The sequence below is a fragment of the Pinus tabuliformis genome, chromosome 6, assembly GCF_031772625.1.
Source record: "Pinus tabuliformis cultivar Carrire ecotype Pingquan chromosome 6, CPIR1, whole genome shotgun sequence".
NCBI classification, from domain to species: domain Eukaryota; kingdom Viridiplantae; phylum Streptophyta; class Pinopsida; order Pinales; family Pinaceae; genus Pinus; species Pinus tabuliformis.
This window is the reverse complement of record NC_142292.1, coordinates 178,709,939-178,782,027: the sequence shown is the minus strand read 5'-3', so window position 1 is coordinate 178,782,027 and position 72,089 is coordinate 178,709,939. Positions and strand designations below refer to the sequence as shown.

General features: G+C 37.9%; 1 protein-coding gene across 1 annotated transcript; it reads right to left on the bottom strand.

The window, feature by feature from the left end:
- Positions 1-22,736: 22,736 nt before the first annotated feature.
- On the bottom strand, positions 22,737-67,311 carry LOC149258071 (V-type proton ATPase subunit c''2-like). Its single transcript, XM_089399349.1, has 4 exons — positions 67,167-67,311; positions 32,324-32,422; positions 29,377-29,412; positions 22,737-23,224 (listed from the first exon to the last, which is right to left on the bottom strand). The coding sequence occupies exons 1-4, from the start codon at positions 67,309-67,311 to the stop codon at positions 22,737-22,739; spliced, it is 768 nt and encodes a 255-aa protein (XP_089255475.1).
- Positions 67,312-72,089: the final 4,778 nt, after the last annotated feature.

Genomic DNA, 72,089 nt, shown 5'->3' with positions numbered 1-72,089 from the left:
CTCATTTACATTTCATAAAGAAGAATACTCAAGTAGTTTTCCTTGTTTGTTGCTAAGGCACTATCACACCTTAGAGTGGGATAGGGGCGTTCTGAATAGATACTTTTCCCAACAACAAATTGGCGACTCCATTGGGGATCGTATCTAGTTAGTTTATTTGTGTTTTTATTGTTGTTCTTCTCATAAACTTAGGAGTGGCGAATCGAACTGCATTTGCCATTTACAAATGCAAAGTAGAGATCTGCCACTCTAGTCCACTCACTGGGCCTGTTTATGATCTGAACAAGCTGATCCAAAAATTCTCTAACTGCCCTTTCTGATAGCTCTTAGTCCTCCTTTAAATCATCCTTCTAATTGTACCTTATTGATAGCTTTTATCCGGCCAAAAACCTCAGATCAAACTGCAAACCGTGACCCAGAACCCAGAGACAATTCTCGTTTCTGCGACAATTCTCATTTCTGCTTCAGCGCAGGCTCTGTTAAGAGATTCTGCATTTCAACGCAGGTCCCGAGAGGGCTACCTGCGCTGAAATTCAGTTTCTCTGTGCAACAGGTGTGCTGATCAGCCTTTGCCCTGTGCAGCTGTGGTTCTTTGCATCCTTGTGTTCAGTTTTATCTCTGTTTTTTGCAGCCTGTTATCAGTGTGTGTACCTATCTGAAAACCCCTTTTCTCTGCCTTAATTCCACCTCAGTTGTATAAAAGAAACTGTATTTGTTTTTTTGTATTTGTTACATCATTTGCAGTTTCCCATTACAAAAGTAAACTAGTCATACTGTCGCCCTTAGATCTAGACCTGTCATAAGTGTCGTTTTGATCTTAGGAGAAAGTTTGTTTGTTGTTGACAATTGATTGCGCTTTTACTTTTGTCTTTTGGTTTGAATTTGTGAATTTCTAGTGTCTAAACAAGTTTTTACTTCAAAATCATAAAGTGTCGTAATCGTCTTTTTAATTTAAAAAAGAAACTTGTTTGTGTTTTCACTTGAAATCGAATTCAAATTTGTACAACAGCTTTCTTTTTAGGCATCAATATTAAGAAAGCGAAAACAAATACATGCATTTGTGCATTTGCATAATGATAGTTTGTATGGTTTGATTTAGGAAAAGTGCATTTACAATGTGCTCTTTGCTCTTTGAGAAAAGTTTGTGTCTTTCTTTTCCCCTTGTAGCTAGGATTTTCATTGTTGAAAAGAGATAAATGCTTGCTTATCATCTTTAGACTGCATTTAGGAATTGTATATACATCTCGTGGTGATCCAAAAAGGCAAACTTCTAAGAAAGATCAACCTAAAATAAATTGAATGAACTTAACAACGCTTTGTAACTTAACACAGAACATAGAGGTCTAGGCTAGAAACGTGTTCCGGCGTCGTAAAACCTTGTGACTGTCGGCCTCACTAATGGTTGGGTGATTCCTCCTGAGAGACGATAAGCGCCAGTACGGATTGTGCTCCCACGTACCGTCGAGTATATATTGGGAGACCCCTATAGGCATAAAACCTCTATCCATAGGAAGCCGTGTCGGCCACCCTACTGATCGCAATGCACTGAACACAGCATTCGGGAAGATTGACCGCCCGTACCTTAAAAAGTATTCTGCAGTTTTGCGATTGGTTTGGCACACCCTCTACCTAGAACTCCCGAGCAGTCCCTTTCGTTCCTTTTCAGACTCCTTAACGGAAAAGGTCCATCTGAGCACTTGTCACTTCAGGCTCATTAAAAATCGAAGGAGACTAGAGTCATCTTTTGCTTTCTCTCGACTCTTTAAAATTGAAAAAGCAAGTTATGTCCAAGCGTCGTTAAAATTTATTTTAAACGGAATATTCATACCCTTTTTCCTGCGTTGATCTTTAGGTTGAGAAAATGGAGCCTACCAACCAAGGAATTCCCCTTGGTGGAAATCCTAGTCCCTTTTCCTCTTGGGGAGATGTTGGTGCGCCCCATATGGCCACATTGTCGCTTCCAGGACTGACAATTGGCTTGCCGGTCTGGCTCTTCTCAACCAATGTCGTTCAGAACACCACTATTCCTAAACAGTCGAATCAGCAGTTAGACCAGTCTAGAGTTACCCACCAGCCTTCTACTTCCTCTAATTCTTCCTCTCCTCCTTCCTCTTCGCTTGATGAGGCTGGCAAAGCCAAAAATCAAGTTCCTAAGGAGAAGAAGGAAAAGAAGAAGAAAGAGAAGAAGAAGAAGGAGCCAAAAGCGACTGGGGGCAAACGAGTGTCGTCTAATGAAAATCCACACACTGCACTGACCAGGCCTAAATCGCCATGTGTCATTTGCAAGGGAGACCACTTTCACAGAGATTGTCCCGGCATCCCTCAGATACTAAGGGACTGGTCTCCCCGTTTGCACAATCCGGTGGCGTCAACCTCTGATAGCCATGTTGAAAGCACACCGTCAACTAGCGAAAGTGAAGTCCTAGGACAAAAAGGGAGAGCTAGATCTCCTTATAAACTGTGCGAAGGCAATCACGCCATCCACCGTTGTCCCTTCTTAGACGAAGCTAAAAGAGTTTTGGATGATCGTCCGGTTTCACCGTTACGACTCCCTCCTGGATATAAAAAACTCTTGCCAAGTCCTTCGTTAGTTGAGAATCCAGCTGGCCCGCTCAAGTGGTCAGCTGAAGCACCAATCATTGAAGATGAACCAGCTGAATTCATACCCGATGAAAGTCAAAAGGTCGAGGCGACAGTTGACCCGGTCTTGCCTTCAGAGGTTTTATCTTCGAATGATACAGTCACTGAAGAGGATAAAGATGACACCATCCAAATTCTCTTCATCAACACAGACTCCGACGAGCACGGGGGCAATCCCCCCATTCCTTTATCGCAGGAAGGAAGTTCGTCAGAGCGATACCCGGCCGTCTACTCGGTCCCACCACCAAGCAACCTAGTTGTCTCTTTCGACTGGAACCAACTAGGCAGACACCGTTTGCCAGCAAGCATACCATTCAGAATTATCGTCCAAATATAGAATGGTCATGGCTGGCACCATCATTGATGAGGGGGCATCTGTGAGTATCCTTTCCTCTATTTCTTGGAAAGCGCTTGGTTCGCCATCGCTTTTGCCTGAAATGAGAAATATGACAGGCTTTGATAAAGGAACCAGTCGACCTTTAGGGATCCTCCCCAATGTACCCATAACATTGAAAGGGAAGACCGTTCAAATGAACGTGATGGTCGTTCAAGGACCCTTGGATCATAACCTACTCCTTGGACGAGACTATATATATTGCATGGGAGCCATCGTCTCCTCACTCTTTAGAGTAATGTGTTTTCCACACGAAGGAAGAGTGGTCAAGCTCGTGGACCAACTTTCATTTCCCAGATCACGCATCGCAAATAGTCACATATCATCCCTAAATGGTCTCTTCACGCAAGAAATGTCTCAACCCACGGTCCGTCCTCCCGATGAGCGCGAGTAATTCGAAGGGATATGACTGGAACCTAGGGGGCATGCGTCCTGGTCTGCTTCGGCAGGAAAACTTTGGGTATAAGGAAAGGTTTCCGCGGGAGAATATGACTAGTCCGTACCCCGTCCGTGATTGGAACAGGGGTTGTTCTAGAATAAGATTCTTTTGTCAAAGTTATGTGTTTGGCACTCATTGTCACTCACCTTTGTCTATCTCGGTAGACATCGCCGAAGAAGTGTTTTGTTTGCTGCGCAAATGAGACAATCTTTGGTAACCTGAAAGAGGTAGGCCTTTCCTGGTAGAACAAATGTTTTATCTGCAAATTGAGGGGTAACCTTGAAATCGTACTTTATACCTGGGGCATGCAAACCTTTTGGAGTGCGAGCAAGGGGCGGCTATTTATTTTTTAAATTTTTAGGTCCTCCCTTTAAACCCGTAGGTCTAACCCTTTAAACTCGTAGGATTAGTCGTTTCCGAACTTGCAAAACGAAAGGATGCGGGGCATAACTTTGTAAGGCGCAAGCTCCATAAAAAATGGCATCTTACATGAGACATTCTTATCATATGACTGGATTATCGAGCAGTTTTAGCACATAGTTCATGCTCGTTAAAAAATAAGCATAAGATCGAGCAAGTGTTTCAACCCGCGTTTAAGCTCGTTAAAAAATGAACTACCCTCTGGTAAATAACCACCGTGAATGAAACATTATCAGCCATTAAAGCCTTGGTCGTGTTTGCACCGTCACCTCCACTTTTCCATTGGCCGATCGTTCACCTCCATTTGATTGTTTACCCATTTTGAGGAACAGCTACGAAGAGTGATTTCACTAGCCATCCTTGTGACACTGCTGTGCTTGGAAAATTCCAACCCTTACCTGGAATCAGCTGCTACCCATTTCATCACTCGTTCCTCAAAAGACGAGTCTTCTTTAAGCTCTTTTCATCTGACTCGTAAAATATGAAAAGATTGCCGAGTTTTGGCCTCCCAGCTCGTTAAAGCGACCGGAAGAGCTATCCCTCCTCTAGATTTTAATCTTTTTGGACCTGAGGGATTATTGCACAAAAAGATCGAGCGCTTGTTTTGTTCGGCTCATTAAAACTATCGAAAATTTATCCCTTCTGTATTGTTTTATACTTTTTCGGACTTAAGGGATTAGGTGACGAAAAAGGAACTCTGGAGTTAACTTTATGTACCTTTTCAGACTCTCTAAAAATGAAAAGGACCGAGTTATCTTTGTCGTTAGACTCGTTAAAAACATTAATAGCGACAAACTTGTCTTTAGACGAGAACGAGTTTCACTATCGCTAGGCTCGTTAAAACATAGCGATGGGTTTGCCCGAAGGGAAAATTATAGAACAAGCATATGTTATCCTCCTCAAGCTTGACAAAAATAAAGAGGTACTGGTCAGCAGTGACTGGGGAAAAATTGGGAAGAAACTCAAAGAACCTTTATTGGTAGCAAGTCGCTCTTGAACATGACACTTCCACTCCGTGCCTGAGTCGGGTTGGGTTGTTTCATTCACCGGTCACATCACCATGGTCTCGCCATACCATCCACCTTTGGGGTAAATTCTACCAATCCATCATATAAGTGTCGCCGATATGTTCAAGAGAAGTCATCCAGAGAAGTCAACCGTGTCCCATCCACTACCATACATTATACTTCATCCTTTCATGACCGCCACCCTGAACCTTATATCATCAGATCGTTTTCACCTCCATCAAAATCATTTGCTCCGTTCCGTGTCATTGATGTGGGATTCATTAAGGCCCTCCTTTGATGGATCACTTCTTGTCGACATCAGCTCATTATCCAAGAAGTTGATCTAGGAACACCCCCCTCAGTACTTTGAAGCTTGCATGCCTCAATGGCAAGTTTCTCACTTCCAGCGACATGTATACATCAATGACCTTCGACCGAAAGATTTTGCGTGGTGTTCGACACCAAGTCCTTTATTCACACCACGTGAATTGTACTGCAGTACCTTGAGGGTCATTATCATTATCGGTGATTCCTCTCGCGCTTGTTAACAGTTTACATCATTGACTGGTAATCAAGCGATGTCTTTCCATGTTCGACTTCAAAACATTTCTCACATGGATCGACTTGTACTTAGAGTGAAGATCGGACGAGATTGAAGACCCCGGATCTAGTTTCATCCCTCCGGGCTGCGATATATATTCAGAAAAAATAAAGACATTGACATGTACAGCATTGCAGAACAGATAATCATCCTACCAAAAGGATGATGATTTCATCCGAATCATCAGTCTACCATCAGACGATTGTCTGTCCTATGTACATAAAAATGAATTTATAAAGCTGAGCATGGGAATGCCCACCTCAGCTAGATCATGAAAACAGTATGAAAAATAATGTATTGTATTGTATCTTATTACAGGTCTCCTCCGAGCATTGAAAGAACTTCGGATCCTCCTAATAAAGCATTTCACCTGATAAACGACCTCATACTTTAGGGGGCAACTGTTATAGACATTTTTGTGCCTTACAGCTATGAGCATGAAATGTCCATAATTCAACGGATCCAAAGTCCCTAAAGATGTTGTTACAACTCCTAAAGGAACAAGGTCAACCAATGACAGCTTCTCCCAGAAGTTCTCCACCAGAAACCACTCAGAACTAGTCAAATCAGGATAAATTCAGAAGCTCCACTAGCTGCCTGCGTTGCAAAGCACCCAAATACACTGGCTAGGTGCATTGCAACGCACTTGAATGCACTACCCAAGTGAGTTGAGTGGGAAATGACAAGTGGCAGAGTCATTCAACGAGGTGGAAAGACCATGGAAGCTTCCAGAATCTTCTCCAATGACACTTGCCTCACTGAATTCGACCAAGTGATGAGTAAGAGGCTCTCAGTCTCCAAGTGGAAGCAAGAACTGACAGAGAGAAGCCACAAGTCAAAACATAAGCTGACTCATCCTCTCTGCTTACATCTATATATGGATCCCTCATCCCAGAGATCCAAAGGTTGGAACTTTGTACTTTGCAGAGAATTGTTGTTGGTTTCAGACTGAGATTAGTACATTGGGTGATTTATTCTTTGTTGGAGGAGAGGAAGGGATTCCTTTGCTGGGAGGTAGATGCTGGATTGGGACTCACTTGGTTGTATCTCCTCTTGGACTTTATTATCATATCAATAAACTATTTGAGTTTCTCCTACATGCTGTGTATCAATGATGTTTTGTTATATTTGCATGTTTAGCTTAATCTGATCCTGAGCTTTTTATGAATGTATATCTATATCTTCGTGTAGTTTCTCTCTCTTGTGATCTTGCAGGAATTCGGTGAAGCTGGGCCGGTAAGGGAGCAGGGAGCTGGGAGCTATTGAAGAGCGGAGCGATTGGATCAACAAACTAGCGGAAGATACAGGTTAGTTACATCCTTTCTCCTCATTTACATTTCGTAAAGAAGAATACTCAAGTAGTTTTCCTTGTTTGTTGCTAAGGTACTATCACACCTTAGAGTGGGATAGGGGCGTTCTGAATAGATACTTTTCCCAACAACACTTATCAACAAAACAATTGTTGAAATCATACTAGAATCAAGTCACCTTAGAAAGTTGATTGTTATATATGCTGGAAGAAAACTAGAGATTTGTCAGGCTTTCGACTAGATATTCAAAGCCCACCCCAATGGAGTGGGCCGAGGTGGGGAGTACACTGTCTTTGTTGGATTCGAAGAGCATATACGTCTCGTTGTAATTTTCAAATTTAAAGAGGAGGAAATTGATCTCCTATGCACATTCTTTCCCACATGTGAGGAAAAGTTCTTTAGTTATCCATGAGAACTTAATTGTTTAGACATTGAGATATATGCAATACTATAGAGTTCCATTGTTTTTCCTAAGATACCCTTTCGGAGAGTCAAGGGCTCAATTACAGTTTTACAATTATTGGAAACACCATTTGTGAATTTGATCAATTATGCATCATTGGTTTCTACATATGCCTTAAGGCATAGGTGTGTTGCTTTGGAATTCTAATCTTTTTTCCTAGACTCCACCATGTTCAAGGCCCTGTTGGAGTGATCAATGCATCAAAATATTGTTACCTAGAAGGATTTGATGCAATCAAAAATGTTGATGTTGGGAAATGATTTGAAATACCTCTTTGAGGGACACACTGTCACGCTTTTGTCAGGTTATTCATTGGACCTGATGAAATAATAGATAGGGCACTTCCTAGATTTGATGGCACGGGTGTTGAAATCTGTATGCTCGCTGAAATCTTGAGGAGGTCTGGGACACTGATTGGCATTGATATTGTTGAGCATCGTCTAGCAGCATGTCACACTATGTTACAAAAGACTGTTGTTGACTTTTTGTCATTAACATGACTTCATTTTTTCTTTTACTTTAAAGAAAACGTACGGGGCTATTAGGCAGTAGTTAACATGAAATTACTAGAAAATAACTTCATTCTACCCAAGAGACAGCAATTAATGGATCAAATGCAACAAATCTTCAGGCTATCTCCTGTGGCAAGTTTGGTTCACCTCAAGATGAGTCAATTGATATTATCGTGAATGGGCATCCAAAAGGACATGGAGAGAGACTCCATGATTCAAGAAAGGAAAAATCCTCAAATAAATTCAAATAAAAGTTTGGAACACAAGGAACCAAAGTTAATATTCTATGGTAAATGCTCTGGAATTTTTGTCCTTGGAATATCAATTGTATTTCAGACTAGAGATGGATCAAGGCTTTAAAGGCATGACATGATAAGGTTCGTGTGGATGCATTCTACAATGCGAATGAGACTACTTTTGAGGGAATTTTCCTTACCATTGAAGACAGAAATACACATGATAGTGATTTTCATATTGTGGCAATTTAATCAAGGGTTCCAAGACATCCTTCCACTAGAAAAATATTGTTTGATATTTCACAACATCCAAGACTAGTCGAGCTTTTTCTAAATCGTCCAAAAATTGCTTCAGATGTGTTACATGAGATATCATGGGAAAAGCTTGGTTGCTACATTTCAGAAACATCAATTGGATCAATGGATCAATTTATCTCTGGAGATATTGACCAAAACAAATTTGTGGATGAGTTCAAGCTAGCTTTTGTGGAGGATTAAGAGAAATGATGAAGTTGCAACCATTCATATTCAAACTTCACCATAAATTGGATGTTTTGATAAATACATTTCTAAGAAAATATCTTCCAGGGGATGACAAGAAAGAAGATTCTAGGGCCACTAAATTAGGTCACATGCACTCATCATTTCAATTTTTTTCTTTCCAGTGATTCTTAATCCTCTTCACTCAATATTACCAGTAGTCTCCACAAGAACACAAGCGAGAGATAAATGTGGCCTATATGACTACTGATAAATCTGTTTTGCTGAAACCACACCTAGAATCCAACACCCCATTAGTGCAATGTGTTGTTTATTGAATTTATAGGGTTGATTTGTGAACTACATTGCTGATTCATAGGTTTTAGAGCTGCTGAGTGCATCTTTTTTTTTTCAATAAGAAAAAACCCACATATTTTCATTATCAAAAATTAGTTACATATTCAATATTTTTTATGTCATCCCCATACATCTTTGATCCCTTTATTATGCCCCTCAAAATTATATCTTATTTCATCATTACATATAAATAATATATAAATTCAAAAGATCTACCTTCCCATCTTTATCGATCTTCCTAATCTATCTTACCTTGGTTGATCCTATTTAAAATATCTAAAAGTTTTCTTCACAAAAAGAGAAAATAATCTTTTTAATTATCAACAATATCAAACAGTAGTTTATAGAAATTGTCTATGAAGATCCTTTACATTTTTATACTTCTGATCTTTGAAATGTTTCATTGTTAAAAGCAGAGTAATTAATCATACCCAATAATCCACAACATCCATCCTTAGATAGGAGATTTTCCACACACATTTTCTCCTTGTAGATGAGTGAGAAGGATAATCTCTAAAAAGACTTGATTAATGTTCTAATCCATTCCATCCAATGAGTAAGTTATGGAAAAAATAAATTAGTCAGCAAAATGAACATGTTAGCATTGCTTTGCAAAACAATCATGCAGGGCTTGTGTCTGATTCTCTACAAAGTGTCTCTACACATGCATGAAAACCATTTCCTACAATCAAGTTGAGTATAAGAAGAAAATATACGAGTGAAAAAAGAATAGACCAAGGTGCAATTCATCTAAAACATGACAAAAGTGTTGGAAATATCTGTGAGATTTTGGAAGAATTATTTGACATAACAAAGATTACCAGTGAAGAGGATGGTGAAGAAGTGGGTAAATGGGTTCTCTTTTCCACCATGAGACATCTTTCCAAAGAGCTTATGGCAGAAGAATAAAAAACACTCTACATCTTGTTCCAGTTGGACATATTGTTGAACTATGGGATATAATCAATTGCAACATATTACACACTATCAACAAGGTTGTTTTTCAAAATGACATGAAATGGAAGCATCTTGAAACTGTAATTAAGTCATTCATCCCATGCCTTCAGTCACTTATCAACAAAACAATTGTTGAAATCATACGAGAATCAAGTCACCTCAGAAAGATGATTGTTATATATGTTGGAAGACAACTAGAGATTTGTCAGGCTTTCGACTAGATATTCAAAGCCCACCCCAATGGAGTCTGCCTAGGTGGGGAGTACACTGTCTTTGTTGGATTAGAAGAGCATATACATCTCGTTGCAATTTTCAAATTTAAAGAGGAGGAACATTGTCTTTGTTGGATTAGAAGAGCATATACGTCGCTTTGCAATTTTCAAATTTAAAGAGGAGGAAATTGATCTCCTACGCACATTCTTTCCCACATGTGAGGAAAATTCTTTAGTTATCCATGAGAACCTAGTTGTTTAGACTTTGAGATATATGCAATACTATAGAGTTCCATTGTTTTTCCTAAGATACCCCTTCGGAGAGTCAATGGCTCAATTGCAATTTTACAATTATTGGAAACACCATTCGTGAATTTGATCAATTATGCATCATTGGTTTCTACATATGCTGTAAGGAATAGGTGTGTTGCTTCGGAATTCTAAGCTTTCTTTCTGGACTCCACCATGTTCAAGGCCCTGTTGGAGTGATCAATGCATCAAAATATTGTTACCTAGAAGGATTTGATGCAATCAAAAATGTTGATGTTGGGAAATGATTTGGAATACCTCTTTGAGGGACACACTGTCACGCTTTTGTCAGGTTATTCATGGGACCTGATGAAATCACAGATAGGGCACTTCCTAGATTTGATGGCAAGGGTGTTGAAATCTGTATTCTTGCTGAAATTTGGAGGAGGTCTAGGACACTGATTGGCATTGATATTATTAAGCATCGTCTAGCAGCATGTCACACTATGTTACAAAAGATAGTTGTCGACTTTTTGTCATTGATGGGACTTCATTTTTTCTTTTACTTTAAAGAAAACATACGGGGCTATTAGGCAGCAGTTAACATGAAATTACTGGAAAATACCTTCATTCTACCCAAGAGATAATAATTAATGGATCAAATGCAAAAAATCTTCAGGCTATCTCCTGTGGCGAGTTTGGTTCACCTCAAGATGAACCAATTGATATTATCGTGAATGGGAATCCAAAAGGACATGGAGAGAGACTCCATGATTCAAGAAAGAAAAAATCCTTAAATAAATTCAAATAAAAGTTTGGAACACAAGGAACCAAAGTTAATATTCTATGGTAAATGCTCTGGAATTTTTGTCCTTGGAATATCAATTGTATTTCATACTGGAGATGGATCAATGCTTTAAAGGCATGATATGATAAGGTTCGTGTGGATGCATTCTACAATGCGACTGAGACTACTTTTGAAGGAATTTTCCTTACCATTGAAGACAAAAATACACATGATAGTGATTTTCATATTGTGGCAATTTAATGAGGGGTTCTAGGACATCTTTCCACTGGAAAAGTATCGTTTGATATTTCACAGCATCCAAGACTAGTCGAGCTTTTTCTAAATAGTCCAGAAATTGCTTCAAATTTGTTACATGAGATATCAGGGGAAAAGCTTGGTTGTTACATTTTAGAAACAACAATTGGATCAATGGATCAATTTATCTATGGAGATATTGACCAAAACAAATTTGTGCATGAGTTCAAGCTAGCTTTCATGGAGGATCAAGAGAAATGATGAAGTTGCAACCATTCATATTCAAACTTCATCATAAATTGGATGTTTTGATAAGTACATTTCTAAGCAAAAATATTCCAGGGGATGACGAGAAAGAAGATTCTAGGGCCACTAAATTAGGTCACTTGCACTCATCATTTCAATTATTTTCTTTCCAGTTAACTGTTGTAGGTAAAAAATGCTTGAAAATGGGGAAAACACAAAACCACAAGATCTTGCATATACTAGTTGTATAGGTTTATAGGACTTTCTCAGTATCCATTCTCAAAATCACCTTATAAGGATAACTTAGAAATGTCACCATTTTTCCAGGACAACTATCATGGAAAATATCCAAAAGGAAATAGTGATTCATGTCATAGTATATCCCTGACAGTTAAATTGAAATATTTGAACAAGATTTCAAAGCTTGATAGTGAACACATTTTGGAAAAGATGGCTTTCCTCTCTTAGGCTGTCACCTCAAAGCGGCCATCACATGTTACAGAATATTTTTTATTGGTGGATCTTTGGCTTCAAGGTCTATAACTACATTACAGTTTCTCGATGTCACTCATGTTCTATGCTTTTGTGCTAATCAATTTAGTCAATCGGAAGCACAATATCGAGACCTTTTTTAGTATAAAAAAATTGGGATGTATAATGTTGATGATGCAAATATTAGCTATATTTTTCAAGATTCATCTAATTTCATAGAAAAGGTTGAAAAAATGGGGGATTTGATTGTTGATTCCATATGGAAGTGGGTGAAAAATATATTGATTTTCCTAGAGTTGATCGACATTTTCCAATTGGGAAATTTATTCCACGAAGAAACAACAATTTTGATATTGCCTTGTTTTTCCTTATCATCCGACATATAGGAAGAGGCCCTTGTACACTGAAGATGGTGAGTGTGCTTGATCATTTGAATTCAAGGAACTATAGATCTCACATGTGTGATAGGTTTTAATATGATAACAAATTCTTAGTTTGTAATTATATCAAGCTTGGATTGTTAGTAAGTGAAATCATATTAGTACTGTAGATGGTTTTTTTGCGGGCCTGCAGCCGTTAATAATGATCTTTAGTGGAAATCTCTATTTCAGGGGATCCGATATTGGGGTCTATAGCTACATTGGTTTTTAATTGGTGAAGACTGCATTCTATTTAGCAAAGCATTTGTGACTGCTTGTGTCAATTTCATAGAGTTTGATCTGTATGGAAATAGACACAAGTTGTATTGTCCAAGCATCTTCATTCTATTGTTTTGAATACACTTCGTCAAACTGCTAACAGTTTTAAGGTGAACAAAAGTCAAAGCACTCGAGGTTGCTTAGTATGCCTGGCATAGTAGTTTTCTTTGTTTACATGTATTTCCATGATTTGGCAGACATTTATGTTGCACTGGTTGTGAGTTGTTAATGGATTCGGATGTGGATTAGGATTAAATAGTTCTTCGAGGAAATGTAATGGTATGCTGGATTGCATTTGAAATATTTGTTTGGTGAGGCTTAGTTTGATGTTGAATTTTTGTATCTTTGGATCTCAAAATCTCGAACTATCTTATGTTAGGTTTGTATTATAAACAATGACTGGAAAACTTCATTCACCTCTTTTTTATGCATGTCATGACATGGGTGTCGTTTGGTATTCTGTTGTGATCCATGACTCATATAATGTGCTAACTAGGGGTTGCTTTAAGATGATAAATGTGTGGCTGACACATACAATGCTTGCTATTTTGTTTTGACTATTTTACTTGTCCTCTGGAAGGAACTTGCAAAAGAAGAAAGGAGATCAAGATGGGAAGATCAGCTCTACAATTTAAAGCAGAGAGCTAATGTTAGAGATGTGGGTCAAGCATCATCTTGGGGTGCTAGGATGTGCGAGTAGAACTATTCAACTTCCAGCTTTTCTAGATGTACTTATCATATAGCGGACAAAGTGAAGAGAGGCTCTGTAACCAGGAGAAGCTGCATCAGCTTCAAACCTTTTCTGCTGTGGCCTGCCCTATTTATACTTACCCTGTTGCACTGTATGCTTGTAGATATGCAAATTAATAACTGAGAATACTTTGAAATTGGTTTCAAAATACGAGTTTAGTGAATGTCATGTTCTAAAGCTTATTGTGTCCATTCTATTTAGAGATATCTGAGGCTAAGGATGTGTTGACACTTTAGCCTTTAGGTGAAGGCTTATCATCCAAAGATCATATTGTATCTACACTTTCTTTGTATCATAAATATGCAGTTTCACTAAGATCAATAATTTTCATAGTGGAGCAATGCCAACGGCTTTGGGACTTTATAACCTGAATTTTAGTAATTACCTTTGCTGAGTTGTTATGTGGGGTCTTAGGCCATCCAAACCAACTTACAATTTTAGTTATAACTTTACAATTTTCCTTGGAATGTAAATGAATGGAATGTCAACTAAAGCAGGAGGCTTACGGGACTGTACTAAACTTTTCTTGGTTGCTTCCTTAAAGACTATATGTTATATAACAATCACAAATTGACAGAATGAGTTCAACGAGACGAGGAGGCTTGCAGTACTACATTGAACTTTTATGCTTGCGTCATTTTAGACAATATATGTCATATAAGCATCACAAATTGATAGAATGAACTACTGGTAATGGAGTTGAATTAGACATGCGGTTACATTTACTCTCATATAATAAACTTCTTGTGTACTAGTGTTTAGATATGATTTGATGTGTTACTAGTGTGAGAGTGGTTATTGTCATTGTAAGTAAGGTGATTATACCAACAAATTTTTTATTAACTCGGCAGCAAGTGTGGCCTCCCCTTGTATGGGAATAATACAATGAAATGTTGCTGACTATCACCATTGAGAACAACGCACGGCCATATCTTCAATTATTCTTAATACATACACATTTTTCTTGTAATTTTGCCTAGCCCACCATAGAATTTATGTGCATGTTGAAGGTGGCTGCTTATTTCAAATTGGGGAACTTGGCTTAAAATTATGAGTTCCAAACTTAAATCCTATTTCAATGAGCTGGCTACACATCTAATTTGTTGAACTTCAACCTTGGGAACTAAGACGGATGCTGACTCTTTTTGCTGTGTCATTTGTTTCTTCTTTCTAAATGATGATGTGCCCAACCACATACTAGCACTTACAGTAATATATTCATCCAAATTTGTCATAAGTTTGCTTAATATTTTTTGCACTTTATGGGCTGCTATAGCTTTGTAATTTTTGTACTCTTTAGACATTCTTGCAAGGGGAATGTGATGGCTTTTTTATTTTTGTACTCTTAGACACTCTTGGTACTGCCAAATGGTACTCTAAAATATTGTTGTTATAAAATAATAGGTACATTGCACAAACATCTAGAATGCCGGAACATTGGGAAGGTGGATCTGATTGTCTATAACATCAAAGTTTCTTCACATTGCACAAGTATGTAGAATGCAGGAACATTGGGAATGTGGATATGAGGATTTAGAACAATAAAGTTCCTTCCAAGTTTACAAGAAAAGTCAGGTTGGGAGTGGCAATACTATGAATTAAATAATTATGAAAAAATATTCTAAATCACAATACATCTTATAGTGAGTGGTGCATTAATATATATCATATTTCAATTTATAAAATGTTTGAAGGTATTACTTACCAATGTTCAGATACATTCATGATAGATGAATATAATCCACTTATATTTGGTTAAATTCAAAACTGACTGAAATATAATGCCAATATTGGAATGTTATGCTTCTTATAAATGAGTATACTCTACTATTTATTTCAATCAAAATGTGGGCTATTTCTAAACTATTTTGTCTCCTAGGAATGCTTTAGATTTTAGTATTTAAATTTTATTTCAATCAAATGCCTCCTATCTATTGGAAATGCAATATGCTATATACTATAGTATATCAGACTTTACTATGTTAGTATACTCAACTATTCAACAAGTTATAAGTAACAAAACTCAGCTACTATTTTCTATAACTAAAGGCTGGAAAGTAAACTTCACATGTTAGTATACCCAACTATTCAATAGTTAACAAGTAACAAAACTCTTCTATATCTAAAGCCTGGAAAGTAAACTTCACACGTCATGTCATAAGCTATAATATTTTGGCTTTAGCAGACCATATAGGCAATTAGTAAAACCACAGCCGAATTTAAGAAAACATGTGGTGTAACTTACAACACTACAGTGAATCACATAACAAACTTTAGTGGACAAGCATACCTAGGAAATGCTAGTTTTCAGAAAGTAACAAATATGTTGAGATGACCAAATGGTGGCAAAATTCCTCACACAGTTTCTCATGATGTACCACCAAAATGCTCCTCAATGCATCTCTCTTACCTATGACTCTAATGTGCCTCATCCCTCAATCAATTGTGACTACTAAATACACCTTGGTCCTCCTCACACTAGATTCACAATGTTGCTTTACTTACACAATGACTCATAATAAAACATGATGTGAAATGCCAAATAATACCTAACAAATGTGTATTCTCCATGATGAAGTAGCTAATTTATAGATAAAAACTAACACTTTAAAACTGTTTTATAGTTTTTTGGAAGCATCACAAAATTAACATTGAAACAGTGAGAAAACATCATCAAGAATGCAAAAATTTAGGGCCCATGAACTTGAAAGCTTGTAGGTGATTCTGTCAAATTGAGAAAGCTTGTATTGGAAACTCGATTTAAAATGTTACCAAATTCCATTCCTCGGTCTCGAAGCTCTCAAGTTCTCTATTATTCATGATGGAGTAGCAATAATCTCTATTCTTCATGATGGAGTAGCTATTTTATATATAGAAATTAAAACTTATAAAATTGTTTTGTAATTTTTTTTGGAAGCATCATGAAATTGGCATTGAAACTGTGAGAAAACATTATCAAGAATGCAAAAATTTAGGGGCCATGAACTTGAAAGCTTGTGGGTGATTCCGGTGAGTTTGTATTGGAAACTCCATTTAAAAATGAAATTCCCTTCGTGGGTCTTGAAGCTCCCAAGTTCTGTGCTGTAGTTTTTAAGGACATTTAATATCCTCATGGCTTATATTACTATTACATGAAGAAGGAATCTTCCATAATAATCCTCTATGCGTGTACTCATTTGTTTGAAACTTTGATGTTCAATCATGTTTCGCTTGTAAAATGTTACCAAATACCAAATTCCATTCTTGGGTCTTGAAGCTCCCAAGTTCTGTGCTTTAGATTTTAAGGACATTTAATATCCTCATGGCTTATATTACGATTACCTGAAGAAGGAATCTTCCATAATAATCCTCTATGCATGTACCCATTCCTTTCAAACTTTGATGTTCAATCATGTTTCCCACACAAAGGTAGACCATTTTTTTCCAGTCTTATCCAAAGGGGTCACAATTTTGTCTGGACTGCAAATCCTAAATTTGACTGTGGGAGTGTTTAAATTGTTTTTGGATGGGGGAAATGGATTTAGCATCCATCATGAATGCCTGGGTACCCAAAATACTGAAGGTTGACACTTTTTCAAAAAATTTAGCTAAATTTTTTCAAAATCATGCTACAATTTTTATTATTATCGTGATGGCTCCAACACTTTTTCATGCATTTTCAAATATGGAACTAAGACCATGATGTTGTTCACAATGTTGTATCATTTCTTTCACCTCTTCCAAGTACAAAAAAAAAAACAAGTACAAAACATGTTCACATAAACAAAAACAACTACATGGATAATGCATAACCTCTACATGACATTACTATTATTTACCAAATAGCCATATTCGAATACACATAACTAATCATTTCAGGTATAACTCATTATCATCCACCCTAGCTTTCAACAATGTCCATTCACATGTTGCTATTTTTCCACATAGTACTATTATTTACAAAATATCCATAGTCAAAATACACATAACTAATACTTTCAACTCTAATTCATTATCATCCACCCTCTCTTTCAACAATGTCCTTTTACATGTCGCTATTCTTTCACAAAAAATTATTATTTACAAAATATCCATTTCCAGAATACACATAACTAACTATTGCAATTGTAATTCATTATCATCCACCGTTGCTTTCAACAATGTCCATTCACATGTCCCTATTATTCCCCACTCTATGCTATTCTTCCCCACTCTATACATGTCCCTATTCTTCTCCACTCTATGCTATTCTTCACCACTCTATGCCTTACTGCATTTCATTTGCAACATAAGGTGCAAATGCTAGTTTATTTAATTTTGAAAGAAAAAATAATTAAAAAGGAAAAAAAAGATAGGAAACCTACCTTTGCTTGAGCCTTTGGGACATTGGCGGGGTTGTTGATGAGATTGGTTAGGATGCTTCATCATGTAATCATTGGATGGAGCTCCAAATATCTTAGTTGAGCTACTATCTCTGGGTGGTCTATGCACAAATGACATGCACAGATAACGAGTGCATGATTTAATAGAAAATAGGAGCTTGATTGAGCTCTAAAAGCTCTAAAGCTCGATCAAGCCCTAAAGATTGATCCAGTGTTAGAGCTTAGTTTTAAACCCTTTATCGAGCAATTGTCTTAACACTCAAGGGGCACAGGCTAGAAAATAGCTTAATCAAGCAATTAATATGCTGGAACAAGCTCTCTTGTTTTCACCTAAGAGCACCCTCCTTGCCAGTAACCCAAATCCATGCTAACACCTTGGTGCCAAACAAGGTTTGCTTTCTGATTTTGGTAGAAGCCTCAAGGGGAACCTAGGGAAGTAACACAATTTATTTACCTTTTCAGGAATGAATTAATAAGGGAAAACAAAGAACTCATTAAGCACTAGAATCTAGCCTTGTCAAGAATGAATTAAGCGCTAGAATGTAGCCTTCCTCAAGTATTTATGCTATTCCAATCTAACTCCATTTTTTTCCCGCATTAAGCACAGACTGTATAATCAGAAAAACCATAAGGCATTTGAACGACTCAACAAATCATTAATTAACCTAGAAATACGAAGGATCAAATTTTCTTTAGCGCAGTTATCTTCTATAGCCTTCAGAGCTCACTTAAAACTAACAATAGCTATGCGAGAGGACCTATGGACATTCATTGATGCCTCTGTAGTGCTCAAAGCTGGCAAAGAGGGACATATAGATCAGATGACAGATAATAAGAAGCTACAAAAGTTAGAAGAAAGACGCAGTGATGGGCGTAAATAAGACCCAGTTGAAACCACCATGAAGCAGCACACACGCGGAATTATAAAACGTGAAAATTATGTTTCCATTGTGAGACAATATGCACGCAGAACATAAACAATGATGCCCAACCCGAAATGATAACAAATGCAGAAGATAGAAGTTTGGACAAACACATGGGAGCTCACAGGTGCAGATCACCAGGAGCTCCCTCCAGCAAATACATTCACTTCACTTATTCATTAATCATCAGGAATTAAATAGATACATAGGGAGAAAACAGATTCCTAATTAATAGGAACTGAATATCAAATAAAGAGGAAATCATAACTAAGTAACCTATTCTCCATTAATTTCTAACATCCCCCCTTAATGGAGAAAGGGATTTTTAAACACACCTAACAAATCAAACTTCAGTCTTCCTACAGGACTTGAGAGCATTGCTACATTTGTAGAGGATTCTTCAATCATTGCTACTGCTTCTTCATCAGGAATTTCATAAGGTGCTGCATCATCAGTGTCTGGATGACCACTGATCATTATGTGCTCCTCACAACCATCCAGAAACCTGACTACTTTCTGAGATATCTTTCTTGTCTCGACCTGTTCTGGAACCCTGTATCTGGCAGCTCTTGATGCATCGAACATGGGAACCTGAAACTCTATTTGAATTGGAGGCCGAGTCCAGGCTTTCTTCTCCACCATCGTAGAAATCAGTTCAACTTCTGCACTCATTGTTGATTTTGTCTGCCCTGGAAATTTTCTTATCTTCCAAACTAAGCAGTCAATAGCTGCATTATACTTGGATCGACCTGTTGTCACCTGGAAATTCGTCTTTGCTGTTTGCTTTGGAACTGGCACCTTCACTACTACCCCCAATGCAAACATCTTTGCACCAAAAATACTCTTCACCTTTACATTTGGTTCTTTCTTGTGAGAAGCCCGATCTGTGGAATCCCGAGTTGGAGAGCTGACTGGCATCTGAACTCTTAAATGTCCAGGACGACATTGTGATTTGATCTCCGGAATATGCCATCTTAATTCTTGACTATGCCGGCTCAAAGTAGCCTTTGGAGAAACTTTCAAAGCAGGATCCTCTGGTAAGAAATAAAAAAATGGATTGGCTATATACTGTATCATTATTGAAAGCAAGGTCCCACTTTGACGCGTGACCAAACGAACCCTCAAAGGCAATGGAGTAAAACGGGGTTGAAGATGATATTTCAAAACTGTAATAGGATTCTCTGGTGCTGGAGTTCGAACATGAAACAAACCCTTTCCTAGAGTACTAACAATTACATCTTTCATGATAGCACTCCTCATGCCAGCTGTACCATCGAGTCTAAATGAAAATTCAGTATCCTTACCACCAGAATCTTTTCGGAAAGTAGTTTTCAAATACAATGTACCCTGAAGTCCAATCTTTTTAAGTACCGACACTCTAAACTTAGCATGGATCTCCTCAGACATGTATAATAAGGGACCCTTGTTTTCAAAAGCGTTCCCTATGGCCAGAGTTACACCGGGTGGAGTTGCCCCTGGCAGTGATGGTTTCAATGTTGACTGTCCACTCTCCAGCTCCTCAAGGCCTCCAAGCCCTTTGGGTTTAGCTTGCTCAATAGTTGCTCCAAATTCAGATGGATCTAAACCTCCACCGAAGGCGTTATCTAACCCTTCAAATGTCTCAGATAATAGTTCCTCCTTGTTCCCAAACTCAATTCCTCCATATTCTCCTTCAAAACCCTCCACTCCAATGAACATGGACTCTGCTGTCGCATTTGTTGTCAGTTTTGTAACCTCCAACTTAGCAAGGGCAGCTGTGAGATCAGAGGACGATGCATTGTTCTTCTTAAATCCACCAGCAGGTTCATCTGGCTTATTCAGGGTATCACTAACAACAGACTTATTTGACGCCATCAAGGCTTGCTGAGGCGTACTTTTCACATTCAACTTGTAGAGTCCTCCTATGCGAATACCTGTAGCAATGGGCTTCATCTGATCCAACAAATCTTTAATAATGCAATAAGATTTAAATAATTCTACCTTGAGGTCCTGATCTGTAATCTTGGACACAGAAATCAGGTTCTTCTTAATGCCAGGAACATACCACACATCAGATATATTCCTGATCTTACCATCAGGCAGAGTAACAAGGACATCTCCATGTCCCTTGATCTCGTACCCACTATTATCTCCAAGATAGACTTTTGCTCCAGTGTTGGATTCTTTAAAATTTCTGAACCATTGCTTTTTACCTGACATATGTGAGGAGGCTCCAGAATCCACGATCCAAATATCTGATTCATCCTCCTCAGTAGCAGTATCACCCTCGGCCATAAATAGTTTAACATCCAGATTCTGAACTGGGTCTGTATCTGCATCTGCATCTGCCAAATGACCTGCATGCCTTTTTTGATTGTACCTCTCTTGATTTGCCTTCTTCTTGCGACAACATTTAGCAATATGGCCTATCTTACCACAATAAAAACATTCAGGAGCAGAGTCATTTCTATACGAGGTCATACCTTGCGGTGTCATTTCTGATGTGTTGCCCCTCCTCTGATCAGCCATCGCTCTCCCTTTTGGCTTGAACTTTGTTATCAATGCAAGATCTGGATCTTGAGGCTTGAGAGACGACCTCCTTTCCTCTTCATGTAGCAAAATTCCAGTAAGCTCTTCAAAACTTGGAGGCTTTTCCCTTGCATTCAATCCAGTTATAAACATCTGATAGTCATCTGTCATGCCGTTCATGGTGATTGTCACCAGATCATCATTTGCCACGGTTTGACCGATATCAGATAGTTTATCTTTAACTTCCTTTATCGGAGATAAGAATGACAAAACAGACTCATTTTCCTCCATCTTGATTGAGAGGATCTTCTTCCTGAGGAACAAGGTTCGGCTGGTGTTCTTGATTTCATACATGTCTTTGAGAGTTGTCCAAATCTCATTCGCTGTCTTGCAATCTCGAATATGAGGGATGATGCAATCTTTAACTGACAATTTTAGTAGGACCTTTGCCTTCAGCTCCCTTTTCTCCCATTCTTGAATTGTTGCATTCGTTCCACCATTTGCAACAGTTGGCTTACCTTCGTCACCGATGACAATGCTGTAGGTATTCTGTCCTTCAAGCAAAGTCTGAAGCTTAAATTTCCAATTTATGTAATTGGAACCATCCAATTTGCTGCTTTCATTTAAATGATCTGCCATCTGAGAATTCATCTTGAAAAAAAACAAGTTACCCCGGCAACTTAAAAAAACAGATCCTCAGCAGCAACTCCTCGCTGGCCCGCAACAGTGAGTCCACTCTGTCATGCAGCGGCGCCCTCCTCGGCAGTTCCAGCTTCCTGCGGCCTCCTCAATAGTCCTGCCCTCTTTGCATGGAGTAGCGATCCTCTAGCGATCTCGACAAACAGTGACGGCAACAACACATTCACTATCAATCTCAACAGGCTGTAGCTCTTCAGCTTCTCTGGTTTGGAAAAACTCTTAATGGCATCTCCATTGCGTTTTGGCCTTGTCTAGCGCATTTAGCACCTCTAGCTGCCTTTCTGGTTTCCCCATGATCGATCCTCAAACTGGAATAACTGGAATCCTCGATCCTGGATTTGAATATATAATCCTCTGTACTGTAGACTGACAAAGTTCCAGAAATTCCTTTAGCTTTCAGACTCTGAAACGAGTTGTCAGAAACCCAATTGTGCCTTCCAAACCTTGGCTTTCCTGCAGTCAAGATTATGTAATGGATGACTGAAAAATTGCTTCTGACCTTGTACGCTGCAAAGGGCAATTGCCTCTGGAGATCAGTCTGATTTGGGTTTCTCTATGCTGCGTAGAGCACGCATCAAAAGGAGACAGAAGAAGGAGGAGTTGTGAAAAGGGGAGATCGAACCGGGAACTTCCAGAAGATGGGAAGAAAGCCCTCGAATGATCTGGTATCACACAAAATATCGATTCAAGAATATCGATTTCTACGAGCAACCCAAAGCGCAGAGGGTCACCTTTCCGATCAGGACTGGATCGTATGCCGAGGAGCAGCTTGGGCTAACATTATAATGCCAACAATTACGCCAAACAGCCCCAGTGCACTCCCGAAAATTTCAATAACTAAAATTTTCACAAACAGTGAAGAATTTTGGGCATCTGCAAGTGCACAGCTACTTCCGATTATGCCAACAAAAACCCCGCAAACTAGATTGACAAAACCCACGATGATTCCAGATGCAAATATGGCAAATCTTGTTCTCATTGCCTCTGGTGCAAATATGTTCATAGATGGAACACTCTCTAGCTTTGTCTGTAGAATTATTGCCACAATAACACCATATATGGCCACAGCTTCACAGAAAATTACTCTGATAAGATTTTTGGATGTAATACGCGGAGCCTTAATTGCCGCACCGATAAGACTACTTCCTATTGTATATATACCCCAGGCAGCGCCCAATACAGAAACCCCAATCGCTATGCCAATACCCACTGCAGAATATGCATAGGCCGAGGAGCAGCTTCAACGCTGTTCGATCCACCCTTCTCCACAGATTTCACGCAAGCAACAATCACGGATCGACTGTGAGCTCAAGAACGCCGACCGCCGATCTCCTCCGATCAACACAATAAAACCGGCCTCAACTATGGCCTCCTTCACACCAGATCTCCACAATCACGGAGACAGTCACTGCCATCACTCAGCTTACAATATCAGCAAACCTAAAGCTCTGATACCATGATAACAAATGCAGAAGACAGAAGTTTGGACAAACACACAGGAGCTCACAGGTGCAGATCACCAGGAGCTCCCTCCAACAAATACATTCACTTCACTTATTCATTAATCATCAGGAATTAAATAGATACATAGGGAGAAAACAGATTCCTAATTAATAGGAACTGAATGTAAAATAAAGAGGAAATCATAACTAAGTAACCTATTCTCCATTAATTTCTAACAGCTTACGCACCCTCACCATATGAATAGTGAGTGACCCCTATGAAGAAGTAAGGGCCCTCACCCATATGATGAGTGAGCGTTAAAACCCTCACCATATGAATAGTGAGTGACCCCTAAGAAGTAAGGGCCCTTGTTCTCGGAAGAACAAGCGGCTTCGCACCTTTCGAATGCCGAAAATGCAGCCATTCATGACTCGATATATGTCATTTCGCGAGCAATTAGATCGATCTCGCGAACCTCTGCCATGCCTTCCAATCATGAATTATATACGTAATTACGTCATTCATTATAGCAGTAATTACACCAGAAAATGCATATATGGGCATATGTCATTATGCATTCATGAATTATATATTACATTGCTTTAGCAAAGATAGACACAACAGGATGGATGTTTTTGACCGTACTTCTCTTTTTTCCCCTCAAATGGCTTTCTTCCCCTCTGAGAAGGTAAGTAGGTGCTAATCTGAATGTTGCTATTATATATGTCATTATGGCATGACTCGATAGCCGAAATGACACCAGAAAATGCTGCTATTATAGATGTCATTATGATAGATGTCATTATGATACCAGTGATGGCGGCCTTAACAGTCGAGCCTGCTGTAGCATCCTCTCCTTATCAGTCGAGCCGATGGCGGCCTTATTAGTCGAGCGTGCTTACGCACCCTGACGGACCTTATGGTCGAGCGGCCTTACGGCTCCTTGTTATGGTGGTAGTTATATATGAGCATGTGGTAGTTTAGGTTCAGTCAGTTTCATTTTACTTATTGGGTGGGGGGGCATTGGTCGAGTACTAACATACCTCTCCTTAACAGTCGAGCATGCTTATGCATCCTCTCCCGTTGGTCGAGCCCCTACCGGTCCTTGCTTTCCTAATGTCAAGCAAGCACTACGTTCCTTGCCCGATGCGGACAAGCTACTTCGTTCCTTGCTTTCCTAACGTCAAGCAAGCACTACGTTCCTTGCTTTCCTAGCGTCAAGCAAGCCCCTACCGGTCCTTGCCCGGTCAAGCAAGCGGGTTCATTTTACTTATTGGGTGGCCCCTCTCAAATAAGTAACTAAAAAAGTCACTAACGTACCTCTCCTCTCCTTATCAGTCGAGCCCCCTAAAGGGTCCTTATCAGTCGAGTCACTAACGTACCTCTCCTGTTAGTCGAGAGTTCGCTTACTCACCCTCTCCTTAACAGTCGAGCCTGCTGAAGCATCCTTATCAGTCAAGCCCCTCCGGTCCTGGCAGCCACAACCGAATCCGACAAAGCGTAAGGATCAAAAAGATTATGAAAATGAAGTCCAACCATACCTCGAATCTCAACCGGATCCTCCAGAATAGAGCCATTATATCGGTGCAAGCCAAGCACCCTGTCTGCGACCACTTTCTCTTTTCAAAAGTAAACGAAGAATTTGGAGCCGTTATTCCCCTCTTAAATTCACTATAATAAAGAACAAATCTTAGCCCCTCTAGCAACATACTCCTCTCTACGACCACCCACTCCATGATGCATCCTCCTAGAGAGCAGTGTTGTGAAGATCCTCCTCCGGGAAGGTACGAACCTCCTCCAACCATTGCCTAGCTTCTTATAACACCCGATCTGATCTGCTAGTGTTCTATTCTGAAGTGGTTCCGGGTCGATCCTCAAAACGTATCCAAATGCGATGTGAGAGCTATCAAATCCATTGTTGAAAGGGGTCGAGGCGGTTCCATTTCCATCCACCGCGGTCTCTAACTAGCATTTGTCTATAGGCAAGTCGATGAATGCGTAGCATTTAAGGTTATCTTGATCCATCCAGCAATGTCTAATAAGTTTTCGACTGTTGAGAAGAAAACCTATCCATAAAGGGCAGTAAGTGAAACAACGATATAAGGTCAACCCTCTCTCTCGGTCTCAACTAATAAACGATCCCGCAGGAGCTCATAAAAGTGCTTTACTCATTGGCCATCCATCCGTTGTGGCTTCTAATAGAAGGTGACTTGTGTCCTAGTAGTGTGAAGTTTGTCGTCCATTCAACGCTCTCTTATCTGATGGACCACCAACCACATAATGCCGTCCCCGCACCTGGCCGCAGGAGCAAGAAGATTCTTCTCAGCTAATAAATAACCCACCATCTATCCATCCAGCTTGCCCCACAATGTAATCCAGAATCGGGGGAGCAAAGGAAGCTACTCAAAGTCTTTGGTGACCACCATCCAGGAACTAAGTAGAAGTTTGTCTATTCAAGAACCACTTGTTCTTGCTCGGTTGGTTCGTGAGTCGTAGCGAAAAAAGCTCACGGTGTTATATTATATACGTAATAAGAGTGATTCCAAAATCCCATAAAGAAAGAGGTTATATTCTCTCAAGCCCGACCCGAGATGCCATAATCAAATTTAAGGTATTTTATAGAGAACGCGTATGTAAAGGCCCGTCTGGTTTCTATTTCTGATTGAGCATCATCCAGCCGAGCTGCCTTGCCGTGTTTATTCTGGCTGTGTCTATCCGGCAGTAAAATGATATCAGCTAAAGGAAGACCCTCTCTATTGGGACTATCATCCCCGCGGAAGCATATAAAAGTCCTTGGCTACTGACTTGACCATCCATCCGGTGTTTCTAATAAAAGGTAATGCATGCATGGTAAACTAGTCAAAATCTTGGGCTATTCGACCCCATCCTATCCCATCCCATCCATCTGGTGCTTATAAGGTATTCTAGGAGTGCGTTTAACTGGTAACTTGAAACTGGTAACTGGGAAGACCTAATGGTATAGGGCCCCAGATAATCTATTTATTGCAGGTGGGTGGGTTGTCTAACCAAGGTAAGTAAGACTGTTCCCTACATCAACCGAGTCCAACACCAGCCGTGGGAGTAATATGCTGTCAATCGAAACGTTTAATGAATCGAACAAGAACGAAGTTCTTAACTATACTATGAATAATAATAAGAATGACTTAACAAATGTTAATGGAATGCAAACTAAATTAGGTTTGAATAACATCATCGTAGATGCTAGGAACATTAAACTAAATAATAATAACAATGACGTTAACTTAATACAAAATAAATTATGTTAAAATAACATTAACGTAGATGCTAGGAATGTTAACCTAGAAAATGGCTTAGATAATATAACCATAGTCTTAGATAACAAAATAGAAAACTATAATATTGATAAAAACACTAATGCATTAAATACGATTAACTATGATAAAATAGTTAATAAGATAGATAATAATAAAATGGATCAAAATACTATGGACAACAACTTAGAAGATAACATAGACAATACAACCAATAGAGCAGATAATAAAATAATAAAAAACCATTCTCACGATAATACTATTAGCAATAAAAAAGTTATAATTATTTCTTCTTACATATTGAAAAAGGAAGAAGTTGAGGTCCTCCACAAGGAACTCAATTTTTCCCTAGCCCCCAAATAGATCCCTAACGAAGAAATTATTTGAAGTCTTGAAGTTGGAATCAAAGCTCTCAATGATGAAGATAAAGAGCTTGTTAGACAAGAGTGCGTTGTCATCCTAAAGAGAGCCAAACCTCATAAAAGCAATCTAAAACTTGAGCAGCTTAAATCCCTAAAAAGTCTAAGGGCTAATAATGACATTGTCATTCTAAAGGCTCACAAAGGAGGTACCAATGTAGTAATGAATCATGGAGAATACATAAACAAAATGAAGTACCACCTATATAACAGTGGTAGTTACAAAAAAATTGAGAAAAACCCCATCTCAAAAATTACAAGGCTTGTTAAGAAAGCCATTAAAGAGTCCAATCTCGACAAGAAGTTCAAAAAGCACCTTACCCCTGATAGTGAAATTACCCCTCATATTAATGGGGCCACCAAAATTCATAAAATTGATGTCCCCCTTAGACCTATAGTCAATACTATTGGAGCACTGACATACGAATTAAAAAAGTATGTTTCGAGCACTCTAACATGTGTAGTTGGTAAAACCAACACTTACATCAAAGACTCTAACCAATATATTGAGTTAATTAAAAATGCTAAGCTCGATCCGAGTGATAAAATTGCTAGTTTTTATGTGGTCCAACTCTTCACCAATATTCCCTTAGATGAATCAATCCAAGTTGTAAAAGAAGTGGCAGACCCCTAAACCACAGAGTTGGCTGAAATCTATCTTCATTCTACTTTCTTCAACTTCCAAGGGGAAATCTTTGAGAAAACTTCGGGAGTGGCTATGGGATCACCTCTTTCACCTATTGTGACCAATCTCTTCATGTAAAAATTTGAAAATAAGGCTCTTGACACCTACCCACTAAAACCTAAGTTTTGGATCGGTTTTGTGGACAACAACAGTGTGAATTGGCCTCATGGGCATGATGAACTTAAAAAAAAATTAAACCATCTCAATGGCATGTCATATGACATCAAGTTTACGATGGAGGTTGAGGAGAATGATTGCATCCCTTTCCTTGATATCCTCCTCATAAGAAACAAGGATGGATCCCTAGGGCATAAAGTGCTTAGAAAGAAGGCACATACTGATAATTACCTACATGCTAATTCACACCACCACCAAGCTCAAAAGATGGGTGTTCTTCAAACCCTCTTTACTAGAGCATGTACAATATGAGATGAGATCCACATTGAAGAGGAGATTACCTACTTAAGGAAAATATTTACAAGCTTAGGATACAATAATAAAGACATCTTCAAAGCCATTTAGAAATCTGGATCCGGAAACAAAAAAGATAAATCGAATAACCCCCCAACTGCTAATTCTTACCTTCCTTATATTCGTGGAGTCACTAAAAAGCTAGCTAAAGTTATCATGAAGAAAGCTATCAAAAATTCATTCAAACCCATGATGAGTATTAAACAAAGAATGGAATATGTCAAGGACAACCCGGAGCACCTCCAGTAGAAAGTTGTTTATATTATTAATTGTTCTTGTGGGGAACACTATATTGGGGAAACGGACAAGTCGGTTAAGATAAGGCTCAAGGAGCATGGTACAAATATACGCAATGAGAGAACTCGTTCTTCAGCTTTAGCTGAGCATGCAGGCAAGACAAACCACCATATCTTCCTTGATGACACAAAGTTCATTGCCAATGAAAAACATCATTTTAAGTGTAAAGTGCAGGAAGAACTTAAAATCATCAAGCACCCACATAACCTCAATAGGGATGGAGGCTTGGAAGTTAGCAGAAATTGGATTCCACTTCTCACCCCCATTAAATAGAAGGCTCTCCCTGACACATCACCCTCACCATTCGTCATCATTCTTGCCCTCTTCCCCCTAACATCAAGAAGTTTTCATTAGAATGGTTATCTCTATTGGATGCGGCTACCAATGCCACCATAATGGATTGGACCCAAATTCTATCCGATAATTTAGACACTGCAATTTTATGATACATAACTAAAAGAAGCTTTACTTCAAGGGTTTACCCTCCTTTCTTTTTGAGCACCTATGTCATGGACGCTATTTGTTTTGTTTCCGATTTTCCTATTATGGGATGGAAGTGGACGGTAAAAAATCCACTTCCCATTCAGGTTTATCACAAACTATTATGGGAATCCAATTTCATCCCACATTTCTTCAAGAGTTATCATGGAGTTATGCTCCCTATTCATATAATTCTCTACAACCGAGATGCCTCAAGGTTTTCCCCAGAGGCTGAAGTGGACATTCTCCCTGTGGCAAGTTGGTTTGGGGAAGAGTTGTTCACATATATTAGAGTGTTTCGTAGCAATGCTTCACCCCATGTGCTACCTTTTTACGTCCCCAACAAACTAATGGCTAGGGAAATAGGTTATTAGACATGTGGTGTGGGGGTAATGAGCAAGGTATTGAAAGACTCCAAGAAGGCCATTTGGCCCCAGTTTCTTGTAGTATGCAGAGCCTTCGCATTACATGACTTAGGTCATGCTTTCAAAGAATTTGATAATATGTTATTTTTACAACTACCAAAGTTCCCTGGGAGGCAATATGATCCCTTTGGCGTTGTAAATAATTTTACTACAATGGTTAAAATAAAAGTGTTTTCCAATGAAGAATATCCATTTAACGATATCTTTCTATAGAAGAACACTTTCAGAGAAGTACTACATATGGCACAAATTCAGTTTGACCAAGAAAAACTCCAAAAGTTTGACAATTACAGAAAACTGAGGTTATCAAAGGTCCCATTGGAGCAATTGCTCATCGAACCAATAACGGAGCCTACTCCCAATGCTATCATAAGTTGAAGTTCAAAAGAGAATTCTAAAACCAGTTCTGAAAAAGAATCGGCTGAAAATTTCGGTGGTCAATCCAAGAGTGAACACAGTAGAAGTGATGAGTCAATTAAAGACACAACTCAATCTACAGAAAAGCCTGACCAACAGGTTTTGTCTCCAAAACAAGCTGGAGTTCCCACTCCCCTTACAAAGCCAACAAAGCCACTTGTAGTGGATCTAGAAGGGCAATGGGATAATTTTAATAAGTTAATCAACACTGAAGAACAAAGTGCAGAGCCACTGACAAACCCAAAAGAAACAGCCACAAAAATGGTGATAGAAGGGGCTATCAATACTCAGGAAACAGAGCATATTCCTATTGCTCCGTCATCTGAAATTGTACTAATGATAGAGGAAATTACTCCTATCGACATATTTTATAGCCCTCAACATAAGGCTATCATCAGAAGGCAAAGAAAGAAAAGAAAGCTAGATGTTGTGCTTGCTCCAGAGGATGAACCCCTGGATGTTCTTTTGAAAAATCTAATAGACCCATCGGAAAATCTAACTAGCCTCTCTCAGATCACAGGAGCATACGCTTCGACGACAATTGATAAGGCAACAGACGTTCAATTGTTACTTAAGGAGAAATAGGATAGGATTTTGTTTTTGGAACAACAACTATAGCAAGCCAGCATCAACCAAGAAGCAGAAACATAGTTAGTAAAACTCCAGCAAGACTTCCAGCAAATGCAATTGGATCATCAAAGTAGTTTGGATAATAAAGAAGAACAGTTATGAGGTATGATAGAACTACATAAATATGATCCAAAAATTGAGGAATTTATCACAGAAGCACTTGCTCTTAATACCCAGCTCTTGCAACAGGAAGAACTACTCTGCCAGAAGATCTCACAATGGAATTCCCATTATGAAATGAGCGATAATATTACAAAGAAAGTAGTATATTTATGACTTGATTATGATTCAATTTTTAAGAAGGTTTCAGACTTCTTGAACTGGCAGAGATCTGAAGAAGGGAAAAGAGCAGAATTGCCCACAATCGCTGAATCGCACAAAGAGATTTTATTTGCGAAATGGGATTCCCAGCTCAAAGGAGCAGAACAGGCGATGGAAGAAGCAGTGGCAGCAGCAAACGGTGTCATTGAGTGCATAAACGAAAATCTGCACAAGGCCAATTCGATCTCAGAGACTACCCTAGGATTCCTTCCAAAGGCACAACAACTTCAAACAAAGTGGAAACAAACAGCAGAGGAAAAGGTAGAGATGATTAAAAAGGTAAATAGGTTAAACTGGGACACATACTGGTAGTACCTAGTAAAGCCACATAGCCAATGGATGACCCTGAAATGCCTCATAACCTCTGCCGAGAAGATAGTGCCAGATCTAACCAACGCCGTATTTGCAGGACAGTTAAGAGCTGAAGTCAGCCAACCGACACTCTTGAAACCGATGCTGGACATTTGAAATATAAAGGATCAGATGCATGATTTATCATAGATACAATTTTGTTTTGTTTTAGTTCACTTTTGCTTAAAATGAGGCAGGTGGTTTAAACCTCCTCATCTATTTTTGTAATATTTATTTCTAGATTTCATTAGAGTAGTATTTAAACCCCTCTCATGCATTTAGAGAGGGGTCCAGAGTTTTATCAAAAACAATTATTCAAAACGTGCATCTTGCCGCCCACTGAGGAGGTTTTGATAAAATGAATGGAACGAGATTTACTTTTATATGAGTTTGATATCTTCTACTGAAATGCACTTTTGTACTCTTAGTGGATGTTAAGTGATTTGAAGATAGATCTATATTGCTGCAGTTCATGAGTAAAACTTATTACCAATGGTATTTTTATCTCCTAATACTTTTTACTTATGTGCCAAGTGATAAATCATTTTCAGTTATTGATATATGAAATTTTGAATGTTTAGTTGTCATTATTGCACTTCTGTATGGTGATAACTTACCTTTTTATGCTGAATATATGAATAACTCTTATGCAATATATTTCTCATAATTGTTTCAGCTAACTTTTTATACAAAACAATCGTTTCTAATGGATTCTTTTCTCGTGGTGATTGAATGATTTTCATTATCAATTGCTGTTAATAATTACTTTAGATCACATAAAGTAAATGTTACTCCCGAGACAGTTTAAAATTAGGTGTTTTCTTTGATTAAAATAGATTCCATATGATAGTTAAAAGATAGATTAGATTTAGAATAAGCATTCACCCCATAAAACCCCAAAAAGGAAAAGCATCGTCCCATTAGTACACCCATCATAAATAGATTGGGAAACTAGTCCCATCATCCCCAGTTGGAGCCACTATTCCAAATGGAAAAGGAGTTGCATTAAGGTCCGGACCGGGTGGTTATCCCCCTTGTTGAAGAACCAATTTTTAGAGCCTTCAATATATTTGGTGCTAGAAGGAGGGCCTGACTGTGAATGGCAAGTAAATCTACATCTTCACACCATTCTAAGAGTAAAACTCCCTCACCATAACCCTCAACTTCTTGTTCGCATTCTAAATCTTCCATCTCTGAACCAGAAGTTGAAAAGAAAAATAAAGAGCACATTATTGAAATCCCAAGCAAGCCAGATCATTCTTCTTCAAATCCCCCTAAGTTACAAACTTTAATTCATAAGCTACAGGGAATTTCTTTATCTCAAGAGGAATCCGATTTTTCCCAAGGTAGTGTCACTTCTCATCTAACCCTGACTCAATGACTGACTAGAGCACAAAGTGAAAAGTTAGGAATCCCACCAGTTGAGTTTCCTTTACCAAGTCATAAGAAAGCTAGGAAAACACCAGTAGAATCTCGGAGTGAGGTTCTATCATCATCTTCATTTAACATCCCATCCATATCATCACAAGTTCATTCATACATCCCTCAACTCTAGATCGTGGTTCACACAAGTACAGGAGCAACATCCTCCTCTACCCAACAACCTTCAACTACCGCCACTCCTCCTCCTACTCATACTCCAACAATGGCAGGAAATCCACCACCAAGGCCATGGGCCAATCTAAGAGCTGTAAGAATGCCTACACCCTTATCATAATTACCAGCTCACCCTGAGAAATGGCTCCCAAGTTCAATCCTGACAATGGCCTGTCAGCCGAAGAGCACATAAATAATTTCATGTTGTCTATTAATTTAAACAGAGTAACATAAGAGGATGTAGTTGTATGATTATTCCCTTATACTTTACAAGGAGCAGCAGGATCATGGTATTTTTAATTACCATCAGGCTCCATTAATAACTGGGATACTTTTCAAGATCAATTTTTGACAAAATTTGGAGATGAACGATCTACAACAACTTTAATCAATGACCTCTCCAATTTGAAAGCAGAACCAAGAGAACCAATTAAGGATTTCAATTCTCGCTTCAATAAATTATTATACAAAATACCAGTAGCATCGAAGCCTAGTAGTGAAGTCCAAAATCAATGGTATATTTCCGCTTTGCCTTCAAATTCAACGATCTTTGTAGATAGAGCTACCAAGCCAACATTAGCTGAAAACATGAAAGAGGCGATCGCTGTAGAGAAATGTATCCTAGCCGTAGAAAAGAAAAACGTTGTAGATGAAAGAAATTCTAAAAACGTGTCCTTTAGAGATGATCCTAAGAAAAAACAATCAAAAGACTCGTTTGACCTGGAAGGGTTACCGAAAGTCTTGAATACCATGTCCAATGAAATGGTAGATATAAATAAACAAGTAGCAGAAACCTCTTCCAAGAAACCTTATAAACCCTTTAAAATAAATCCTTCAACTGATCCAAAACCTCCAAATGCTATAACAAATGCAGAATCAGAAGGGGAAGAGGAAGAAGTTTCATATGAGGATGAGATTGATGATGATGAAGTTGTAGAACTACAAGGAATGTAGGACTTCATTCTTCCAGATGAAGAAGATCAAGATGCATTACTAGTTACTACCAGAAGTAGAAATCAACTTGATCCTCCACAATCCAGTGTTAAGCAGAAAAATCCAAGCCTCACTCCTAAGGATAAAATCGCAGGTAAGAAGTCCTCACCAAAGTCTACCCAGACAAACCCAGTCCAATCTGATTCAACAACTCCATCTAAAACTCTTATCATCTCTGATGAAATGGAGTATAACATTGTTGAAGACATAAAGAAAACTAGCGCTAATATTACTTTTCATGAGCTAAGAAAATTATAGCATCAACAGAAATTGCTCTTAAAAGCACTGCATGTAGTACCTATTACACCTCTACCTGCCGTTGTAATTTCAAAAGCTACTCATGAAATAGGAAGACCTCCAACTAGCATGTCAAATAAAGTCAATCCAAATGGCATTGCTTTGATTGGACGAAGGTTGAAATCCCATACTCTGCCATTTCTCCTTACCTTCGAAGTTTTCAATAAAAATTTGCATCACTGTTTAGTAGAGTCTGGTGCTTCATCTAATATTTTCCTAAGATAGTTTGCGCAAAGTTAAATGTCCAACCTTAGAAATCTGCAGTGCACATAGTGCAGTTGTTGGTCTAAATTTGAGGTTATTGGTGAACTTAATCAAGTGACCATAATGCTTTCATCAAACCCAAAGGTATGTGAAGCCATTGATATACTTGTCATAAGAATTTCTGAATTTTATGGACTAATCCTTAGTAGGTATTGGTCAGAGAAGCTCCATGGTTACTTTGCGACAGACTGGTCTCATATGTGGCTCCCTTACAATGGTAAACCAAATCAGATCAATGTTGAATGAGAAAGACACCAAAAGTATATAGTGACAGAGTTATAAGGAGAAAATGAGCATGTAGCATACAGAAACAACATAATGGGAAACTATTCTATTGATTCATTCTAAGGGAATTTCAATGCTCATACTTCACCTTTTTTAGGAAATTATTTTTTATCTCAGATAGAAAATTTCTCTCAAACAAACACTTCTAGATGCATTGATTTTGTAGATAAACCTGTAAATAAAACTTTGTTTTGGAAATTATTTTTTGATGGTTCTAAGTCTAATGATGGAGCAGGAGCAGGTTGTATACTAGTCAACCCAAAAGGAGAGAAAACCATGCTAACATGTAGACTCGAGTTCGATTGCACAAACAATACTGTTGAATATGAAGCGCTAGTTCAAGGGTTATACAAGGCAATCAGGCTGGATATCAAATATCTGCAAGTATTTGGAGATTCTAAGATTATTATCAAACGGGTAAGAAATACTATACAATGTCTGTCAGGACAATTGAAGCACTATCAATCGTTAGTACAAGACCTGACTTCATACTTTATGGCATTTAATATTTCATCCATTCCCAGACTCCAAAATGCTAGTGCTGATCTCCTTACTAATGTAGCTTCCAAGCTCATACCACTTGAAGACTATATCCCAGACATATTCTCGATTGAATTAATCTTTAGACCCTCCATTTTTGATAACATTACCAACTGGATAGTTTTCAACAATGACCCTAATATTGTAATTTTTCTGACTTCAGAAGGCTCTTACAATAATCATATAATTGACGAAGACCAACACGACAAATAGCTGGAACAAGGAAACAACAATAACACTATACCCAAATCCGTAGTCAAGTTGGAGGACCTATATGACTTAAAGGACATATTCAAATGGTCCACCAATTCAAAACTTCAGAGTTCAACTCTAAGATATGAATTAGTGAATCTGGGGACTAACATAAAACCACAAAACATCAACCTAGGTCTTGGTCTCACACTCGAGGAAAAGGTAGCTTTCATTCGACTGTTAAAACAATACGAAAATGTCTTTTCCTAGAATTATGATGATCTCAAAACTTACGACACTTCCATTATATAACATACAATCCCGATGATCTTTGATGGAAAGCCTTCCTAGCAGAAATTGAGGAAAATCCATCCTAATTTGGAAAACCAGTTTAAGTCTGAGTTGAACATATTACTGAAAGCCAAGATTATTTTTCGAGTTAGGCATTATAGATGGGTTTCCAACCTAGTACCAGTCAGAAAGAAAAACGAAGATATCTTGATTTGTATTGACTTTCGAAACCTCAATAAATCTTGCCAAAAGGATAATTTTCCACTACCCCATATGGAATAGATATTACAATCAATCGCAGGGTCTGAATTGATGTCCTTTTTAGATGTCTTCTCGAGGTATAATCAAATCTTGGCCCACCCAGATGATCAATTGAAAACTACATTTAGAACGAAATGGGGCACTTACGCGTATCAAAAGATGCCATTTTGGCTAATTAACGCTGGTGCCACATTTCAAAGTGCCATAGACATTTGATTTAAAGGATTAGTGAACAAGTCAGTGGTGATTTACTTAGATGACATAACAGTGTATTCTGGAAAACACAGTAGTCACCTCAGAGACTTAAAACAGATCTTCCAACGATGTCAAAAATATGGGATCTCAATTAATCCAAAAAAATCTTTTTTTTCATTAAGTGAAGGAAAGCTTCTCAGATTCATAGTGTCTAAATCTGGAATTCATATCGATCCAGATAGGATTAAGGAGATTTTTGAGATATCCCTAACCCATAACAAAAAAGTGATGCAATCTTTCCTTGGTCAGATCAATTTTGTTAAAAGATTTGTTCCCGATTTCTCAAGAATTGTATCACCTCTCCAAGCCATGATAAAGAAAAAATCTCTCTTCAAATGGGGTCATACAGAACATGAAGCGTTTGGCTTGATAAAACAAGTGATTATAAATTCCCCATCTCTTGCGACTCCAAACTTTTCTGATCCTTTCACTTTGTATACATTTGCCTCTAAGAAATTGTACGCTGCAATACTCACACGGGCCAATCAAGATAAAGTCAAAGCCCTAATTGCCTTCTTCAGTTCAAACTCACAAGAAGCTGAATTAAATTACTCCGATGTTGAGAAACAGGCTTATGCGGTATTCAAATCAATCAAACACTTTAGACCCTTCCTTCTCAAGACTCATACGAAAATAATAGTACCATTTCCAGCGGTAAGAAATCTTTTGGTACCGAAAGATGTGGGTGAAAAGAGGGAAAATTGGGTCACGACCCTACAATAATATGATGTTGAAATTAAACAAGAAAATATTGTAAAAGGTCAAGGTTTTTGCAGGATTTTTGCTAGAGCATCGCACATATCAGAAACGCAGTCTCCAGACACTGAGGTACAAATATACGAGGTAAGCCTAAATGACGTTGAATCGAGGTATGCTGATATCATGTTCTACTTAAAAAATGGATATCCTCCTCCACATTTGAATCATACAAAGAAAAGAGCCCTGAGGCTAAAAGCTAAACAATATCAAATTGTAAATGATGTACTCTTTAAGATGAATTATGATTATGTTCTCCTTAGATGCCTTGAGAAATCTGAAGTAGAAAAAGTATTACATGAACTTCATGACGAGCCAGTGGGTGGAAAATATGAAAGGGATTCAACAGCATGTTGGCATTATGATACAGATGTTGTCCTTGATGGAAACTTGCTCAAAGGTATGATACAGGTGTTTTCCTTGGTGGCAACTCAATCAGAGGACAGATCTTTGTATAGTAGGTCAAGAGAGAGATATACGCAGGTTAACCTTGATGAAAGTGTGTATACACGCGGGTGAGAAGAACAAAAGGTATGCATACGTACACATGCAATCTCATAGAAGGAAAGGCGTGTACATGTCGGAAAACTAAGTTTTGGTCCGTGGTATTTGGTCCATGGTATTTGGTCCGAAGTGTTGACCCCAAGTATTGGGTCCAAGGTATTAGTTCTAAGTGGTTTTGGACCATGGTATTAAAAGAGGCCTAAACCTATATAAGGAGAATATCATTAGGCCAAGGTGTGGAAGTGTAAGTAATGAATGTCTAATGAAGTGTGAAGATCTAGTATGCTGGTTATGGGTTTGTGATGCTTGGCTTGATATGAATCAAGTTGGAAATGGCACCGAAGGTATAAGTAATTATCTTTAGAGCTATACGCGGGTTCTCTCTGGTGAAAGCGCATGTGCATGCGGTTTTGACACAGTCAAGTAGCATATACATTATGAGATTTGATGTTTCAAGTTGTTGGTGGTTCTAGTGGTTGTTGCAGAGTTTTGGGCTCTGGTCTGTGTTCAGGTAACTGTATTTTGATGAGAGGGTTTCAGTGATTCAATATTGGGTGATTCAGAGATTGATGATGCATGTATAAGTTGATGAGTGTATTGCAGTGGTGATTTTTTTGTATTTATGGATCCAGTCTGAAAATTTATGAAACGTGGTCCCTGGAAGAAAAGAGAAGGTTGCAGCCTTCTGTAGGTCAGCACCTACATACTAGTACCTCAGCTAGTACAAGAGCTAAGGGGGTTGTAGCTCCCTTCTAGAAGAGTCTGGAGAATGAGAGAAGGTTGTAGCCTTCCACAAGTAGAAACCTACGTACTGGTATAAGACTGAACCAGTACAGAACCATTGTAAAAAGAAGTTTCTTATTAAAGAAGATAGAGACGAATTGCAACAGGTGGTTTTCACCCACATTGGGTTTCCACCTTATATCATGGTGTTCATGTGTGTTGCTTATGTGTGATGATCTATTCTATTTTACTGCTCCTGTTTACTGTTCATATGGTTAATAATGTTCTGATGCACTCATTAAGGATCAACTAACTGAATCATAAGTTTACTGGATATACTCTTGTTGCATTACACAAAGTTGCGTATACACGCGGTTTGCCTTAATTGAAGTAGCGTATATGAATCTTAATATGGAAATGAAAAAGTTATATTGATTTGATAATATTGATTCACCCCCCCACCCCCCCTCTCAGTATTATTTCCAATAATTGGTATCAAAGCAGGTCCTTTGGAAGAAGCTTGATCGCTTGAAGGAAAGATCCATCAGAATGGGTAATCAAGAAAGAGAAGCATCCATCACGCCACCAATATTTGATGGGAGAAACTTTTTCTATTGGAAGATAAGAACCACAACATATCTACAGTTTCTTAGAATGAATGTTTGGGGAATCGTGGAAGAGGATACACATATCCATCAGCAATTCCTACAAATACAACAAAGAGAAAGCAATATGAACTCTATGCCAAAGCGATTACTATCTTATTGGGACGTTTGTCACAATCAGAATTTGTCAAGGTCATGCAGTTCAAATCAGCCAAAGAAATATGGGACAAAGTCATTCTAAGCTAGGAAGGAGATGAACAGGTAAAACGAGCAAAGCTTCAAACTCTCAAAATATGGTACAAAAATATTAAGATGCATAGTAATGAAAGCATAGCTAATTACTTCCTGCGTATAGATGAGATTGTCAATTGTGTGAGGAATCTGGGTGAAGAATTTAAGGAAGTTGTCTTAGTTGAAAAGGTTTTAAGATCCCTGTCTGCTAAATTTGATTCCAAAGTTTCTGCAATAGAAGAAGAGGAGGATCTGTAGAAAATCACTATGACGCAGCTTCACGGAATCTTAACTACTTTTGAGATGAGAAAAGGAGGACCATTAGATATGAGAGAAGCCACATTCGAAGTGTCAGCAAATGAATCAAGATACATTTCAGAAGGAAAAGATGAGGTAAATTTTGTCAAGAATCTTGAACGGGGATCTGGAAGGTTCGAAGGTAAGCTACCTTTCAAATGCTTTTCATGTGGTAGAGTTGGTCACTACACTGCTAGATGCCCTCATAACAAAGGAAAGATGTTTGAAGAAGGTAATAGAAGTTATTATACCCATGATAAAAGTAATGAATCATCCAATAGTGATGAAGACATTAGACTTCTCATGGCATATGAAAATAAGGATGTAGAACTAGAAGAAGTTACCAGATTAAAAGAACAATTGGAGTCAGTAACTAGAGTAAGGGAGCAATTGCAGGATATAGTAAAAGATCAAAGAATAAAAATTTAGAGACTTGAATCGAAGATACTCTCTCTAAAAGAAGATCTTAAAGAATCAAAGAAGAAGAATGAAGAAGCTCTTGAAGAACAAGAACATGAAGTAATCGAATTAAGGCAACAAGTGGAAGAAGGAAGAAAAGATGAAGAAAACATAAGGAAGCAGTATCTGGAAAAGGAAGAACAACATCAGGTTGAGGTAAATATCTTAAAAGGAAAATTAGAAGAAAAGGATAAAATGTTACGATTTCAAGATAGTACTAAGATTGTGGATGACATTCTTGGTAGTCAAAGATCCCCTACTATCAAACTGGTCTTGGCTTTTATGAATCTATTGAAGGTGAATCTAGCTCACAAGGTGAGGCAAGGAACTCTAATGAGAATTCTGAAATGATCAACAAGGAGATGAGAGGACAACCTCATCAACAGCTAAGGAAAGAGATTCCTCAAATAAATTCCTTTACTCCTAACTATGGAAGTGATAGACGATTATTTCCTCCATTGAATAATGTTGAATGTTATGTATGTCATAATCTTGGACATGTTGCAGCCATATGTAGAAGTAGAATGGTTAAATACCGTCACACAAGATCATCACATTCCAGGTACTTCAAAGGATATTGTTTTGCTTGCAATATGTTTGGCCACAAAGAAATTTATTGCAATAGAAGGAACATGAAACATGTAAGATGTTATGCATGTAACAGGTTTGGACATAAAGCAAGGGAATGCAGGAGCAAAATTCAAACTCCAAAGCAAGAGGATTATACATCATCACAATTCCAAGTATTGAAGAAGACAGAATTAGAGACAGAAAGGTGTGACATAACTCAGTTAGCTGACATAACAGACACAGGGGAAACTGAAAGTGTAGACCTTCAGTATTCCATCTTGCATACACTGATATAACAAATGTAAGTCGCGTATATACATGAATCATAGGCTGCATAGTCGCATATATGGAGCTCTGAAGAAAAGCAGCAGAACAGACTCAGGAAATGGTTCGGTCGTAGTATATGATGGTTGGCACAGGCTCAGGGGGAACATATGATTTGAATAATGCCTTGTTGGCATTATGGTTAGAAGTCCTTGGTGATGATGCTTATTGACACATCTTGATACTGATTGTTGATTGACTAAGAGAATGGATTGTAATTTATGATGCTTATGGTGTAGATCATATGGTGTAGGATAGTTGCTGATGACTATCATGGTCATGTTTAGGTCCTTGGTCCTTGTGAGTTCATATGATGTATTTTGTTACCCCTCTATGCATGGGATGGATGATGTAATGGTTCTTGTTGTTGAGTCATGTATAAACATTTGGTATATCCCCACTTGGTTGGGTGGATGAGTCTAAAAATGGTGTATTCCCACTTGGTTGGGAGATTGATGTATAGAGTCATGTTATGCTTTTGAAAACCATGCATGTGCTTAGGGGGAGCATGAACGGATTGGTACATCTTGGAATATACAAAGGGGGAGTTCAATCAGAGATTTCATCAGGTACTTAGGGAGAGTATGGAAAGCAAAGGGAGAGAACTTCTTGGTCTGCCCTTTTCCCTTGATGTCAAAGGGGGAGAGTGACTTGGTTTGGTGGTTGCCATCAAGTCCAAAGGGGGAGATTGTTGGCATTATGGTACAAGTTTTGTCCTTGATGGCAACTTGCTCAGAGGTATGATACAGGTGTTGTCCTTGTTGGCAACTCAATCAGAGGACAGATCTTAGTACAACAGGTCAGGAGAGAGATATATGCAGGTTAACCTTGATGAAAGTGCATATACATGAAGGTGAGAAGAACAAAAGGTGCGTATACGTACACATGCCGGTTCACAGAAGGAAAGGCATGTACTTGTCAGAAAACTAAGTTTTGGTCCATGGTCCATGGTATTTTGGTATTGGTCCATGGTATTTTGTCCGAAGTGTTGACCCCAAGTATTGGGTCCAAGGTATTGGTTCTAAGTGGTTTTGGACCATGGTATTGAAAGAGGTCTAAACCTATATAAGGAGAAGATCATTAGGCCAAGGTGTGGAAGTGTAAGTAATGAACGTCTGATGAAGTGTGAAGATCTAGTATGCTGGTTATGGGTTTGTGATGCTTGGCTCGATCTGAATCAAGTTGGAAATGGCAGCGAAGGTATAAGTAATTATCTTTGGATCTGTACGCAGGTTCTCTCTGGTGAAAGTGCGTGTACACGCGGTTTTGACACAGTCAAGTAGCGTATACATTATGAGATTTGATGTTTCAGGTTGCTATTGGTTCTAGTGGTTGTTGCAGAGTTTTGGGCTCTGGTCTGTGTTCGGGTAACTGTATTTTGATGACAATGCTTCAGTGATTTAGTATTGGGTGATTCAAAGATTGATGATGCAGGTATAAGTTGATGAGTGTATTACAGTGGTGATTGTTTTGTATTTATGGATCCAGTCTGAAAATTTATGAAACGTGGTCCCTGGAAGAAAAGAGAAGTTTGTAGCCTTTTCTAGGTTAGCACCTACGTACTAGTACCTCAGCTAGTACAAGAGCTAAGGGGGTTGTAGCTCCCTTCTAGGAGAGTCTAGAGAACGAGAGAAGGTTGTAGCCTTCTACAGGTAGAAGCCTGTGTACTGGTATAAGACTGCACCAGTATAGAACCATTGTAAAAAGAAGTTTCTTATTAAAGAAGATAGAGACGAATTGCAGCAGGTGGTTTTAACCCACATTGGGTTTCCACCTTATATCATGGTGTTCATGTGTGTTGCTTATGTGTGATGATCTGTTCTGTTTTACTACTCCTGTTTATTGTTCATATGGTTAATAATGTTCTGATGCACTCATTAAGGATTAACTAACTGAATCATAAGTTTACTGGATATAATCTTGTTGCATTACACACAGTTGCGTATACACGCAGTTTGCCTTAACTGAAGTAGTGTATATGAGTATTAATATGGAAATGAAAAAGTTATATTGATTTGATAATATTGATTCACCCCCCCCTCTTAGTATTATTTCCAGCACAGCACACAAAATCTTGCGCGAGGCTAGTACTGGCTAACTTTATTCAAAGATGCACATAGCTATGTAAGGAAATGTGAGATCTACTAGACTGCAACTGGAAGATAGAGGGAACTATCGTTTCCATTATAGTCGGTCAACATCGATCAACCATTTGAACAATGGGGATTATATATAATAGGTGAGATCATTCCTCACTCTTCTAAACAACATAAATATATCCTTACAGCTACCGACTACTTTACCAAGTGGGTAGAAGCAGTTATGCCTAAGACAACCAACTCTAAGAGTATCTTCGAATTTATAAATCAATTCATAATCACCAGGTTTGGCTTACCTTCTGCTTTAATGTTTGATAATGCATCATATTTCTCAGGTAATGCTATGACTAAATTTGTGCTCAAAAGAGGTTTTAAGCTTAAATACTCTACTAATTATTATCCGCAAGGAAATGGGTTGGCTGAATCAACAAACAAGAACCTTATTAGAATTATCAAATGGGCTATTGATCAAAATCGTAGAAACTGGCATAAGTCTTTAATGTATGCTCTTTGGGTAGATCGAATAACTCAGAAAATTTCTATTGGTACCTCTCCTTTTAAGTTAGTTTATGGGAAAGAAGTGGACCTCCCAACAAATCTGGCTATTCCTTCTTTAGCCTTAGTTCAATTCATTGAAGAAACCCCTTCCTCATCATTGCAATTAAGACAAATGTAGATCCTTAAGCTTGAAGAGGAATGAGAAAATGCTAAAATTACCCATGCGCATCATCAACAATTAGTAAAAGCTTCATTTGATTCAAACTCGGTGTCTAGAAAAGATTTTCAACTTGGAGACTTAGTATTAAAATGGGATAAATCCCATGAAGAGAAAGGAAACCATACTAAATTCCAATGGATGTGGCTTGGACCATTCCGAATTGTCGAACTCATCGGTCCAACAACTTTCATGTTATAAGATTTAGCAGGGAAAAGAGAGTCTTTACCTGTTAATGGATAGATCCTAAAAAAATATTTCCCATAGAAGATGATCTCTTCTATTTTTTGTAGATTATTGTTTTTAGTTTAGTTTTCCTTTTTCTAATAAAACAGGTTGGGAATGTTTACTTTTGGTTTCCATGAAAATAAAAATGTCTCATGTCTATTTTGTTTTTTTCTTGTATAAGTGGGAGTGGTTAGGAAAATTAATCTTTATTTTTGAAACATAGGGTCAAGTGCTATCAGTCTGAAAATTTTTACTTGTTCTTTTTGTTCAGTCAATTTAGTTTCCTAAATTGCTACGTAAATTATCAATTCGGGTATCATAAACTGATGAAGTGTAGTGCACTATATGTGCTAGATAACTCTTCTTACCTCACTATTTTTGAGTTTATGTTTGTTTTTGGGGTTTTCATCTTTTGATTCCTAATGATCTACAATGTAATCTACAAAATCTTAATCTAATGCTCCCAAGAATCTAGATAAATGAAATGAGAGTTAAAAGTGCTTAAGTCAGATTGGAAGTAAAGTTTTAAACAAGAAAATGAAAATAGAGCTTCTCTTGCTGTTATGATAGTTTCCAAAATATGAACTGAAAGGACTTAAAACTACTAATTACAAAACCAAATCTTAAATGAGAAAATGAAATTGCAGCTATCTATGATAAACCAAAAATGAAATACTGGAAATAAGATTACCACTATTGTCTAATCTATTTGCAGAATCAAAACTTTGATGAATAACTGAAGATGGAATTTCAATTAAACTAATTAAATAACTAGAATTGAAAATGAAGTTGCAACTATTCTATTATGAAAGCAAAGCTAAATGAATTATTTTTGTCACTCTGCTACACAATTTAGGGAGAACTACCTCCTTGTGATAGCGTTTTGAGAGATTTCATCCTTCATTATTTTAAGAAAAGTAAACATAAAAATGCAGAGAAGGACTCATTCATAAATGAAACATTTCAACACTTAGTTTGAAGATTAACCATCAACTGAAAGGACTTTTGGAAATATTGATTTACAACATGAGCTACTAAACTAATAAGAAAATGGCATTGAACAACTTAATTCAAAATCTAAAAACTAATGAACAGCAAGTGAAGTGAATCAATTTATGCTACTGACATCAATCTAAAGCTACTAGCAAGAAACTAGAAAGCAGTGAAAACCAAAGAACTATTCTGCGCTGAAATGAAACTACTCTGAGATCGTGAAAGGGTGACACAAGTTGCATTATAAATAGAGTTAGAAAGTGATTATAAACATTATGAAAATAACATAGTGAATAAACAATTGAACTATGAAAGACAGTACAACAATTAAATGTACCCTTGACCACGCAGGGTCCCTCTATAAAGCTCTCAAATTATGAGCACTTAATCAACAATGCTTCAGGTATCCATTGAAAACAGAGTATTCATATTTAAACAGAGAAATGACTTCTTCAAACTACAAGCGGAAATTTGAACTATTACATAAGCAAAAACTTGGACCTGTTCTGTGTTCTACATGATGGTATTTATAGAAAAATATACAACTGTTTTGAAGAGAGAAATCGACTACAACAAAACACGTAAACAATCCAGTATGCAGAATTCTTGTCCTTGGTTGCTTGGAAACATAAATCCATGGTAGTGGCTTGTTAGATTTTGTTTGTGCAGGTGGCATATGAAGTACGTTGTATTAGGAGACTACGTCGGATCCCATCATTGAGAGCCATGTGCAAAACAGAGTCCTGGTTGCCGTAGGTTTCCATAGATGAATTCCCTTTGACTGGAGTCCTCCTCATCAATCTAGGCCAAATGGATAGGATACAATCCATACTCTGATGTTTTCCCAGCTACCCATGTGGTCATATTCCTCTCTTGACACCTGTAACCTACAAAAGCGTGAAGATGGTTGCGGAACAACCGATTAGCTGCGGAATGTGGCTGCATTCTGTAGCTGAAAGATAAAAACCTATTCAAATAGCAAACATAATAGTATAACTTGTAAATCACTAAAATATACTCCTTGAGGCAATGTGTAATGGTTTTAGATGATTAAGGATGCATTTTTCATGGAAAAGCAAAGGAAAAAGGATGAGAAAGTTGCTTAAGGGAAAGGAAGTTTTGGAACTCAACATACCCCCACCGCGAGACTATTACATCTCCTCTTGCAATAAAAAAAACTCCCTCCTCCTACTGCATTTTCTCTGAGACTTCAGCCAAAACATTGAACCTCTTCTTGCTTTTCTTTGCTGCAATTGCCATCCTAGGCTTCCTCATGAGGAATCTATACTTGAGGTTAATGAGAGCTATTTTTAGCTTCTTGTTTTTCCTCTTTAGTTTTCCATTCTTCTTGTGCTAAAGACCCAAATGAAGCGTAGTGTTATCATGGATGATATTATCCAACTTGTTTCGTTCTTTTAAGGCTTCATTTTCCCTCTGGATGTGCCTATTTAGAACCTCTAGCTCATAGATTTCCTGCTTAAGTGAGCTAGTTAAAGTCTCTTGTGATGTGGTTGATTTCTTAGGGTTGGATGAAGTTCCTTGATCCAATGATGTATTCCTATTCTCTAGTGACTCAATGTAATCATTAATCTTCTTTTGGATTGGATCAATTCGTGGAGAGGTTCTCTTTGGGCTGCTTTCAAAGTTTTGTTGAGGAGAATGTTGTGGGCTCTGCTCAAATGAGATATTGTCTTGGGACTGAATTGGCGTTTCCTCTCCTAAATCTATGAACTGAGTCTCTTTTGATTTTTCTTTCTTCAATTTTCCCTTGAGTCTAGAACTTCTCCTCAAACATTGGGAGCCTATGGTTTCTTCCTCTATAACCTGTCTTCTTATCCATTTCTCTTTCTCTTTCTTGAACTAATCCCTGATGTTGCATAAACTTTCAGAAAGTAATTTTTAATCCTCTGATGAAGGTTCAGGAGTACATTTATGGATTTCCTCAACTTTTTCTTTCATCTTTCTTCTCTATTTTTTCTGCTTTTTGATCTCTGTTAATGTTTTAGAGATGGGCTCTTCTTCACTGTTTTTCTCAGTTGAAGTTTCAGGAGTATTTTGAATGGTGAGACTGGTTTTCCTCCTCCCACTTCTTTTCACAGAACTTTCCTCAGGAAATTCTAGTGTATCTTGGGAAAAGTTTCTGATTAAAAAGTTCTCCCATGTGTCTCCTACTCTCTTTAAGTAATATTCAACTAAAATTTTTACTAGACCATGGTGATAAAGAATGGCTTCTATGGCTTCGAATTTCTTCTAAACGGTAGTGGCCATTCTCCTCAAACTATTCAATAGGAAAAATGGGAGATTGATGGTTCTGTTTTAAAAAAAAATCATCAACAGTCTTATGTGATATACATACATGGAACCAAATCTTCCTTCGCATGTAATAAATTTTTGTAAAATTAATAACATGCTACTCCATTTACCCTTAAGTGCAGAGATGGGAATTCCTCTTTTAAAAATTGTAGTGTCCATACCTGGATTTTGGAGAATGAATTTCCAAGTTTCATCATGGAATTATTTATTCTTGAACCACATCTCTCCTACTCTTGGTAGCTTGGTTGCTTCATCAATAAAAGCCTCGATCACTGTAAATTTTATGTCACCAATATCCACGTCCATCCCATCAAACGATTTAGCAAATGTTTTGGTGACTTCTTTATGGTGACCATCAAATTTCTCAATGAAACTCAACCAACCAGCTTTCTTCAACATTCCTTTTAACTGAGGATAACCTTCCAGGTACTTTACTCCTATAGGCTCTATTCTGACGATGAGACCCATCACTTCTGTCTTCTTCTATTCTTCAAAATTCCTTACTGTCTGAAAATGAAGTGACTATGTGAAGAAGACTGAGTATACGGTAGTGGAGCAACTAGTATATGGAAGTAAAGATAGCTATGGATACGGGGATGAAGTGACAGAGACTATGAGAATGAAATAACATGGTTGTACATATAGGGTATACAAAAATAGAGAAGATGTATGCACGGAATATGTGAAAACAGAGTGTTCAGAGGATATATGAAATGGAGTGGTTGCACATGTAAACTGTGTGAAAAACAGAGTGGCTACTATATGTAGAGAATACGAAGATGGAATGACTGTGTGCTTAATGTAATAGCGTGTTTGTACGCACAAGATGGTTGTGGAGGTATAAGAGAGAACTCAGTGTAATAAATGAACAGTAGGGTTTTGAAGAGTCGTATTCAAATGGATTATGTCGTGAATCTAACTATTTAACATGTGTGCTGGAGAAGTACAGTTAAGTACGAGTTGAGAATAGAGATTGTATCATGAGACCGTTAGGCATTAATGTTAGAAGGTGTGGTGGAATCATCACGACAATCAAATCTCATAATGATAAATCAAGGAGTAGTGTGATTATACGAGTTATACAATCTATGTTTTGTATTGCTTTTTGAAATGGGTTTTTTATCTTACCTCTAGAACCATACATTTTGATTGCTAACCTTTTTTTATATGCTTTCTCAGGTGTTTATATGTTGATATGTCTTCAAAAGTTGTTTTCTTCTCCATTACCTGCATATGAAATTTATTATGAATTGGCCTCTTTATTCTTGAACTGATGATTAGACTGTTACTACAAAGTCAGATTGGCTGCAGAACAGGATTAGCTATGGAACTGGAATAGCTGTGGAATGTAAAATAGAGAATAAAATGTGACTTTATGAATGAATGAAATGGAGATGACTGTGTGGATGAAAATATGACAAAATGGAAAATGAAAAATGGAGATGGAAAAATGCTAGAGAAGAAAAATTTATTGGTGTAATATGGTAGTGGAGTGAAGTGAAACTTGCAGAAGTAAAACAAAATGAAATGAAATAAAACAATGAATTTTTCAGAATGCACAATGAGTCACCATTTTTTTTGGAAAATATAGGGTGTTAGATTCTTCTGATTTTCACCATATATTTTCTGTATAAGCATGGCAATCAGTGATTGGTTTTCAACCTTGTACATTTTTTTTTTTAAATATAATGAAAAGAACAAAGATTAAGTTGGTGGAGAAGAAGGATCTTCTTCACCAACTTCATTTTAGAATTATTTTGAAAGATCTTGATGAACTCCTCCTTTGAGATTGGTTTTTGATAAATTTTCAATCTATGACCATTCACAAGGAGAGGAGTTTGATTCTCATCTATTGTTCTAATTCTTACTGCTCCATTACTGAAAACTTTTTCAATCTCATATGGCCCAAACCAATGAGTTTGAAACTTTCCTTGAAAATCCTTAAACTTTGAATCAAATAACAGTGCCCAATCTCCCTCTTGAAACCTCTTGTCCTTGATGTATTTTTCATGCCACTTAGCCCTCTGTTGCTGAATTAGACCAGTTCTTTGGACAGCCTCTTGTCTAATTTCATCAGGTTTATTCAACTGCTCCAGCCTATGTTTTTGAGCTTTTGATAAATCCATCCCCAACTAGACTGCCATCTTGAAAGTTTTGACTTGGAACTATACGAGGAACATGACTTGCTTTCCATAAACAAGTTCATAGGGTGTATGTTCTGTTGTGTTCCTCCATGTAGTTCTATAGGCCCATAAGGCTTCAGGAAGCCTTTTTGCCCAATCTCTTCTATGTAGATGCATAGTTTTTGTGAGGATTCCCTCAATCACTTTGTTTGTAGACTCCACTTGACCATTTTCTTATAGATGATAGGGAGTGGATTTCCTATGCTTGATATTGTACTCTTCCATAAGCTTCTTCATCATGTTGGATGTGAATTGAGTTCCCTGATCTGTCACAATTTCTCTTGGAACACCAAAGCAGGTAAAAATATCCTCAAAAAGAAAACTAACTACAGATTTTTTGTTAGCAAAAGGTAATGCTTTGGCTTCTACCCATTTGGTGACATAATTAGTGCATACCGATATATACTTTTTCTTCTTGGATGGAGGATTAATAGGTCAAATAAAGTCTAAAGCCCATTTTTTCAAAGGGTTTGATAAGTACCTGAGATTGTAATGGCATTTCATTTTAGGGGGAAGGTTTCCCTACCCTTTAGCAGCTATCGCACCTTCTGACATACTCTTTAGCATCTTTGAAGATGGATGGCCAACAATATCGTAAAGAAAGGATTTTATAGGCTGTCATTTTGTTAGCAAAGTGTCCATGACACGACTCATCATGACATGCTTTGAGAATATCAGGCATTTCATCTTCCCTGACACATCTTCTGATCATAAGATCCAGCCCTGTTTTATACAATTCATTAGTGATCCATTAATATCTTGCACTATCTTGAATAATCTTTCTTTTCTCTCTAGGAAATAAATGTGAAGGTAACTTCCCTGTGACCAAGTAGTTAGCAACATCTGCAAACCAAGGAGTTTGAGTAGTTACTGCAAATAGATATTCATCAGGAAACTTATCCTCAACTAGGGAGTCTTCTTTGATATTCTGAATCCTGGACAAGGAATCAGCAACTGTGTTTTTTTTCTAGGTCTATCTAGCATAGTAATGTTGAATTCTTGCAAAATTAAAAACCATCTTGTAACTCTGCCATTAGTAATAGGTTTATTCATCAAATATCTAATTGTAGAGTGATCTATATGAACAAAATTTTCATAGCCTGTTATATAGTGTTCGAACTTGTTAATTGCATGAACAACAACTAAGAATTCTTTTTCAGTCACTGTATAATTCAACTGAGTGGGTGTAAAATTTTTACTTGTATAGTAAATGGCAAAAGGAATAAAATATTTTTATCCTAATACAACTCCTAGAGTTGTATCTAAAGCATCTATATAAATATGGAAAGGAAGTTTCCAATTTGGTTCTCTTAGGATATGTGCTTCAGATATTTTTGCTTTCAAGGTTTCAAATGCTAGTTGGCAATCAGTATTCCACTTGAATTCACAATCTTTTGTAAGCAATTTGAAGAGTGGAGATGCTACTTTGGTAAAGTTTTCTATAAACCCTTCTATAATATCCTGTAAATCCTAGAAAACTTCTAACATCTTTTTGGCAATTTGGAATTGGTAACTTAGAGATGACTTCAAATTTTGATTTTTCCACTTTAATCCCATCTCCTGAAATGTGATGTCCTAAAACAATACCTTCTATAAACATAATAAAGCATTTTTCCTGGCTTAGTGAAAGGTTTGCTTCTTTACATCTTTCAAGGAATTTTTCCAAATTTTCCAAATCTTCTTCAAATGTGTTACCATAGATTATAAAATCATCCATATATACCTCTACACAATCATGTATTAGATTAGAAAGAATTCCTAGTACTACTCTTCGGAATGTCGCTGGTGCATTACATAACCCAAAAGGAAGCACTCTGTAGGCAAAAGTTCCCCATGGACAAGTAAAAGTGGTTTTACCCTGATCCTCAGGTGCTACCTGAATTTGATTATAACCACTAAAACCATCCAAGAATGAGAAATACTTTTTACCTGCTAATGTATCTAATACTTGATCTATAAAGGGCAAAGTAAACTGATCTTTCAAGTTTTCTTTATTCAATTCTCTGTAATTAATGCACACCCTCCATTTCCCATTCTTTTTAGGCACAATTACCAAAGGAGAAACCCATTGGCTATCTGAGATTGGGTAAATGAAGTTTACGTTGAGTAATTTTTGGAGCTCTTCTTTCACAATCTCCCTAAGATTTAGATTCATTCTTCTTTGAGGTTGTCCTATTGGTATATTGTTTTCCTCAATATAGATATGATGGATGAAAGTCTTAGGATCAATACCTTTCATGTCAGTATACTCCCATGCAAATGCAGCAAAATGCTTTTGTAATATCTTGGTTAGCTCTTCTTGTTGTAGTTTCTCCAAATTTTTGTTTATGTTCAATGTCCTACTTGGAAAAATTTCAATTGTAGAGCTACCAAACTCTTCCATATAATAGAGAGACATCTACCTAGATCATAAGTATTCTATCAAAATGGAAGAGTTTTCTATCATATTCTGAAGATGTTTCAAAATTTTCCAATGTGTTCAAAATTTGGCTGTCTTCACTAATTTATGATATAGTAAAGATAGGCTGAATAACATCTTCATCATCGATCCATTCCTTATCATTTATTTCTGTAATTGCTTTTGCTAGAGGATACACAGTAGATTTCTTTGTTGAATTACCATAAGAAATGTACATGTCACCAGATCTACAACTAATAAAAGCATTAGCTATGGCCAACCAAGGTCTTCCTAATATGAGTGTGTGTCCTCCTAGATTATTCTTGGGAGTTAAAATCATGAAATCAACAGGATAAACCCAAGAATCTAACGAGACTAAAATGTCTTCTAGCACACCATCTGGTTTAATTACTGATCTATTTGCAAGTTGCAGTAAGGTAGGTGTGTAAAGAAGGTTAGGAAGTTTAAGCTACTCCATAGTTTGTCTACTCATAATGTTTATTGCTGCCCCTAAGTCAATCAATGTGTTTGGAATTTCAATCCCATTTATATGTGTCTTGACAATTGGACTTCCTGGATCCACATATTTCCGCATAGCAATCTTTCCCAGCATAATATCTACTGTCTTTCCTACCAGGTGAACTCTTTTTGTTTCTCTTGGTTTTCTTCCTAGTCTTTTGATGCTCAACTCCTTTATTGTCTTAGCTAGAATTGGAATTTCTCTAATAGCTTGTAACAAAGGAATTTTGATACAAACATTCTTCAATTCATCTAGGAAGTCATAATTGGGCAGCAAGATTTTTTTCTACTCCTCTATCAATTTGTAATCTCTCAAGAAAAGGAGGTGTGGAAATAGATGTTGGTTGCTTAATGATAGGAGTTGTGTTTATTGACTCTTTTTGTTTTCCTTTTTCAATGGTTTGGTTTTAGAGGGATGTTCCCTCAAAAATTTTATTAACTTTTAGAGAATCATCCTCAGAAGCATCTTCTTCTTGAATGACTATAGAAGGTTTTTCCTTTTCTAATATCCTACCATATCTAAGTTGAACATCATTAAGATCTAGAGGAGCAATCATGTACGTAGGAAATTGTTGTCCTTCTACCATGTAAGCATTCTGAGGGTTTTTATTATTGGGGTTTCGCAATGGTTGGTCTGGTAGTTGATTTGGTTTTTGTTGAAATGGAAGTAAGAGTTGAGTATTTTGACTTTGTTTTGGAAATGGCAATGAAAGCCGAGGGCTTTGATTTGGAAGTTGTGGTTGCTAATTTTGCTGCTGATTTGTGGGGGAGGATAGATCTAATAAGATGAGGGATATTGATGATATTGAGAAAATCTCCCATAATGATTTTGTATCCCTTGTGCCCATGGTTGAGATTGATATTGAGTTTGAGGTTGACGCCAAGGTTGTTGCCAAGAATTCCAATTGGGTGGGGGCTGAAAATATGTTGGATTGTTAAATCCTTGATTTTGTTTCCCCTGCCAAGGTATTATTGCAACAAAACAAAGAGGTTCTAAAAAATTTGGGAACATTTCCTCTTGAAAGATAGCCTGAAGACTTGGGATTGAAGGACAACCCTTGGTCTCATGACTTTCTGAACAGATCATACAAGTTTCTACAATTTTTGTATCTAAAAGCCATTCCCTTAGAGCATGTTTCTTCCTGCATTTTGGACAAAAGATGGCCAAAGCATTAGCCTTTTTCTTCTTCTTATTTTGGATTTTTAGGGTGTCTATCTGATCACTAAGGCTCCCTAAAATATCAGTTTTAAACTCATCAAGCATATTTCCAATTTCTGCCCTACTTAAAGATCTGGTTGCAGATTTATTTTCTCTAACAAGAGAAGGATCTCTTGGTCCTTTCCCGGTTTTAGATTTCCCTCTTGAGAGATGAACACATAGTTCTACTATGTCATTCAATGGAAGTTGAGATATGTCTCCCTTACCCATCATGTTAAGGATATCTATCCATTCATCTCTAATGGCGTTTAACAAAAGAGCTTTCAAAGTTTCTTAATCTAGATTGTTCATCTTATCTTTTTTCAAATTATAGTCAAATCTCTCAAGAAAATCCTCTAATTTTTCATCTTCCTTTTACATCATTTTGAATACTTCATCCTTATGATTGGTAGGAATACAATAATCCAAATATCTATCCAAAAATGCCTATTTCATGTCATTCCAAGTTCTAATGGATTGAGTGACTAACCCCATAAACCATTTCAAAGCATCCCCTTTTAGTGTTGAAGGGAATAATTTGAGTTTTTGAGAGTCTTCTACGTAGTCATAGGTTCTACACAAGACTTCCAACTCAAACAAAAATGTTTCAGGATCCTCACTTCTCAACCCATAAAATTTTGGGAGGACAGATGCCGAAAGGTTTTTCATTGTGGTATGTGTTTCCTCATCTACTATAGGGAACCTAAATGAGTTATATACTTCCCTATTTCCACTGCCTACTCCATTATTACCTCTACCTTCTCCATTGTTACCTCTACCTCCTCCATTGTTTCCTCTACCTCACCCTCTACCCCCTCCTCCAAATATTGAGAATTCTCCATCTTGTTCTTCTTCTGCCATTATAGTTTCTTCAGAGTCCTTTGGTTCTTCTATTAATGGATTATGGGAGAGAGTTTCTACTTCTTCTTCTTCACTAGGTATTCCTACTTCCTCAACTACAATAGGCTCCCCTGTAGAGGTGAAAAATGTCTTCTCTCCTAGGTCTGTTTTAGTAGATGAAGTGGGAGAATCTTCTAACTGAGTTGTTTCCCCTTGAATTCCAGGAATCCTATGGCTAGGAGTATGATTCTGGGATGGAGGTGTGTCCTTTCTAACTCTTGGTAGAGTAGGTGGAGTTTTGGAAATCAAACTTCTGCCCCTAGCTATAAATCTACCCCTGGAGTCTCTTTCTCTATGCATGTCATTGTTTTGTTTTGTTGTTTTTTTTTTTTTTTCTTTATGAATATAAGAGATAAAGCTACCTAGTTACACTTCCCAGGCAACAACACCAAAATGTTCAGTCAATTTAGTTTCCTAAATTGCTACATAAATTATCAATCCGTGTATCATAAACTGATGAAGTGTAGTGCACTATATGTGCTAGATAACCCTTCCTAGCTCACTATTTTTGAGTTTATGTTTGTTTTGGGGGTTTTTCTCTTTTGATTCGTAATGTTTTGCAATGTAATTTACAAAATCTTAATCTACTGCTTCCAAGAATCTAGAGAAATGAAATGAGAGTTAAAAGTGCTTTAGGTCAGATTGGAAGTAAAGTTTTAAACAAGAAAATGAAAACAGAGCTTCTATTCTTGCTGTTATGATAGTTTCCAAAATATGAACTGAAAGGACTTAAAACTATTAATTACAAAACCAAAGCTTAAATGAGAAAATGAAATTGCAGCTATCTATGATAAACCAAAAATGAAATACTAGAAATAAGATTATGACTATTGTCTAATCTATTTGCAGAATCAAAACTTTGATGAATAACTAAATATGCAATTGCAATTAAACTAAGTAAAGAACTATAATTGAAAATGAAGTTGCAACTATTCTATTATGAAAGCAAAGCTAAATGAAGTATTTTTGTCACTCTGCTACACAATTTAGGGAGAACTACCTCCTTGTGATAGCATTTTGAGAGATTTCATCCTTCATTATTCTAAGAAAAGTAAACATAAAAATGCAGAGAAAGACTCATTCATGAATGAAACATTTCACCACTTAGTTTGAAGATTAACCATCAATTGAAAGGACTTTTGGAAATATTCATTTATAACATGAGCTACTAAACTAATAAAAAGATGGCATTGAACAGCTTAATTCAAAATCTAAAAACTAATGAATAGAAAGTGAAGTGAATCAATTTATGCTACTGAGATCAATCTAAAGCTACTGGCAAGAAACTTGAAGGCAGTGAAAACCAAAGAACTATTTTGCACTGATGTGAAACTACTCTGAGTTAGTGAAAGGGTGACACAAGCTGCATTATAAACAGAGTTAGAAAACAATTATAAACATTATGAAAAAAACATAGTGAATATACAATTGAACTATGAAAGACAAAACAACAATAAAATGTACCCTTGACCACACAGTGGCCCTTTGCAAAAGGTCTCAGATTATGAGCACTTAACCAACACTGCTTTAGGTATCCATTGAAAATAGAGTATTCATATTAAAACAAAGAACTGATTTCTTCAAACTACAAGTGGAAATTTGAACTATTACATAAGAAAAAACTTGGACTTGTTCTGCATTCTACACGCTGGTATTTATAGAAAATATACAACTGTTTTGAAGAGAGAAATCAGATACAACAAAACACGTAGACAAGCCAGTATGCGGAATTCTTGTCCCTTGTTGGTTGGAAACATAAATCCATGGTAGTGGCTTGTTAGATTCTATTTATGTAGGTGGCATATGAAGTTTTTTGTCTCAAGAGATTGCTTCGGATCCCATCACTAAGAGCCATGTGCAAAACAGAGTCCCAGTTGCCATAGGTTTCCATAGTTGACTTCCCTTTGACCAGAGTCCTCCTCATTGATCTAGGCCAGATGGATAGGATACAATCCATACTTTGATGTTTTCCCAGCTACCCATGTGGTCCTATTCCTCTCTTGACACCTGTAACCTACAAAAGTGTGAAGATGGCTGCGGAACAACCAATTAGTTGCAGAATGTGGCTACATTCCATAGCTAAAAGATAAAAACCTATTCAAATAGCAAACATAATAGTATAACTTGTAAATCACTGAAATATACTCCTTGAGGCAATGTGTAATGGTTTTATATGATTAAGGATGCATTTTTCATGTAAGAGCAAAGGAAAAAGGATGAGAAAGTTGCTTAAGGGAAAGGGAGTTTTGGAACTCAACACTTATGTTTCAACTATACAAGTTTTGGTTAGAATCAACCTTAGAAAGAAGTTCTCCTCATATTAGTCATAAAAGGTACCAATAACAAAACAAATATTCTTTGTAGAAAAGCTATTTTTAGACTCTACAATTGTCATCTGGAAGAATTCTTAAGGAACCAATGACTTCCTCCCCACTTTAGGAAATTACGAGATTCAAAGAGTAATCCAACTATGCACTTCAAACTTAAAGAATAAGAGGTCTCATCAAGAGCTAGCTTATCATGATCATAAATATTATAACTAACTGACATTTCCATACTGCATACCAGAACAGGGCAATGGCTTAAGATTGTTTGAATCAAAAGACAAGGGCTCTCATTACGAGCCATCTTGTTCAGTTAAGTTATAAATCAAGTGAATGTCACTGGCAATTTTGACCACAAAACCAAGACATTGTTCTTTACAAATTAAAAGAGAAATAATAAAAGAAAAAGCAATAAGTGTATATGAGGATTTATCTTTGAAAATTTCATGCTTCTTAAGTAGGACACTGGATCATTGCTGGGTAATAGGTAACCCTGTCAAGGCTATGGATACCTGCTGAAAGCAAAGGCTCTACCTACGATGAATGACTACACCTAAATTGATCTAAGGAGATGCCTTTGTTTTTATCTTTACAAAGCAAGTAATGAATGATGTGAGTACAATGACTAACTCTGGGGAGAAGATAATCAGAATAAAGATAGTTAGAACAAAATGTTGTTGTTAATAAATAACACTGTTTACCTTATATTTCTACAATGAAGTTTCATTTTCAAAACCATCTCTATTTTAGAAGTTTTAGAAAATTCAAAAAACGATTATAGATAACTGGTTCTTTCAAGTGAATTTCCAATTTTTGTGACCATCAACAACCCCCCTTCTTATTAGTGTTAGTAATAACATTAATAAATGGGGACCCTTCAAAAAAAATCAAATCTTAGCATTTGAATATTGACTTTTGTTTTTAGAATAAAACAAGATATCAAAGTGGAACTTGCTAAAACATGTAAATTTACCTTTCCATACTCCAAGCGCATAAAACATCACAAACTATGAGTTTCCGTATAAAAAGTGCTACATGACCATAAAACCTAAGAAAAGCGTTCTAACGAAAAATCTTGAACATTAAGGAGAGCATGAAAAACCCACTTTTAAACAATTATTATCGCATCGCAAAAGGTCACAGCGGGCATCTGTTATAAAAGCCACCCCTTAAGAGTGCGATCCGCAAGAATGCAAGATCACAAAGCTTACAACCTCGTCGCATCACAAATTTCAATACCGCGGCATTACTTTATGTAACACAACCAAATATTGTGAAATGCGATAGCCTCTCACAAATCGCATATCACAGCAGCCCAATGTAACGATGGTTATTAACAATAGCAGTTTTTGCGATTTTGCGATCTATGATATTGCGAAGCAAATCACAAAAACGCTTTTATCGTAGATCAAAGGGCTCAAAGTTCTAGGACAGTACTTCCCAACATTCAATGCAAAGTTATGAACATTAAAGTTTAGCTTAACGTTCTATTAGTGGTCATTTATTAAAAATGATTCGAATCAGGGTAAAGGACCATTTGACGCAAGTTGATATCGTTTGATATGATTTAGAATTAAATCTTTCCCATCACCTTATTTTTCTCTTTCTATTGATTTTTTCCTGTATCATCCTTATCATATCTTTGCTCTCTACTTGCAAATTTTAGGAAGAATACCCAGATCATAATATACAAAGAAATGGGGATGAAAAGAAAGGCTCCTATGTCTGAGAAGACAAAAATGACCCCATTATTTACAGACACCACCTATAGTAGGGACACGGGGATATCTACCTAGGAAGCTATGTACCAGTTGTTAGAGGAAAAAAACCCAAGAATTATGAAAGTTACAGTTACAACAAATCGATGTGGCCCTTCTGAAGCATCCATAACTGAGCTTGCATGCTCGTTTCTACACCGCATTGTTGTGAGGCCGAAGATACTCCCCTACATTGATATGGTGAAATGTATTATAGATCACGCACATATATCTGATAGAGAGTTCAAGATAGCCAGACAGCAAGTCTTGGGGTCCTTTACTCCATACAATTTGAGACATGTGTACACTTGCCAAAACCCCAGTGTTGGCATTATGATACAAGTGTTGTCCTTGATGGCAACTCACTCAGAGGTTGATATAGGTGATGGCAACTTAATCAGAGGATAGATCTTAGTAAAGCAGGTCAAGAAAGAGATATAAGCAGGTTCATTGTGACAAATAAGCGTATACACGTAGGTTGGACGTGCCGAAGATGTGTATGCGTATACACGCACTTTCACGCAAGGAAAAGTGTGTACATGAGGGGAAACTTATGTCTTGGTCTGTGGTAGTTAGTCCTCGGTATTTGAACCTATGGTCTTGGACCATGATGTCTCGTCAGAAGTATTGATCCCAAGTATTGGGCCCATGGTATTGATTTATTATGGTTTTGGACCGTGGTATTGAAAGAAGCCCAACATATATAAGGAGAAGATCATTAGGCAAAGGTGAGAGGCAAGGAATGGATGTCTGACGAAGTGGGAAGATCTAGTATTGCTGGTTATCTGTTTGTGATGCTTGGCTATGGTTGGATCTGACAGTGAAGGTATAAGTAATTATATTTAGATCTGTATGCGGGTTGTCTCTGGTGAAAGCGCGTACACACACGGTTTTGATGTAGTCAAGTAGCGTATGCATTATGAGATTTGGTGTTTCAGGTTGCTGTTGATTCTAGTGGTTGTTGCAGAGTTCTGGGCTCTGGTTTGTGTTCTGTGTTTTTGATCACAGGGTTTCAGTGATTCAGTATTGGGTGATCTAGAGATTTATGATGCAAGTATAAGTTGATGATTGTATTGCAGCAGTGATTGTTTTGTACTCATGGATCCAGTCTGAAAATTTATGAAACATGGTCCCTGAAGAAAAGAAGGTTGTAGCCTTCTATAGGTCAGCACCTACGTACTAGTATATTAGCTAGTACAAGAGCTAAGGGGGTTGTAGATCTCTTCTAGAAGTAGCTGGAAAAACGAGAGAGGGTTGTAGCCCTCTGCAGGTTGAAGCCTGCGTGCTGGTAAAGGACTGCACCAGTACATTGTAAAAGAAGTTTCTTATTAAAGGAAGAAAGAGACGAATTGCAGCAGGTGGTTTTCACCCACATTGGGTTTCCACCTTATATCTTGTGTTCATGTGTGCTTCTTATGTGTGATGATCTGTTCTGTTTTACTGCACCTGATTACTGTTATTATGGTTAATAATGTTCTGATGAATTTACTGAAGATAAGCTAACTGATTCATGAGATTATTGCATGTATGCTAGTTGCATTTAACACAGTCACGTATATACGCTGATATACTGAACTGAAGCCGCGCATATGAATCTGAGTATGAAATTGAAAAGTATCTGAGTTGATAATACTGATTCCCCCCCCCCCCCCCTCAGTATTATTTCCAAAAATTGGTATCAGAGCAGGTCCTTCAGCGGTAGATTGATCGCTTGAAGGAAAAGATTCATCAGAATGACTAATCCAGAAAGAGAGGCACACATCAGGCCACCAATCTTTGACGGGAACAATTTTACCCACTGGAAGATAAGAACCACTGCATATCTACAATCACTTGGAGTAGAAGTTTGGGGAATCGTAGAAGGAGGATACAAATTACCGTCAGCAACTCCTACAGATGCAGTAGAGAGAAAGCAATATGAGCTCAATGCCAAAGCTATTACTTCCTTATTGGGAAGTTTGACACAATCATAATTTATGAAGGTTATGCATTTCAAATCATCTAAGGAAATATGGGACAAAATCATTCTGAGCTACGAAGGAGATGATCAGGTAAAAAGAGCAAAGCTTCAAACTCTCAGAATCCGGTATGAAAATCTTAAGATGCATAGTAATGAAAGCATAGCTAACTATTTCCTGCGTATGGATGAAATTGTAAATTGTATGAGGGATCTGGGTGAAGAATTTAAGGAAGTTGTCTTAGTTGAAAAGGTTTTGAGATCTCTGTCTGCTAAATTTGATTCCAAAGTGTCTGCCACAGAAGAAAAGGAGAATCTGCAGAAAATCACCATGTCACACCTTCACGGAATCTTAACTGCTTTTGAAATGCGAAAAGAGGGACCATCAGAAGCCGCATTCGAAGCGTCATGATACATGTCAGAGGAAGAAGATGAGCTAAATTTTCTCAAGAATCTTGAACGGGGAACTGGACGGTTCAAAGGTAAGCTACCTTTCAAATGTTTTTCATGTGGTAGAGTTGGTCACTATGCTGCTAGATGCCCTCATAACAAAGGAAAGATGTCTGAAGAAGGTAATAGAAGCTATTATACCCATGTTAAAAGTAATGACTCATTCAATGGTAGTGAAGACATTAGAAGTCTCATGGCATATGAAAAGAAGAATGCAGAAACTGAGGAAGTTACCAAATTAAACGAACAATTGGAGACAGTAACCAAGGTAAGGGAGAAATTGCAGGATATAGTAAATGATCAGAGCATAACAATTCAGAGACTTGAATCAGAGATCCTCTCTCTAAAATAAGATCTTGGAAAATCAAGAGAGCAGAACAGAGAAGCTCTTGAAGATCAAGAACATGAAGTGATCAAATTAAAGCAACAAGTGGAAGAAGGAAGAAAAGCTGAAGAAGACCTAAGGAATCAGTATCTGGAAAAGGAAGAACAACATCAGGTTGAGGTAAATATCTTAAAAGGTAAATTAGAAGAAAAGGATAAATTGTTGCGATTTCAAGATAGTACTAAGATTTTGGATGACATTCTTGGTAGTCAAAGATCCCCTATTATCAAAACTGGTCTTGGTTTTTATGAATCCATTGAAGGTGAATCTAGCTCACAAGGTGAGGCAAGAAACTCTAATGAGAAATATGAAATGCTCAACAAGGAACAACAAAGGAAAGAAATTGCTCAAGGAAAATCCTTTACTCCTAACTATGGAAGTGATAGACGATTATTTCCTCCACTGGATAATGTTGAATGCTATGTATGTCATAATCTTGGACATGTTGTAGCCAGATGTAAAAGTAGAATGGTTCAAGACCATCACAAAAGATCATCGCATCCCAGGTATTTCAGAGGATATTGCTTTGCCTGCAATGGATATGGACACAAAGCAATTGATTGAAATAGAAGGAACATGAAATATGTAAGATGTTATACATGCCACAAACTTGGAAATAAAGCAACGGAATGCAGGAGCAAATTTCAAAATTCAAAACAAGAGGACCATACATCATCATAGCTCCAGGAATTGAAGAAGACAGAACTAGAGACAGAAAGGTGTGACATAACTCAGTTAGCTGACATAACAGACACAGGGGAATCTGAAAGTGAAGAAATTCAGTATTCCATCTTGCATACGCTGATATAATGAAGATAAGTCGCGTATATATGCGAGTTACAGGCTGCAGAGTCGCGTATATGGAGACCAGAAGAAAGGGCAGCCGAACAGACCCAGGAAATGGTTCGATCATGGTTGGCTCAGGCTCAGGGGGAGCATATACGTCAAATAATGCATTGTTGACATTATGGTTAGAAGTTGTTGATAAAGCTAAATGATACAATTTGTTGTTTGATCAAAGGAATGGTATTGCAGGTTTGGATGCTGATGCTTATGGTGCAGATCATATATGATGAATGATAGTCATGGTCTTGAATGAATTGCTGGTCTTAGAACTTGCATCTGCTCAGGGGGAGCATGGATGGATTGATACAACTTGGCATATACAAACGGGAGCTCAATCAGAAACTTCAGCATGTACTCAGGGGGAGTATGGACAGCAAGAGGTATACCAAGGAAGAGAATATCTTGGTCTGCCCTTTGCCCTTGATGTCAAAGGGGGAGAGTGACTTGGTGTGGTGGTTGCCATCAAGTCCAAAGGGGGAGATTATTGGCATTATGATACAAGTGTTTTCCTTGATGGCAACTCACTCAGAGGTTGATATAGGTGATGGCAACTTAATCAGAGGACATATCTTAGTAAAGCAGGTCAAGAAAGAGATATACGTAGGTTCATTGTGACAAATAAGCGTATACACGCAGGTTGGACGTGCCGAAGACGCGTATGCATATACACGCACTTTCACGCAAGGAAAAGTGTGTACATGAGGGAAAACTTATGTCTTGGTCCGTGGTAGTTAGTCCTCGGTATTTGAACCTATGGTTTTGGACCATGTTGTCTCATCAGAAGTATTGATCCCAAGTATTCGGCCCGTGCTATTGATTTATTATGGTTTTGGACCGTGGTATTGAAAGAAGCCTAACATATATAAGGAGAAGATCATTAGGCAAAGGTGAGAGGCAAGGAATGGATGTCTGACAAAGTGGGAAGATCTAGTATCGCTGGTTATTTGTTTGTGACGCTTGGCTATGGTTGGATTTGACAGCGAAGGTATAAGTAATTATCTTTAGATCTGTACGCGGGTTGTCTCTGGTGAAAGTGCGTACACACGCGGTTTTGATATAGTCAAGTAGCGTATGCATTATGAGATTTGGTGTTTCAGGTTGCTGTTGATTCTAGTGGTTGTTGCAGAGTTCTGGGCTCTGGTTTGTGTTCTGTGTTTTTGATGATAGGGTTTCAGAGATTCAGTATTGGGTGATTTAGAGATTTATGATGCAAGTATAAGTTGATGATTGTATTGCAACAGTGATTGTTTTGTACTCATGGATCCAGTCTGAAAATTTATGAAACGTGGTACCTGAAGAAAAGAAGGTTGTAGCCTTCTGTAGGTCAGCACCTACGTACTAGTATATTAGCTAGTACAAGGGCTAAGGGGGTTGTAGCTCCCTTCCAAAAGTAGCTGGAAAAATGAGAGAGGGTTGTATCCCTCTGCAGGTTGAAGCCTGCGTGCTGGTAAAGGACTGCACCAGTACATTGTAAAAGAAGTTTCTTATTAAAGGAAGAAAGAGACGAATTGTAGCAGGTGGTTTTCACCCACATTGGGTTTCCACCTTATATCTTGTGTTCATGTGTGCTTCTTATGTGTGATGATCTGTTCTGTTTTACTGCACTTGATTACTGTTATTATGGTTAATAATGTTCTGATGAATTTATTGAAGATAAGCTAACTGATTCATGAAATTATTGCATGTATGCTAGTTGCATTTAACACAGTCGCGTATATACGCTGATATACTGAACTGAAGCCGCGTATATGAATCTGAGTATGAAATTGAAAAGTATCTGAGTTGATAATACTGATTCATCCCCCCCCCCCTCTCAGTATTATTTCCAACACCGAGGCTAGCTACAACAAGAATTTTGTAGAAACGTTCACCAAGGAGAACGAAGACTTGGCAAAACGCACAAAGCACTAGTCAAACAACGAGGAAAGATTGGAGAAGGATAAAAATGACATGTATGTCACTGGCTCTCTTTCTTCTCCTTACTGTTTTGCCACTGTAATATTATGTAGATTGTTTGGGAGACCAGACATCAACAAGTTTTCATGAGAATGGTTACCTCTATTGGATGTGGCTACCAATGCCACCATAATGGATTAGGCCCAAATTCTATCGGATAATTTAGCCACTGCAATTTTAGGATACAAAACTAAAAGAAGCTTTACTTCAAGGGTTTACTCTCCTTTCTTTTTTAGCACCTATGTCATGGATGCTATTTGTTTTGTTTTTGATTTCCCAATTATGGGATGGAAGTGGGTGGTACAAAATCCACTTCCCATTTAGGTTTATCACAAAGTATTATGGGAATCCAATTTCATCCCACATTTCTTCAAGATTTTTCATGGAGTTATGCTCCCTATTCATAAAATACTATACAACCGAGACGCCCCAAGGTTTTCCCCAGAGGCTAAAGTGGACATTCTCCCTATGGCAAGGTGGTTTGGGGAAGAGTTTTTCACATATATCAGAGTGTTTGGTAGCATTGCTTCGCCCCATGTGCTACCTCTTTACGTCACCGACAAACTAATGGTTAGGGAAATAGCTTGTCAGACTTGTGGTGTGGGGGGAATGAGCAAGGTATTGAAAGACTCCAAGAAGGCCATTTGGCCCCAGTTTCCTATAGTATGTGGAGCCTTTGCATTGCATGACTTAGGTCATGCTTTCAAAGAAGTTGATAATATGTTATGTTTACAACTACCAAAGTTCCCCAGGAGGCAATATGATCCTTTTGGTGTTGTAAATAATTTTACTACAATGGTTAAAATAAAAGTGTTTTCCAATGAAGAATATCCCTTTGACGATATCTTTCTACAGAAGAACACTTTCAGAGAAGTTCTACATATGGCACGAATTTAGTTTGACCAAGAAAAACTCCAAAAGTTTGACAATTACAGAAAATAGAGGTTATCAAAGGTCCTATTGGACCAATTTCTCATCGAACCAATAAGGGAGCCTACTCCCAGTGTTAGCATAAGTGGAAGTTCGAAAGCTAAGTCTAAAACTAGTTCTGAAAAAGAATCGGCTAAAAAGCCTGGTGATCAATCCAAGAGTGAACACAACAGAAGTTAGGGGTCAATTAAAGACACAACTCAATCTACAGAAATGCATGAATAGCAGGTTTTGTCCCAAAAACAAGCTGAAGTTCCCACTCCCCTTACAAAGCAAACAAAGCCACTTGTAGTGGCTCTATAAGGGGAATGGCAGAATTTTAATAAGTTAATCAACATTGAAGAACAGAGCGTAGAGCCACTAACAAACCCAAAAGAGACAGCCACATTAGTGATAGAAGGGGATATCAATACTCAAGAAATAGAGCATATTATTATTGCTCTGTCATCTGAAATTGTACTAAGGATAGAGGAAATTCCTCCTCTAGACATATTTCATAGCCCTCAACATAAGGCTATCGTCAGAAGGCAAAGAAAGAAAAGAAAGCTAGAGTCGTGATCGCTCCAGAGGATGAACCTCTGGATGTTCTTTGGAAAGACCCCATTACAGACCCATAAAAAAATCTAACTAGGCTCTCTCAGATCGCAAGAGCATGCGCTTTGGAAAAAATTATAAGGCAACAGAGGTTCAATTGTTACTTAAGGAGAAAGAGGATAGGATTTTTTTATTTTTTTTTGGAACAACAACTACAGCAAGTCAGCATCAATCAAGAAGTAGAAACACAGTTAGCAAAACTCTAGCAAGACTTCCAGTAGATGCAATTGAATCATCAAAGTAGTTTATCTAATAAAGAAGAACAATTACGAGGTATGATAGAACTACATAAATATGATCCCAAAATTGGGGAATTTATCATAGAAGCACTTGCTCTTAATGGCCAGCTCTTACAATAGGAAGAACTACTTTGCCAGAAGATCTCGTAATGGAATTCCCATTGTGAAATGAGTGATAATATTATAAATCAAGTCGTAGATTTATAACTTTATTATGATTCAATTTTTAAGAAGGTTTCAGATTTCTTGAACTGGTAGAGATCTGAAGAAGGGAAAAGAGTAGAATTTCCCAATATCAATGAATTGCACGAAGAGATTTTATTTGTGAAATGAGATTCCTGGCTCAAACAAGTAGAACAGGTGATGGAAGAAGCAGCAGCAGCAGCAAACTGTGTCATTGAGTGCATAAATGAAAATATGCACAAGGCCAATTTGATATCATAGACTACCCCAGGATTCATTCCAAAGGCACAAAAACTTTAAACAAAGTGGAAAAAAACAACAGAGAAAAAGGTAGAGACGATTAAAAAGTAAATAGGTTAAACTGGGACACATACTGGTAGTACCTGGTAAAGCCACATAGCCAATGGATGAACCTAAAATGCCTCATAACCTCTGCCGAGAAGATAGTGCCATCTCTAGCGAATGCCATATTTGCAGGACAGTTAAGAGCTTAAGTCAGCCAACCGATGCTCTTGAAACCGATGCTGGACATTTGCAATCTAAAGGATCAGATGCTGGATTTATCATAGATATAGTTTTGTTTTGTTTTAGTTCATTTTTTATTAAAATGAGGCAGGTGGTTTAAACCTCCTCATCTATCTTTGTAATATTTATTTTTAGATTTCATTAGAGTAGTATTTAAACCCCTCTCATGCATTTAGAGAGGGGTCCAGAGTTTTATCAAAAACAATTCTTCAGAACGTGCATCTTGCCCCCCACAGAGGAGGTTTTGATAAAATGAATGGAACAAGATTTATTTTTATATGAGTTTGATATCTGCTACTGAAATGCACTTTTGTACTCTTAGTGGATTTTAAGTGATTTGAAGATATATCTATATTACTGCAGCTCATGAGTAGAACTTATTACCAATGGTATTTTTATCTCCTAATACTTTTTACTTATGTGCCAAGTGATAAATCATTTTCAGTTATTGATATATGAAATTTTGAATGTTTAGTTGTCATTATTGCACTTCTGTATGGTGATAACTTACTTTTTATGTTCAATATATGAATAACTCTTATGCGATATATTTCTCATAATTGTTTCAGCTAATATTTTATACAAAACAATCATTTCTAATGGATTCTTTTCTCGTGGTGATTGAATGATTTTCATTACAATTGCTGTTAGAAATTACTTTAGATCAGATAAAGTAAATGTTACACCTGGGACCGTTTAGAGTTAGATGTTTTCTTTGATTAATATAGATTGCATATGATAGTTAAAAGATAGATTAGATTTAAGCCTCTTAACATCAATCAAAAATCTGCTCTGAAAAAACTGCTCTGCACGATTCGAGCTAGGTCTGAAACTGGTTGCTCGTTACAGCGTTCTGGGCTGCTGGAGAGGCGCTCAGGCCCGGGCCTGAAGACGCTTGTTTTTTGTGATGGTGGTGAGCGGTGCTTTTTGCTTCTGCTCTGGCCCATATCGACTGTTGGTAACTCTTCTACTCAGTCCGGGGGTGGGATTTCCACCCCCTCTTCTCTGCCTCCTTGTGCGGTGAGTTTTGATGGCTGCTCCAGTGGAACTTAGGCTTCTGTGCTTGGCGTGACTCGAGTGTGATCTTATCATGGATGCAGAAGGGGTGTCTGATCCCCCTCCTCTGCCTCCGGAGGTCCTCGCCTTCAAGTCGTTAGTGGCTTCCGGCCCAAAGCGTCCTCCTTCTGCGACTATGCAGAGGTTTGTAAAAAAGATGGACTCTATCCCATCAGTGGCTCTGCCCGAAGAAGATACTTGCAAAGCTGCCCTGAATCTGGCTGAAAGAGGCCTCATAGGCCAGTTCACAGGCCTTTGGCCTTCGCCAAAATTGGTAGAGGAGTGGACTCAAAGAAACTGGAAGCCTCTCATTAAAGAGGGTGTCAAAAGCTACTTCGTGGGTAAGCGATTCTTTGTTTTTGTATTCGAAAACCCTGACGAGAAAGGATTAATTTTCAGAAATGGACATTACTTCATGGGCCCCCAGGTCCTTTACCTAAACAAATGGTCATCTGACTTTGACCCCACTCAGGATGTTCCTTCGGCTGTCCCGGTATGGGTCAGGATTCCCCATTTGCCCCTCCATTGTTGGAATCACAAAGCCCTACAGATCATAGGGAATGCCTTGGGAAAATACATAGATCAAGCTGCAAGGAAGGACGAGTATTCCTGTGCATGCATCTGCGTCGAAGTGGACATGGAAGAAGGGCTACCGGAAGCCATCAAACTTACAGTAGCTGGGTGGACGTATGTACAAGAGCTGGACTATGAGCAGCTTCCGTTTAAATTCAGACATTGCCATGGTCATGGTCATTTTGCAAAGCACTGCAAGAAGAAGGCGGAGGAACAAGTGGACAAACAAAATGGGGATCAATGGATCCTAGTGCAAAAAAATGTAAATACAGAAAAAGGTATAGGAAAAGGCAATAAGAATGGAGAAACTAGCAGATCCAAAATAAACCAAGAGGTGGATGTAAGTCCAAGTGGGACAGAAAGTGAACAACAGATCCATCAAGTTAACCCAACAAAGGAGAATGAGGAGCAGGAAAATACTCCTCCTTCGCACAAAGAGGGAGCGGAAGCAACCCTGTTACAGGGAAAAGTGTCTATTTAGAACTACTCTATCCCACTAAGGTGTGACAGCTGCCTTAGAAACAAAGAGAGAAAAAGTACTTTTGTATTTCCTTTATGAACTATAGATAGAGAGGAATAGAAAGAACCAACCTGTGTCTCGCGCTAATCCTTTGATCCAATCCCTCTCTTCTTTGATAGTCTCCAGCTACCTTCTCCCTTACTTGCCCAGCTTCACAAAGTACCTGTAAGATCACAGAAGAAGAACACTATACAAAGACACAGATCTATATTCATAAACAACTTAGGATCAGATTTAAGTTAACCATACAAATGTAACAAGCATCAATGATACAAAAGCATGGAGGAAAACTCAAATAGCTTTTATTGATAAACAAGAAAAGATCCATGAGGAGTTACAACCAGTGGTTCCTGACCCAACATCAACCTCCCAGCAAAGAAGCCCCTCTTCACCTCAAACAAAGCATAGACCACCCAACAATCTGATGTTTGTCTCAAAACCAACAACAATTCCTTACAATATGCAAAATTCTAGCCTCTAGATCTCTGGGATGAGGGATCCATATATAGATATCTATAAGGAGGATGAGTCAGCTTGTGATTTGATTAGTGTCTTCTCTCTGTTAGTTCTTGCTTCCACTTGGATACTGAAGGCCTCTTACTCATCCTTGGTCGAATTCAGTGAGGCAAGTGTCACAGGAGAAGATTCTGGAAGCTTCCATTGTCTCTCCACCTCGCGGAATGACACTGCCATTTGTCATTTCTCACCCATCGCACCCCACAGAAGGGACTTTTGAAATGAAACGCACCCTGACAGTGTATTTAGGTGCAATGCAATACACCTAGCCAGTGGAGCAGCTGAAATGATCTTGTTTTGACTTATTCTGAGCAGTTTCTGGTGGAGAACTTCTGGGAGAAGCTGTAATCTGTTAACCTTGTTCCTTTAGGGGTTAGAACAACACTTTTAGGGACAGGAGCCCTTGATTTATGGACATTTCATGCTTGGAGTAGGGCACAAAAATGTCTATAACAGTTGCCACCTAAAGTATGAGGTCGTTAACCTTTTGGTGTCGGGTGAAATGCTTTATTATGAGGATCTGAAGTTCTTTCAATGCTGGGAGGAGACTTGTAAAAAGATACAATACAATACATTATCTTCATACTGTTTTCATGATCTAGCTGAGGCAGCATTCCCATGCTCAGCTTTATAAATTCATTTTCATGTACATAGGACAGACAATCGTCTGAGTGTAGACTGATGATTCTGGTAGAGCCATCATCCTTTTGAGTGGATGATTATCTGTGCAGCAATGATGTACATTTAATGTCTTTATTTTCCTGAATATATATCGCAGCCCAGATGGATGAAACTAGATCCGGGGTCTTCAATCTCGTCCGATCTTCACTCGAAGTACAAGTCGATCCATGTGAGAAATGTTCTGAAGTCAAACATGGAAAGACATCGCTTGATTACCAGTCAATGATGTAAACTGTTAACAAGCGCGAGAGGAATCACCGATAATGATAATGACCTTCAAGGTACTGTAGTACAATTCACATGGTGTGAATAAAGGACTTGGTGTCGAACACCACGCAAAATATTTCGGTCGAAGGCCATTGATGTAAACCTGTCGCCGGAAGTGAGAAACTTGCCATTGAGGCATGCAAGCTTCAAAGTACTGAATGGGTTGTTCCTAGATCAACTTCTTGGATAATGAGCTGATGTCGACAAGAAGTGATCCGTCATAGGAGGGCCTTAATGAATCCCACATCAATGACACGGAACAGAGCAAATGATTTTAATGGAGGTGAAAACGATATGGTGATATAAGGTTCAGGGTGGCGGTCATGAAAGAATGGAGTATAATGTATGGTAGTGGGTGAGACACAGGTGACTTCTTTGGATGACTTCTCTTGAACATATCGGCGACACTGATGTGATGGATTGGTAGCATTAACCCCAAATGTGGATGGTATGGCGTGACCATGGTGATGTGACCGGTGAATGAAACAACCCAACCCGACTCGGACACGGAGTGGAAGTGTCATGTTCAAGAGCGACTTGCTACCAATAAAGTTTCTTTGAGTTTTCTTCCCAATTTTCCCCAGTCATTGCTGACCAGTACCTCTTTATTTTTTTCAAGCTTGAGGAGGATAACATATGCTTGTTCTATAATTTGCCCTTTGGGCAAACCCATCGGTATGTTTTAACGAGCCTAGCGATAGTGAAACTCGTTCTCGTCTAAAGACAATTTTGTCGCTATTAATCTTTTTAATGAGTTTAACGACAAAGATAACTCGGTCCTTTTCAATCTTAAAGAGTCTGAAAAGGAACGTAAAGGAAACTCCAAAATTCCTTTTTCGTCATCTAATCCCTTAAGTCCGAAAAAGTATAAAACAATACAGAAGGGATGAATTTTCGATACTTTTAACGAGCCGAATAATACAAGCGCTCGATCTTTTTGTGTAATAATCCCTCAGGTCCAAAATGATTAAAATCTAGAGGAGGGATAGCACTTCCTGCCCCTTTAACAAGCTGGAAGGCCAAGGACTCAACAATCTTTTCATATTTTACGAGTCAATTGAAAAGAGCTTAAAGGAGACTCGTCTTTTGAGGAACAAGTGATAACATGGGTAGCAGCTGATTCCAGGTAGGGTTTGGAATTTTTCAATCACGGCAATGTCACAAGGATGGCTAGTGAGATCACTCTTCGCAGCTATTCCTCAAAATGGGTAAACAATCAAATGGAGGTGAATGATCGGCCAATGAAAAAGTGGAGGTGACGGTGCAAACACGACCAAGGCTTTAATGGCTGAAGTACTACATTCACAATGGTTATTTACCGGGGAATAGTTCATTTTTTAACGAGCTTAAACGCGGGTAGAAACATTTGCTCATGTCTTATGTTTATTTTTTAACGAGCTTGAACTATGTGCTAAAACTGCTCGATGCGGATTTATTTTTTAACGAGCTTGAATCCTACAGTAACACTACTCGTGATAAGTTTGCATGCCCACAACATAATAACGCAAATCGAGGTGTATGCCCCCCAAGCTTCATTGCATTCAACTCAGTGGTTGGAATGAAGGTTTACCTTTGAGATTTGGAAAGGGGATTTGTTTCATTTTTTTAATGAGGTTGACACAGTAAAAGAACCATCCTCATGACTCCTTCTTTCATTTTTTAACGAGGTCGACACGAGATAAGAACCATCCTCGAAATCGACCGTATTTACAGTATTCGATAAAAAATAAAAAACTGATGGATGATTAAGGTTGTTGGAATAATCTTCGTGGTAACCCGGAAGATGGGAGCGATGATGGTAATATTCCCATGGTGCCTCTCCTATCATCATTGACTGAATGATTCCTTTGTCTGTAGAATGTACATTCGACCAAGGATTTGAAGAGGTGCCATATTCCTTAGACCTATCTATCCAAACGCTCGATGAGCGTTGATTTGGGTTTGCCCCCCAGGCCAAGAAAATTGATTGCTACAATATTTCTATTAGGGCGATGATCCATGCTGACAAAATGTTTAGGAATCTTCCAAATCTATTATATATAGAAGATTTCATATTGCAGGTTTCCACTGTGGCCACTTCCGCCAGCTTACTCGGAGGCGGCAGGGCAAAAG

Coding starts and splice junctions, on each gene's coding strand:
- LOC149258071 (XM_089399349.1), bottom strand. CDS start 67,311: ATGGGCCAGAGCAGAAGCAAAAAGCACCGCTCACCACCATCACAAAAA. Junction 32,423..67,166: donor AGCTCGAATCGTGCAGAGCA/GTTTTTTCAGAG, acceptor CTTCTGGTTCAG/AGATGGAAGATTTAGAATGC. Junction 29,413..32,323: donor AGATTTACTTGCCATTCACA/GTCAGGCCCTCC, acceptor GGACGTAAAAAG/GTAGCACATGGGGTGAAGCA.